The sequence below is a fragment of the Lethenteron reissneri genome, chromosome 17 (assembly GCF_015708825.2).
Source record: "Lethenteron reissneri isolate LAM-NWPU_2019-01 chromosome 17, ASM1570882v1, whole genome shotgun sequence".
Classification (NCBI taxonomy): Eukaryota; Metazoa; Chordata; class Hyperoartia; order Petromyzontiformes; family Petromyzontidae; genus Lethenteron; species Lethenteron reissneri.
The window spans coordinates 4,983,794-5,055,882 of NC_083795.1; the positions used below are offsets into that span (position 1 = coordinate 4,983,794).

Below are 72,089 nucleotides of genomic sequence, written 5' to 3' on the forward strand. Positions count from 1 at the left end.
TCGAAGTATGCACCTCCCCAAGTTTATTTGCAGATTTGTTGAGCAATATTACATCTTCTTTGTTAATGTCAATGTGTATGATGGTGCTTATGTCATTGCAGGTAATATACAATGATTAAAAACACCGTGTTGCTTTTCTTTGCTAAGTTCGGTTATTCAAAAGCACTTCTCCGTGCTATTGTCAACCTCTTTATATATATTTTAAATATCTTAGTCTGCCTTAAACGACTGCCCAATGTATACTACGCACTCGGATGCGTCTTCCAGTTGTGTCCCTCCAACAGGTACCTTCGATCGTTTCAAGAACTCGTTGGCCGAAACCTTTTCTCACATTTATCTCGAGCACAACTTTGCAGCGCTCCTTTTTTAGTTCTTCAGTGGATTTTGGTCGTTCATTTCAATTGGTTGTGATAATGACCATGTCATCAGCAAACAAACTGACATGGTTCATATTTCTCCATTCACGTCTGCACCTTAATTTCTCCAATCCAATGTGCCTCTCGCCTACTTAGGCTTTGACGCGACACGGACGTCCTCCGTGATGATTCTATACATACAACCGGGACTCCGTTATTGACATCATGTTATGGTTGCTTGTGTCACCCAGTACTAGAACGCATACGAGAAGGGGAGTTTAGACAAATTATGTACGCTTTTATTTTTGCAAAAGCTTTTCACAGCCAAATTAAAACACACACTGAAACATATGTGATAAGGAATGCTCTGGCACCTTCAAACGGTCCAAAATAGCGAGGCACATATGGTGTCCTTGACTCCTCTCTGAGCAATATTCCGTCAACAACCCACCAAGTCCACTGAGTCATGTGCTGTGGCTGAACGGCTGACACATAGAGGATTCTAAGGAGTCTAATCACCATGGATAATTGGAGTTTTTTGTGGACAGCAATAATTGACGTGTGAAAGGGTCGCAGATAAGCAGAGTTGTTAATGTGGGTAGCGGATAGGTAGAGTTATTTATTAGTGTGATGGAGAAGTCATCTCCACACTGCAAAAAAGCTCTGTCATTCATAGAATAACAACCACTCCCTACTTTGTTTAACAGGATTCAAGATCATTTCAACTCGTGAACGAGACATTATCTGTATCGCAGTCCCAGTGGTCACACTTGGAATATGAAGGACTGTAACTGTTTCCTTGATAATTGCACATCACGAATGAGCACCATCGTGGAATGGACAAAATTGTACTCCCTGCCAGTCATCGTGACAGAAGTGAAATTCGATAAACGGGGGAGGAAGCCAGCGTGTGACTCCAGTACTGCATCGTTTGACACGGGACTATTTAAACGCTACTTGTCTACATCATTTCTGCTTCTTGCCCGAGGAGGCTTTTCTAATTGTGTAATTGAGGTGTGGGTAAGAACCTCAATGACTTACAAAGTGCAGCCACATTGTGGGTTTTTTTCGTGGGCCAGCGGCTGAAAGCTGAGAGTGGGATTCTGCCACTCAGCCAGTGGCCACAGTGTTGCGAACATTTCACTTATTCCACAGCTTACTTAACTTACTTAAACGTTCCCAAGTCAATATGGTTGAACAATATTGTGATAAATTTGTGCTCTATTTAAGTGCAAAACAGTACTTGTGCGTGAGACTCTGTTTTTTTTACAAGACCGAAATATGAACGGGAGAGACATACTGTCCACAGAGAGTTATATTTTGCAAATAGCCCAGCATATTAAAACGTCGTTTGGCCACAAGACAATTTGCAGCAGTAGAAATATTTTATATATACAGTCCTGTATTGATGTTTTATCCCCACCCCCCGCCTCGAAACATTTAAACAAATGACAAGACCTCCCTTTTTTATTTGAATGACTTCAGAATAACCCAGGGAAAAGTGGCACTGTGCCATCCACTCTTAGTGATGTTTTTAATCTGGTTTGATGCACACTGCTTTGGTGGCCTGTATTGTGTTTCTTAAATAGATAAATGTATTTGTGTATGTACTACAATCTGCAGGGTGTTCCAGATGTCTTGTGACCCTCAATGAATTGACCTCGAACATTGTTTCCCCTCTGCATATTCATTTCTGTTTGAAACAATCCTTACAAAACTGTTTGTTTCTAGTCAATTAAATGGGGGGGGGGGGGGGGTCACAAGACATCCGGATCACGCTGTACTGTAGTTCAACAATTGTGAGGGAGGGATGAAAAGACGAGACCCAAACTGGAACTGGCTCAGTGCGGGCATAATCATGCACGCCATCAAGCCACGGGGCGCCCCGAACTTGACGTCAATTGTCTAGAAGGGGCCACCCGACGCCAGGTTCCCTGCAGGCTAACCTGACTCATGCTCGATGTGCATGCAGTTGCTCTAGTTTGAATTTGAGTGCAATTTCAGGATATGTAAAGAGTTTCATTCCCATTCAAATGAAGCACAAATACCATGGTGATCTCGTCAAGGAACGTAAATGCCATCACGCCGAATTCCGGTCATCTTCGCAGCAGCGGCTTCTGGTTCGCCACGGAACAAAGACGGCCGCTTTCAGACTCGTCTGGAACGCTCTTCAATCCGACATCAGGACGCCACTGAAGCAATGCAATTTTAAATCATCTCCATTGAAAACGCATATCTTTTTGCGTCGATCGCACCTACGATTAGCGCGTTTGGCTACGTACGGTGCGAGAGAAGTTCAACGTACATACATAGTCACCATTTGCAACAACTAAACAGGGTCATAAAGTACGATCACAATGCAGAAACAATGCAATAGTTAACTCATTCTCTTTGCTGAATATAAATGGGGTTTGGCATCGACGAATTAGGAATGATTGCTTGTAAACCGTTTTTATGGGTACATCATATCTACCGTCATAAACAAGGAAAGCAATACAGTACAGTATTACATTAACTCATTTCCCTTTTACAGCCTTTTAGGCTGCAAAAACTAAAGTGTATTTAAAATAAAATAATAAGTATAACCCGTAAAACCAAAGTTTTTCACTATAAATCCTTTATATGCGTGGCGGCTAGAGTCCTCTCGTCCTCTGGCTTGAGATGGCTGCCACCTATGGGTCAGATGATTGTCTGCCAGTATTAATAGTTTTCTGGTTAGATGTTTGTTGCTTTTTCTTTCTTTTATACCTGATGATGAGTGCTTGTGTTGCAATCGAAACGTCGTAGTATGCTATTATTTAATTTATTATTTTATCTTTATACGTGACTTTACCGAAAGAACCAAAGAGTTGCAGCGGAGACTTGATAAGTTGTTGCTGAATCGAGGGAGCGCCTCTATCCCTTATAGTGGGGGGGGGGGGGGGGGGATGGCAGTAACAATTCCTAATCTGGTAACCTCTTTGCAGGCACACTGATCCCAGCGGAGCTCACATGTGGATTTTGTTAGACGACTCTGCGTGCTCCCCCGACCCTTCCCTCTCGATACATCTGCATCTCATAGCGACACAAAGCAGGTAACCTTGTCTCACGATGGCCTGGCGCATGTCCAGGTGCACTTGCTTGGTATTTATAACTTCAACAACAACACAAACAAAAAGATCATGAGGGAAATAATTTAAGTTTGCAGGTTTCGGGTTTGCCTTGGTTTGCACCTTGCCGCTGCTGCCAGGATCGGCAATACCATCGGGAGCGAATACTTCTCACCGCACGCACCGCACACAGAGCTTTGGAGATCAGCATCGAACCTGCTTGTGCTCCAATTACACTGCACAGGCCACAAGCAGACGGATTGTCAGAGGAAACGTATGAGGAGTCCCAAGATCCTACTTTGAAGGTGATACGTGTGATGGCAGTAGTTTTCCATCAGACGATGTAGGAATGAAGGGCATATGAAGCAATCGATGTTACCCGTGGAACGACGACATGCAAGCAAATAATTTATTGACATCTCAAATAAAGCATAGCCACGTCTATGTATCACCTTCTTCAGTAAAGCTTAGATAATGTCACAACGTCCAACATGTTCTGTAGACAATAAGGATTTCACAACAAGCTTTTTAAGAGAATGCTACCATGAGATGTTACCAAACTCTTAGGTTTTTGCGGTAAAGTCACGTAGGTAAAAAATAATAAACATAAAATAATAATAGATGAAAATAACTAAGTTGATACAGTAAATTTGGCTGTGACGGTCCCACCTGAAGACGGAGACTTGTGTTGCCTCCGATGCGTCGTGATTTAATTTAGATATTTTAATTTATTATTATTTTATTTTTTATTACCTACGTGACTTTACCGAAAAAACCCAAGAGTATGAATCCTTGCAGTCACGAAAGCTTCAAATCTATGTTACCAAACCGCATATTTTTAAACGGCAAAAAAGTGCATATATATTATTTTTAATGTCATTATTTCACATATAAACGTACTTTCAGAACTCAATGAGCACCATCACAGTGTATAATTTAAAGATAAAGAAATGAACAAGCTAGTACTGTACGGTCCTTTATTAATCCACTCTTGGATGAAGGCCTCGCCATTCAATGGGCGTAACGGGGATTCATTTATCATACTTCACACCAATTAATGTGGGTTGATGAAGGTGGCGAACATAGGCATGGGAGCATAGACGTTCACTACATCGATGGATCGATGGACCTATAACATAGCCCTGCAGCCAGCTATAGCACCTGCTATGCATGGTGGCAGCCGATACAAACACTATCCAGGCTCAATGCTGCTTAGCTTCCAGGATCTGAACAGATCAAGCACATTCCAGGTGATTTGGTCATAGGCAGGCTATGCCACTAAAAAACACAACGGAATGTTGCTATTTGTCTTTGAAAAAATGTCATCCATCTTATGCTGGAGGCTCCATCTATTCGACAACTGAGAGCGCGCATGTGTCCTTAATTCATTGGTGGCTTTTTCTTCTCCCCCCCCTCCCCCCACTAAATGGAGCCTTGCCCCATTGCGTGCCCTCATTTTTTTCACAACCTCTGGATCTGAACCACTGCAGCTCTCAATAATTATGCGCAGAAGAATACTGAGCCGAGCTGACGTCCCCAGCTGCTTTCCACAGCACCCTTTAATGTGAAACACCTTTACAAAGCAATGCTGGACAGCTCTTTGAATCCAAGCACCGGCACGAGCGTGGGGTGTAAACAGACAGCAACCTAAATCTCTAATGAATTTGCAAAGTGATCACATAATTGCCCTCATCAGCGCATAGCTACTCAAAAAATGCAATTGTAAGGAATTGAAATATTGATTGCACACTGGCCTTTATTTCAAGGTAACATTACATTTCATCCTACTCAAACATTTCATGAAATGTTGTTTTGGACTTTGGTAATAAAAGCAAATCTTCTGTTTAAAAATATGTGCGAAGTTGGGTTCAAAAATTTTCTTAGGCCATAACAATGTTTCTTTTTAAATCCTTTATATTAAGTTCACTTGCTTGCGCGCTTACGACCGTGCAAATCTTTCGGTCGTTTTTTAACCCACTTCCCGTGATTCAGTCGAGCTGACATTTTGCACACAGACTCGTTGTGCGTGACAATTTATTTTCGTGAAAATGTTTTTCCAAAATTTTCCACTTTTTAGGAATTTTTTTAAATATTTAATTTAAAATACCAATGTGATAAAAATGAAACTCTTACTCAAGAAAAACAGAAATGAATAATAAAATAAAACCAATGCCACGCATATAAAGGATTTATAGTGAAAAACTTTGTTTTTACGGGTTACTTTTTTTTCCATTTCCAAAATAAACACAAGCACCACAACACCCGCAACAGGATGTATAATTTCCACATTGTTGTTTTCATTTTTCTCCATTTGTTTATATTTGAAAATATATCACCTTGCTCCGTACTGTATATGTTTTTGACGATTTCAATATGGAAGAAAGCACCAGAAACAATACAGAAAACAGCAGCAACAAAAACCGACGAGGAAAGATTATATGGTGTGGCAAACCACTCAGAGCAAACCGTGCAATTATTGAGGCATAAGTGTAAAAGTCCCTGGGTAGGGAATTGGCTACAATAGTTATCAAGCGCTGGACTCACATCAAATAAGTTCTGCTTTCATCTGGCGACTGGCATGCGGTAAAGTGTGACCCAAAACCCCGGCAAAATGCTGGCGGAGCTTGCGGTTGTTTCCTTTGCTCGCCGGTTCGATTGATGCCGAGAAGCGTCCCCCCCCCCTCCATCCATCGACGCTCAAGAGGGGCGAAGAGAGATCAGCTCACAGGCAGACCAGACATCACGCACACAGCGTCCCTAAGGGCTATAACTAGCCGTGTTGTGTTAGTGTCAAATGAAACTACCATGATGAATTAGTTTTTGGTTTATTTCATACTTTTACAGACTTTCTCTTCAATGTTTACTTTAGGTCAGCAGTTGGTGCGCGTGTGTGCTTCCCATGAAATCATTATTCTTAAAGTGTAACCGAAGCTTAAGGCTGACCCAAGAAAAAGGAAAGCCCCTTCGTGATGTGGTGGTGTATTATTTTTCGTCCCACCAAAACGTTGAGTGTTGGTTCTCTTTGCGTGTATTCTGTGGGGGTTGGTATGTGACTCGTTGGCATTGACTAATTTTGGCTGCTTGCTGGACAGGTGGGTGCTTGAGCAATGGAGCCAATATCAAGCTCTATATGCTGTACATGTATGGGATGATAATTATGAACTGCAATCATCTGAGTTCTGTTACAGGTTGTTATTGGCAATTAGCTGAAAATAGGCACTTTAAAATACGTACTGTAATTTGTCAGGAAAACATGTGGCTAGATTTGGAGCACGAACTTTGAGGGCATTGAATTTACCATCATTGAAACAATGTCCAGAGATCTGTCTTACTAGCATGACAAATAGGTTATTCATGCCTCACCCTCAATTTAGTTCGGGGAGCCAACAGGTGTTTTAATATATCCACTTCGCGAGCAAGATTAAATGATGCTTTGCAGTGTGAAAGTGTAACTTAACATAATGTTTTTCTTTTGTATAGCCTAACCTGCCCTGGACATAAAACCAATAGGTTGGTGTATCTGAGAAACATTTGTATCTGCTTTGTCATGTGCAGTTCTGAATCTTTTTCTGATCCTTTAAAGTCCTCTAGAGACTTGTCCAAGATCAGATATAATGCCAAAGCTTCTTTAAAGTCCTATATAAATCCTTAGCTGAGACAGCATTTGCTTTTCAATTGAACTTTACAATGTTAAAGTCCGCGGGAGACATACGATCAAACATTTAGAATCTATGCATACCTGTCATTTTTAGGGTAGATGAAAATATTAGTGTTTTATGTATGTATGTTGAACTTATTTCGTACCATACGTAGCGAACCATGCTAATCGGAGGTGCGGGATTGTACTATAGACAAAAATTGCAATTGTGATAGTCGAGAAATATGTTTTGAAATTAATATTGGTCTGAGACAAAGATCCCCCGTATAGCCTATAACAGACTGTAGGGGCAAGTACTGTTAGCAATTCTAGATTTGAAGCTTTCGTGACTGCAATGATTCATATTCTTAGGTTTTTTCGGTAAAGTCACGTAGGTAAAACATTAAAAAGTAAAATAAAATATACATTAAAAAGTAAAATAAAATATTATTTTATTTTACTTTTTAATGTTTTTACCTACGTGACTTTACCGAAAAAACCTAAGAATACTGTTAGCAAGCACCTATGAAGGCCGGCACGGCACACGAGGGGGTGGGTGGCCAGCACCACGCCCGACCACCTTTGTCTCCCCAGTGCTAGCGATGTTTACTCCACACCACAGCTTGGGGAGGTCTTAATCCAGCAGTGAATCATAACATGGCTGATGATGATGCCGATGAATGCAATTAGGCCATGGAAAGTTGAGTTACCGCTATTTAAATTTTAAAGTGTGAAGGGAGGGATGAGATGTGAGGTTGGACGCTCTTGCATCATGTCAACACACTCCCATGCGGTCTCACTGTAAAGTCAAGGACTCGCGCGCTCACAACGAATAGGATTTTGCTGCTGGGAATGCGATGCTCAATTATGGCAGACACGTGGTGAAGACAATAAGCCTCCCATATCTGTCCTTCCACATAAATAATTAAGTAGATCTTATACATCCCATCAGCCACAGAGTGTTCTGAGAGTGCATCATTTCAGTAATATCGGTTGAAAACAAGCAGCTTTGAAAGTTTCAATATTGAGCGTCTCATCAGCAGTCAGACACTTGTGAACTGCCAGATGTGTTGATCAGAATCAGAATATTTATACTGGAGGAATCCGATGAGCTATAAAGCTCTTTTTCACAGATGTCCAGTTTCTAGATAAGGATCTTCTCTGTAATGTTTGCTTTGTAGAGAATAAACAGAGAATTTACTCTTTTATTAAACAAGAGAATGTGCATTCAAAGAGAGGACATACCATTTATGTAGTTGACAAAAATGAATTGCGATACTTTATTTATCCATTCAGCACAGATCATTTTGAAAACATTGCAAAGACGTAACATCAAACAAAATATATACCTTTCTTTTCATACACGTTATATGATAGGTTTCATTTATAAAATGATATAATAAACATTTATAAACAATTCAGTCCAAGAGATGGGATTCAGTCGAATGGAACACGCACGGGAGAATCTTGACACAGGCGATGTTTGATCAATTTTTGTGAAATACTTTTTTTTTATACTGTACTGAAATGAGCAACCAGCCTTCATACCTTGGAGACATTGTGTATAAGTGTTTTCTTTTAAGGAACATGATATATTCTTAGGGGAGAAAAAGTGGAAACAAAAAACACTGAAGAAAATATCCTTGAACATTTTAATGTATAAAGCAAATGCTTACTGACGAAATACTGTAACAGACATTAAATAAGGAACCATTCAGGATAAAGGTTACAAAAGCACACTTTGGATAGTGCCATTTAGTTTTTTATTTCACATTTCATTTATACACTTACTAGGTAAATAGTTTGGATGTGTGTCTCGATGAAGTCTCGAACGTAGATTTCCATGCGAAGCGTTTATTTTATTTATGATTTTAATAAACTGTCCAGAAATCTTCAAGTGGAAAAAGCATGGACAATGTTCAGGAAGCTTAGATTATTTTTCCACTACGTTATATTATGTACAGTATCGAAAAAAATAATCTCCATTCTCATCCAAGTGTGTCTTTGAAAGAAGGGATATCTAAACCTTGCCGGAAAAAAACCCACCAGTTGCTTATTAAATCAAATGTGATTTGGTCAAATCACAAGTGTATCTGTTCGTTGCACATGTCAATTTAGAACAATCGCGTAAGTCATGAGCGATCCATGCCCAACACTTAGTTTCCCAATCCTTTATGCTTTATTGGAATAGAACAATCTAAGAACTCCAACAAGGGAATGGATATGGATCACAAGCTTGATGCTCACAAGCTGCACTGTGGTCAAACAAAATACATTATAGCGATATAATTTTGAAATAAACAAAAACATATCTCGCAATTCATTCATTTGAATTGCTACGGATTATTTAAAATATACAGAATAAACTGGATTTTTTTTCATTAATATGATTAAGCTTAATTTTACTGTACACATACATCACAGAAATATATATAATTTGCGTTCTCAAATATCCCTGATATTTTAAGATGTGTTTTGTTTATTGGAAATGAATGGCTAAATTGTACAACTCAGCTTAAAAATACAACAATAATTATAATGAAAGGCACAATTATTTCGGTCTTAACTACGCAAAATCTGACACCATTGTAAAAAGATCTCACATGACGCACCTGCACACTTTTACAGGTAAACTTTACACAATAAATATATACACAAACGCTGTCATAATGATTAAATACAAATATAGAGGTGTGTGTATATCAATACAAAAACGTTTCACTTTTAGTTTAATAAGCAGATGTTTTGATATGATTGATTGCGCGCGGGTACAGATTGTCTTTGGGTGCCCGTGAGTGTCATAAATGATGACACCAGTCTGGCAACATTCTAAACGTGGAGGCCCTGTGGATGCCCGATTTCCATACCACGGACAGAGAAGACCATTAGAACTCGTTTCTATACAATTTGATTTCCATATATTTCTCTCTTCATGTCAACACGTGACAAGTGTTAAAAAAATACTGTGGACGATGTGACTTGTTATAAAACAAATAAAAATGGTATTACCACTTTAAAAAGGCAACATTTGATAACCCTAAACCTATTTTTTTTGTAAATGTATGTTTCATTTGATAACGTTAATACTAACTAGAATCTGTATTTTTAATCAGGCAGTAATATATGTATGCACATATGGATTGTAATGATGGTAACCATGTTAGTAACAGGTCATACATATGCTCTAATGGTACAAACTATTTGAAATGGCCATCTATATATGATTTAAAGCTTTCGTGACTGCAGGGATTCATCTTCTTGGTTCTTTCGGTAAAGTCACGTAGAACGGAAATAATAAAATAATAAAAATAAAACATAATAAAATAAAGAACCAAGAAGATCTATATATGACTTAAGATATGTTTTAAATGACTACCCTTTTCCTGTGATTTGTATCAAATAAAAATTCCAATAACATATAAAAAAAACATTGCAAACAATCCTTAATTTAGTTTGATGTATAACTCTGTTTACAAATATATTTTCCTGCATTACAAAAGTCATTTGATTACGTTTCCTCAAAACAAAAGTTTTCAATGGAGAGTAAAAATTCACGTAATTTTCCAAGGGTACTAATGGCGAACGAAGATTAACAGTAGACCGATACTCAAGTCTTTGTGAGGCATATGTCGCTTGCACGTTAAATAAGATTTCGGCAAATGTTTAGCCATTCCTTTAATTAGCTTTGTTTATCTTCAATCTGACCGCAGCACTCGCTTACAAGTGTTACTCATTAGCTGCCCAAATCGTGGGTCGACCGTTACCCACAGGTGGGAGGGGCAGGGAAGTCTGCGAGACTTCGCCCCCGGGTGAGTCACAGGCTGTGTCTCTGGCCTGCTCAAGCAGAACGTCGTGCATTCCTTTGTTTCGCCCCAGTGGTGCTCTAAGGAAAAGACGTTTGCCAGGCCTTACCACCGTGGGTTGCTACGTAATGTTGACTCGGCAACATGAGATGCAGTGAAATTCCCCCCAGGCAAAGGTCTAGACTGATGGGACCTGCCTTCACATCTCTCTCCTTCCGCCCTTTATACAAAGCCAAACAATAAACAGCTCTGGTTCGGAGCTGGAGAAGGAGCGGGACCCCCTCGCTAACACTTGTAGTGCACGTACTGGTGCTCTTGCACTTTGCCCTCCGCGTGTGCGTGGTAGTGGCTGTGCACGTCCATGTGGTAGAACTTTGACGGCGGGAAAGTCCGCGGAGCGCCGAGCACCACGGGCTGCGTGGGTGTCTGCGCGATGCCAGCGGCCACGGGCAGCGCGCACTCCTCGGGGCCTCCCGCCAGCGAGCTGCCCTCCTTCTCGGAGAGCGTGGCCTGAGCCGAGGCTGCACGCTCCCCACCGCGCTTGCCGTTGATGTGACCATACTGCAGCTGTTGTTGTTGTTGCTGCTGCTGCTGATGGTGCTGCAGTTGCTGTAAGTGAGGCAGAGCCTGCTGGTGAAAACGCTGGGCGTCAGGTGACCCAGGCAATGGTGCCCCTTGTCCGGCAGGCGATGAAGGTCGACACAGCCGGCATCGATTGTGATGCCGGCAAAGCCAGAATGTCGCCATGGCCAAGAGTAGGCAGACCCCGGTGGGAATACCAACGATGGCCGGCCAGGGCAGGGCGCTCGCACTTGGTAAGGGCTCTCTCTTCATCTTGGTGGGATCTGATTGAGCAACAAAGCACGGAAAAGTCAACCACGTTTGAAATATTGTAGCCCACAGCTATGCTCTATGTATGTGTGGAATGGATATATATTTTAAAATGTTTTGACTCCTTCACAAATGTATACCATATGTCAAGAATTGATGGCCTATATATGAGTATTGCTTAGAGCAAAATCTATATAAATACTTTGGTCGCAAACGTTGTGCAATGTAACAATGACAATGGTCAGGCATATTATAATAACAATAATATTTTCAAATAAACGAACATTTGATTATTTTTTTAAATCCTTTATATTAAGTTCACTTGCTTGCTTGCTTGCATGCTTGCTTGCTTGCTTACGACCGTGCAAATCTTTCGGTCGTTTTTTAACCCACTTCCCGTGATCCAATCGAGCTGACATTTTGCACACAGACTCGTTGTGCGTGACAATGTATTTTCGTGAAAAAAAATTCCAAAATGTTACACTTTTTAGGAAAAAATAAATTATATTTAATTACCAATTGCTTAATGGTGGCAGCCATTCATCTGACCCATAGATGGCAGCCATCTCAAGCCAGAGGACGAGAGGACTCTAGCCGCCCGTTTCAAAGACCAATGTGGGCTGGGTTGTGGCCCATTGAACACGCATATAATGGATTTATAGTGAAAAACTTTGTTTTTACGGGTTAATTTTTCTCGAGTCAACGCACCACGGCTACGACCAGGCCTACACACAACCCCTCCATGACCTCTCCCGCCTCTCGTCCTGAGGTGTCACTGTGACTACACCACCACTTTTAATAACAACCCCACTCTTTATCTCAACCTCCAGTATAAATAAAGATTCCGATCTTACGTGCAATTTACAATCGCTGTAAAGCGACTTGGAATAAGGCTCTACATATAAAATCGATACAATATTAGGAAGGCGTTTAGCGTGCGCGGCTGCGTTTCACTCTGCCGCAAGCGTATATGGTAACGTATACGGTTACGTACACGGTTACGTACACGGTTACACGCACGCACTGCGACGTCGCCCCCCCCCGCGTCTGCAAAGCCAGCGTACCGGACTGCACGGTGAGGAAGGCGCTGCGGAAGCTGTAGCCCATGCTGTTGGCGCCCAGGCAGATGTACATGCCGGCGTCCTCCGCGCGCGCCCTCACGATCACCAGCTTGTTGAGGTAGGAGCCGTCCGGACGCGACCACACCTCCCCCGTGGGCAGCACGGCGAAGCGTTGGCCGCGGACGTCGATGGTGGAGTTGAGCCCGTGCACGCCGCCCGGCTCCACGCGCTTCAGCCACTGGATGACGGGCTTCACGTCGCTGCGCACCTTGCACTGGAGCGAGGTGGAGCCGCCAAAGTCCACAGTGGTGTTGACGGGGTGCGTGCCCGTCAGCACCGGCTTGGAGCGCATCCGCTCTGGGTAGGTTGAGAGGCACACGCGTCAGTTTGTCGCGCGCTTCGGTGTGCGTTCATTTCGAAATAGATTTCTTTAGGGTCAGGCGACAATGGGTCAAATTCGTGTGGCACGAGCCCACGGCACCACCCGGCATAGCTGGACAAATGTAAACTGCGGCGTATGCGAGCGTTTGACACGCCAATCAATGATCTTTGTTTCAGCTCGCCGGTAAATTAAAGTGCAACATTTTTCACAATCAAATATTTATCCAAAATGCTAAATCTGGATGTGAGAGAATTGTTCTTCAGCTTAACCCTACAAATTACCATTAACTGTATATGCATAATGAGGAATCAAATATGGGTCAATAAATAATAACAATGCCCTTTCTTCATCCACAAAAACCTCACTGAGTCTAAGACTCTTATTGTTTTGACAATCCCATTAATTCTTGGCATGTGGGAGGAAATTGTAGTCGCTGGAGATAATTATACAAAGGATATCACTCAAAGCTGTGCAGGTTAGATTCAATCCACTGCTGTACCGCTATTACCTGGCTGCCCACATCCCAGTACTTTGAAGTACTGGGCTCCAATTTGCTTATCCTCTGTAATCTGATGACATTGGGTACAAGCCTGATTTGGTCATAGGCAACGTATTGTGAAGTAACGCATTGCCAAGTCAACTCTCCAAAGAAAAGCAAGTGCTTTTAGCGAGCACCTATGAAGGCTGGCACAACACACGAGGGTGTGGGTGGCCCAGTCACACACCACACCAGACACTAATTTGAGGCCGAGTCGACCTAGGGGAGGCCCACGACTGGTTCCGATAATCGTAATTGGTGTTGGCCGTGAGCTGGAATCGAACTCTGGGGTCCACGGATTTACAGCGCGCTAACTGCTGCACCACCGCTCCCCACTAACACACACACACGCACACGGGAGTATTATCAGAATATTCACCGATAACATCGATCTTGTAGGTGGCGCTGATTTCCCCGAACCGGTTGGACACGCGGCACGTGTAGCGCCCCGCGTCCTCTGGCCGCAGGCTCCGCAGGATCAGCGTCCACCTCTTTTTGCCTTGCGCCTTCCGGAGGTCGGGAGGCATCCCGTCGCCGTCGCCACGAGCGGCCGCCCTCACGTCCAGCGCCAGGGAAGCCGCGGTGGGCGACGGCCCGGCGTCGCCCAGCACGTGCTCGTCCTTGAACCAAACGACGTCCGGCCGGGGGCTGCCGCCCGCGCTGCACTTGAGGCGGACGGAGCTGCCGACGGGCCTCGCGATCACGCGCCGACGCATCTTGGCCGGCTGCGTGAACCTCGGCTTCACTGAGGAGGCGCGCACAGCACGCACAGCGCACGCGCGCACACACACACACGGACACGCGTGTAAGTACGCGCACGCATGGAATGGGCTGCTATTCGCGAACGTCCGTTCAAGGTGATGTTCTCATTTTATTGAGCAGGTCATCCTAGGTAAATTCTCGTATCCCCCATTGCTGAGAAATGCAATGTCTTTTCTTGGAATATGGATTGGCCTCTGTCAACACTAATGAGGGTTGCCCTGTCCCCATATTCTAATCATAATCGACAGGACAATAGGTAAATCCCGTGGTGCTCACAGCCTTGCAAGCAAACATGGTGTATGTCATACTGTTATCAGAATAATATTGAATGAGCCAGTCACATTACATTACGTTCAGTTGTACATATTGTTCTTCCAAATATAAGTATACATGTATTTGCCAAAATAAGATCCTGTATTCAGAGTATCACAAACGTGGCAATCTTGCCTAGCGGAAGTGTTGTGTTTGAAACAAAACTGACACTGGAGTATATATGTTGAACTTCTTTTATGCCATACGTAGCCAACCGTGATAATCAGAGGTGCGGGAGTTGAGATCCGAGGATGGACTTACTGCCGGCTTTGCCCAAGTGGCCATCTTCCCCGGTCCTGGCATTGATCACCGATGTTCGCAACGCACCGCTGCTCCCTGTGCTGCCCTCCTCTGCACAGCACGCAAACACACACACATGGCAAAACTGTTCAGCTGCAGAAAAACGCAATGTGCCACCCCCCTCCCCCCCGCTGAATGGCCCATTTATGAATAAACAAGAAGGGGGCATGCAGGATGCATTACTTTGTTCTTGGATGGCTGCTAAAACATGTTTCAATTAGTGTTAAAGAAGTGCTTGCAGTTCTGCAAAACGAACCATTGCTTTCCCGAAGCAAAATTTCTCACAACGACTTCATATTTAAGTCCTGCCAGGCTCGCGTATCCAGACGAAGGCGCACGTCCTTTGAGCAAAAGCGGTCGGCTGCCACAAAGAGGTCCCATTGACCACTCCAGTAAGCCGGGGATTACAGCCTTCGCTCGTTACGGACGCCGACTTACGGCGATTAGCATAACGTGGCCAAAGCCGCCTTTGATCTGCGTTCCCCAAAGGCTGAGCGGGCCCCCCCATTCATCTGCTCATAAGTGGGGGGGGGGGGGGGGGGGGGTAGGGGGGCATCGGGGTTGGTCATACACCAGAGCGAGCGATTGTTTTGGAATGAGGTGAAATCAAAATGTGTAGAGTCTCGCACACGCTGCACATGCATCGCATGTACAGGATGTAAAACAAAGGTCCCCTTTTAGCTTGGCTGATTGCCTGTCAGGGGCAAGTATTGTGAGACCCTACTACGGTCAATGCCGCACATAACCGAGTGGTATGTCAAAAGCACCATGCACATTTTGTGCTGACATTGCCCACACCACATGAGATATAGTTAATTTCGGTCTGAGCTGATCTAGGGGAGGTCCAGGATAAGTTCACACTTTTTCCACTTACCCAATGCAACTAGTGTAGTGTCAATCCAGTAATCGAACTTGGAACGCTGGGAATCGTAGCACAGCTAAACACAAACAGTATACTACACTACTGGTCCTTCACACACACATACGCATATGCAATATACGTGTCAAATATACCACTGCAAGTAATATATTTCTGAACATTTCTTTTAAAAAATGTACAGCCTTTTTTGAGGCAAGGCACCAAGCTGCCCTGGCTCTCCCAGAGCTGCAGGCGACGAGCTGTCGACCTCTCGATAAACCATTCTGAAGTCAGCTGTGCTCCTTTGTGGCAGCACTTGACCCGAGAATTGCAGCAACCAGCAACGCTTGCAGGAGGCCCACACTCCCCCCCCCCCCATCATACAGTAACATTCATAAAGTCAGTGTTTTTGTTTACAGTACATTAGAAAACTCAGAGCTTCAGTGCTTAATGTCACGTGTTAAAACTGTACGTCCTAAAATTTGATTTCATAGACAGGTCACAACACGACTGTCTGTCTAGAATTACAAAGAGCTAGTTACGGTTGCGATAAGTCTGCTGTGCGTGTTTTACCCCCCAAAAAATGCCTAAAAAGTGCCTTAAGCCAGTAAATTGGACAGTTTGACTGTCCATGCAGGTCACCCTTCAGCCTTTTAACCAGTTCATGCTGTGGGTCTCGAAGAGCAGATGGAGAACGTGAAAGCGCCGGAACACAATCAAATGCCCAAGCTCCTCTCGTCTCAGTGCGAGCAGGGAATGTGGAGGGCCCAAATGGAAAGACTGCAAGGGCTACAATCAAGCGGGAGCCCACATGAAACCACATACGGCCCCTGTGTTTCTATAGGCATTCAGCGGGACTCATTTGGGGTTTCATCAACTTGACGAGACTTGTTGTTCCCAAAACAAAGTCTTTTGTGGGCCTGTCTTGTCCAACAGCCCCCGGGGGCGGGCGTGTGAAAGGGGTGTGTGGGCGATGGATTGATTGGTGCGTGCTGCGTGACAAAACCGCACAAGCCACACCACTGACTGACGGCTTTCGCGAAGGAGAGGCTTGCGCGCATTCAATCGCAAGTAGACGACAATCGCGCCACGCCGCCAAGGTGGCGATGAGCTCCAGCACTCGCTCCGGAAGATCGCTCGTGCCGTTTCCCGCCGGTGCGAATTGCAAGAAAAAAAAACGCTTTATGTCCAGAGGTGGCACACCATCGCCGAAGTCCTGCTGAAAGTGGAGCCTCCACTCCTCGGTATTGATAATAACTAAATGTGCACATTTACGCACAAAAACAACGCCGGTGGAAAAAAAACAAAATTGCCGTCACGCGACAACAAACATCCAAACCGGTGACTGATCTCAAAAAAAATATTACGTTCGTTGTAATTTATCGGATAAGCAGTGGCGCTGCGTACTGCCTGGAGGCAGATTGAGTCGTGGTTGTAAAACACACGTCTGAATGTGCAGGCTCAGTCAGTCAGGCGTGCGCCTGTGAGGCCCAGGGGCAGCACACTTTTACCTGGGTTCAAGGGTCGTCCAGCAAGTGACGCCCAGTGTATGGTAGTGCTTGCAACCGCCGACAGTAAATCGAGCAAGGGCACAGCATCCAAAAGTATGTCATCTCGAGAAAGCCTGATATCCTGGCTTGTCAGTGGCTGACGGGCAGTTTCTAGACTGCATGGTTTAAAAGCACGCGAGCCTGAACTTAATGGTATTCTGGGTGGTCACTCCCACTCCTCATCGGGACCATATCTCATCTGTGGTCATGGCTCTGCATTGGCTTCCAATTCAAACACGCATTGAGTTTAAACATCTCCTTAATTGGGATTGCTTGCTTTGAATCGGCTTGCTCCATCATAAATTGGAAACGGATTTTTTTAGAAATGTTTTTTGTGTGCAGTTTGTTGTCCTTCCCCTGCACCTCTGATTAGCACGGTTGGCTACGTACGGTGCGAAAGAAGTTCAAGATACATACGTATATATATATATATCCACGAGTTAATTCGGCCACACACTCCACTGAGATCCACCAATCGTGGCCTTACTCGGTGTAACTGGGCTCCAGGCTTCGAGCCTGGGCTGACCACCGAGCTTTTGTCTGCACGGCACCCAGGCTCTGGAGTTCCCAGGCCTTGGAGATCAGAAACTCGCAGTCGATGGAGACTGAAGACACCACCATCTGTTTAAAATGCCCGTAGTCTTTCTCTCCCAGGTCACTTATTGGGATTCAAAACAAGTGGTATACAAAATAAATGATTTGATGAGTTCACAAAAATATAAACATTTTACAATGGTATAATTACAGATTCTTAGAAGAACTTAAACAAGCACTGAATCACAGTTCCTATGATTACTGTTGTTACATTGTTTTTATAGCTTTATTTTGGTGATTTTGAAAACATATGGTTAAGCCATGTTTCTTGCGGAGTTAGCCTGATAACTTTAATCTAAATTGTCTTATGGTTGTTATTTTTGACTTGCATCACACTGGGATTTTTGCACACAGCGTTGTAATACGGTCGGTTTTTTCTGGAAGATTTGCTGGTTTATCCAGGATGTTTCTATTGCACATTCGTCGCTTTAAGATGTTCTCTGTTCATATTTTGTTTGTTGCGGTTGCACCCGACTCAAGAGCCGCATGGCTCACAGGGCTTTACCTAATAAATGAAACTTGAAACTTGTATGTTGTTAACTTACCGAGTTCTTCACGAAATGTATTACAGTTTTAATCTGGCGTACATTGATGGAAACCAAATGTCGCTTATCCTTGAGATTCATGAAACAACATTAAGCAACACTGCAAGCGTGCTGGCAGGAAACATAACAAAATCTGTGGCTAGGGGGATAACCTAAAATAAGATAAAAATGGAATAGCAAAAAAGGATAAGTGAATAAGGAGGAGATGTTAACAAGTGCCGGTCCCTTGATAACAGTGGGAACAGCACAGAGTGAGTCTTTGGGACAAATCTCCGGAGTGAAATGTGATCCAGAGGAGATTGGCAATGGAGATCCTCTCCGTAAATATGGGGCGCCGTTTGGAATGACAGCTGGGATTACATTTCCAAAACCCCGGCGGGTTTCGTGTTTAAGGGGCTCCGGGAGTTTCAGTTGGGCTGTAAGCTATCCGCTGTGTACGCTGCTGTATGGGACAGCGCCGATGATTTGTTATGACTATGCGGCCACAGCACGTGCCCGTCTCTGGAAGCACCTGCCAAGAATTGAAAATCATCATTTTAAACAATGTAAATGTAAATATTGAGTTAAGAGACTATTTGAAATAAATATCGTTTTCACTTTGATGTAAAATCATAATGCCATTGTACAGGAAAAATAATGCTGAATTATGCTTCAAATGTTGTATACGCTCGTATACATTGCTTTAGTTAAAACAATTTGTTTTAAAAACAAGACCACTCTGGAGATAAAACGTCAAAGATCAGGGGTACCTTTCCTGACGAGAACATGCGATACGTGCGTTTAAAATAATAATCAAATGAAATCGCTCAGGTTTTCATGTATTTGTGTTTCTTACAAAAATTCACGTGCAAACGTCCGCCTCTGATGCCGTCACCCAACTTTGAACAAGCAAACACTCGTCAGAGCAATTCCCTGCATGTAAGCATTATTGAGCAGAAGCAATGGTCTAATGGGCAAACCCTGAGCAAATTAACCGGCCCATAGCAGCCGTATTTAGTGGCCAAAAGCTGCAAAGGCAAACACTCCAGGAGGCCTATTTCACCACATAGGGCTCTTTTTTTTATTTTGCCCTCACATTCTGCACACCCCTGCAGTCCTGTAACAGCCTCCCCTCTAAAATAGCTTTGGGCCAAGAGCTGCCCCTCTTCACAGTAACAAGTGGGGGCACTCCTTCGTGCTCTGCACTGCAGCTGGAGATGGTATTTTTGAAAGGCTGCCTTCCGCCGTAGTGGTGATGTCACCTCCTACAATGGCTAATGAAGTGTGCAGTGCCAAGGAATATGACTAACGAGACATAGGCCCTACCACCTAAAGCGTACCATACAAATGCAATCCTAGATTTAGTCTACGTTACAACAATGCAATACATCACCGTTTGTGTTTATGGCAATTACACCTAAGTAGAACAGCATGGTTTTTTTAACATTTCAAGCGAATGTTCAAATCAAATTCAAGCAAGTGCAGATGTATTTACTTACCGATTTTTTTATATATAAATAACGCTTTGAACCACAAACTATACACGTTTACAAGGGCTATGCGATCCACAAACAATTGGCATGGAATCTGAGATGTCACGCACAACTGGGAACAAACCAATGGGAGGCCCAAGGAGTGAATGCACAAACATAATTCTATGTAATTGGGATTTTTTTTTGCATCGTACTTTGAAGTGTAATGCTGTGATGAAATACTATTCTCTGTTTTACATTTATAAACCCGTCTACTTTTCCACGTGATCGACAAGCATCGCCGCGAAGTACGGTCAAACAATTAACATTGTCTGGCACTGTGCGGGGAAGTCGTCATCCAGCAGTGGATTTTAAAAGAGCTGTACATTATAAAAGTGGTATTATTATTATACATGCAGCAACACAAGCCACTGAACCAAAAGCAAATAAACAAAAACTCATGCTCGCCAACATTACCTTGAAATAAATCAGATATATACCGTGTATAATCGGAGATGTTTCGGGCAACAGCCCTTGTTCAATGTACACGAGCAAACTACATGTTTGTCATTGGAGGCTGTTGATAGAAAAAGCAGCATTCTGACTCATATTTCAGATATAATGTGCATCGCGTATTCAATTGTACGTCAGGTCTTTGGCGGCATGTGTTTTACCTCGAATGTTCCGTGGCTACGTACAAATAGTTTTAGTGGAGGTGTGGGGGCCGTGGGGGCCGTGGGGTGGAAAGGCGGTCAAGGACCGGTTCAAATATCACTCAACTGATGCTACCCGCAGCCAGGAATCGAACTCAGGTCACCGAGTTCATAGTGATGCGTGTTAACCACCGCGCATTCACTCCCCCAAGAATAATATAGTATATTTAAAATAATACCTTGACCAACCAGTGGATTGACAAGGGTTTGGTGAATTGTTCATTAAAACAAATAATATATATGGCATAAAACACGTGACTAGCAGGGGATACAATAAAGTCCTGCCTACATCTTGGACTCTGCCCTGCCCGTTCAGAACATTCACAAATCCTGGCCATCCAGGGTTTACGGAAGCTTTGACGTGCTCTTGAATGGAGGAATTCAAAACAAACTGCATTTGTTCATTGTGCTTTAGAAGTGCAACGGGGAAAAACGGGACCAGCAACTGGTCTCTCCTGAAGCAGAACAAGGAATTTCCTGTCAATGCAGCATTATTGTGTATATATATACACTGTATTCAGCAAGCAACGATAAACCTGGCGTGTTCCATAAATTGTAAGGCACGTCATATTCCTATGGGCATGAAAAAGTCGATTATTCTATATTGCAGAATGTTTCATGGCAGCCTTGGAGATAAACAATATATTCTACACAATTTACCAAAGGTCAAAACTAAAAATAAAAACCCCGGACCTTATTGGCAGAAATGTAAAAGTTTGCCGGGAACAACAATGAGCTTCTTGGAGAGTTGTTTAACCTATTGACATTTGCATACTTGCGTTGGGCTCTCGCAAGCCGTTGTGAAATTCCTCGCTGAAATGCATATAACGAGTTCACTTGACATGAAACAAATCCCTGGCAGAAAATTTGCAGCCAAATTCGTCTCCTTGTAAGTGCTTTTTTATGGATCAAGTCTTAATTATATTTCTTCTGGTGGTGCTTTAGCATGTGGATTTGGTTAAACATCATTGGCAGTATTTTCAATAAGCATGAAATAAGATCATTAATGTAAGGCATTTTTACAAGGCAGGCCGACACAATGCGCCCCAAACAAAATTAGATGGCTTGGTGGCACGTCGCACTGCAGTGAACAGAAACGTCTTAGAAAAACCTATTTTTAAAATGGCATTAAGCTATTTGATGCACGATAAACCACCTGTGTTGCCAGTATTGTGTATTAAGTAGATGCTAAATACTGACGCACATAAAAAAAAATCTACATTTGTTTTTTGCTTCACGCTGCATTTCAGCGTATACACGAAAGGTATTGCACGTTTGTCCCAGACATGTTTGTGGAAGCCCAGTACAGTTTCAGTTTCTCAAATAATGTAACATATATTCATTGAGTACACTCGTTCTTTATTATTCGTATTATTATTTTTATACTTGTAAAAGCCTCACCGAGTCTCAACTCTTTTAAGTTTTCACAGTAGATGGGCGATATTGCAGCTGTGTCTAATTCCATTGGAGGCATTTGCAGGTACATTTTCAGCATTGGGATGTTTGTCCGATAGCAGCTCAATTGCACCGATTATTATATAAAATATTTTATGCAAATTGTAAAACTAATTATTTCCACTGACAGTCGCGCATAAAACGGCCACATCGTTACGCACGATTTGCTACAACACGGGACAATGCTCACTTATGAGCACACAAAAAAATACTCGAGTTGCCCACTCCCATCCTTGAGCTCCGCTCCACGCCACCCCCCACCCGTGTTTACATTGCGCAGCCTGCACCACGACTTGGAATCTCACAAGATGTTTCTCCTGTGCAGGGGGAGATGGGGGGGCTTCCTCCTCTGCTCTGCTGCCCCCACGCCCCGCTTTCGAAAATCACATTTTCAGTCAATACGCACCAAGCCAGGTGAGCCACAGGGCCGAATTGAGACAAGTTTTCCAATGATCTCGAAATACAATACTTCTATGTTTTTAAGGTTTAACAAATATGGTGTAGCTCTTCTTGATTCTTTCGGTAAAGTCACGTAGAAGAGAAGTAATAACATAATAAAAATAATACATAATAAAATAATTCTCACGACGTTTCGGCCACAACGCAAGCAGCCGTCCTCAGGTGAAGAACAGGTCTGTCGGGGAGACATTTAGACGCTGTCTCCCCGACGGGCCTGGTCTTCACCTGAGGACGGCTGCTTGCGTTGTGGCCGAAACGTCATGAGAATTATTTTATTGTTTTATTTTTATTATTTTATTACTTCCCTTCTACGTGACTTTACCGAAAGAACCAAGAAGATGAATCCCTGCAGTCACGAAAGCTTTAAATCGAAATTTATGGTGTAGCTGTAAAGAAATGTGAGGCCCCCACTTAATTACCACGCACGTGTTCGAGTATAGATGGGAAATGGAACACTCATTATTATTTTTACAAAGTCACTTTCACTTGAGCCTTTCTGGAAACAAAACACATTTCCCTTTCCGATTTTCTGCTCCTAATAAATTAACATTGCTGCAAAGAAAGTATGCGATTTGTGAATGTTTGTTTAAATATTTAAACAGATCTCAAATGGGTAGGAAGATAAATAAAGTAAACCGTGACACAGTACGTACCTGCTTTCAATTAACTTATACTGTGTACATATTTATATTGATAGCATAGCTTTCTAAGTCCTGCCATGATAACCTGTGTGACCATTTTTACATGGTTCTTCTTCCTAATATTATATAAGGTAGTCATGTAACAATTTATACTGGCAAAGCAATTCTACAGCAATAATCTGGTGTAGAGTGTAGCGGTGACACAGTGGTTAGCGCACTGCATTAATAATCCACCGATATCATTTAATGCCCTGTCACAGCAAAACACCCACGGTGCCTTAACTTCACCAACTCGTACGAACCAGCATGGCGAAGTATAATGAACCAACCCCGATAGCCTATAGTGTGAGGAAGTCTTCATCCAGCGGTGGATTGACAAAGATCAGGGAGATAAGGGGGTATAGTGATATTGGCCTAAAGTGAAGTGTAATGACTTTGTCATTGCGTGTCAGTTACAAACGCCACCAAAAACGCAATTTCATAACCACAGATGAGAGCATCATCTCAAACGAGACGGGAACCAGTCTGGCCAATACCGCGAGCAAGCGTGTGACATGCCCTTTGCGGTGTGCGCTGCGTGCGCATGCACGGATACCTGCACTTTAACAGAAGAGGCAGGCTCTCTGGGCTCACACCGGTTGCGACGATCGACACGCACGACGGCAAAGAGAGAATTGTGGGAAAGAGGACGCGACCGTGTTTAGACTTCACCGACAGGTGCGGCGTCTCTGTTTAACGTCGAAGAATTTCCTCTCGCCCCATCGTCAATTTCTGGGTGGACACGTGTTTTTGCATTGTGGGGCTACAAAGAAAAAACCTGCCACCCCAACTTGTGGCCACTCTGTCACAGTTGGGTTTCGGGAGTTGTGCAGGCAGATTCCACGGAGATAGAAAAATCATGTGAGATGTAGTTTTTCGAAGAAATGTTCATTGGACGATGGGAGACTGAGGTGTCTCCCTGTGCACCCGCACTGCCGAATTCTGATTTTTTTTTGCCGTGTAAATTTAGTCCCAGTCTCGTGAGCTGCTGGATTTACGATGTCGCTGAGGAGTTTTTTTTCGTGGGTTTCAGGCATTGCCGCATAAAAAAAAAAATTGCCGCCACATCGATCAAATTTGACATTGAAATTTTCTCTTTCTTCTGTTACACCATGATCTGCGATGACTAAATGGTTTGCTCATATTGCTCATCTCCCGCGTGTTTATGAAAGTGTGGAGAAAGTAAGAATGCACTCATGACTCTGGCTTACAAAAAAAATTGTCAATTTCATTACAGTGCTTGTTGTCTCAAGGCCTCGTATATGGACAGGAAAACATATACGTCTATTTTTATACTCGTCCCTGTGTGTAGCATAAAAAGGCATTTTTATGATGTTGAGGACTTGCTACTGTGATGGAGAGACTTTGACTGAAAAGTTCCCACTGCTCACTAGACATCAGGGTTCCAAAATAAAGGTAGAAAATACTCTGAGCCAAAGAGACACACTGGCACGGAGCCTAATGTATTGAAATGGGGCCTTTTTGGGGCTACGTCAAGTCCGTTTCTGATTTAATGTTTGTATCCATGTGCGAACGTGTGTTTATATACAAATGTTGACTGCCGGAAAATAAAAAAACGTGATTTTTTTTGGCAGGCACTACGAGACCTAATTTACTTTTCACTGGTGTTAAAAGTTTGGCCACAGTAAGACAAGGGATTGCAGAGGAAATGATACGCGTGTTTCAACAAAACATACACCGATGCCCCCGTTTAGCCCTTTGGATTGTTGGGGTAAGTGATGTTTGCGGGCATGTATTACGCCTGGCTGTAAAAAGCACGATTGGATGAGGTGGGACGCAGAATGCCGACTACTTTCGTTTCCCAAACTGCTTCTTCTTTCGCACGGCTAAAGTAGATGCAGAGCAACAGCTATCATTTCATATTCAGGTGTGCGAGCCAGATGATCGCGTCAGGAGCAGTGGAGTGTCACACTGTAGTGTCCCCTTTGTAACGTAAGCGCTGATGTTGACGCACTGCACCAGGCATATATCTCCCAATTTCCAGGCCCAGTTGGCCTAAAGGAGACCTTGGCTGGGTTCATATTCAGATTTCCACTGGTATTGTCTATGTGTAGGAAATTATTGTATCTCAATGTGGGTAACCACGACACCACTGCTCATCACACAAGCATGCAATCGCACTCAAATAGATACTGTACAAGATTCCATATAATAAATAAATGCATTATGTTAGTGCAGCTTCTTCATGCGGCTGTGAACTGAACACTAATACTAAAAAGAACAAAAAATGAAAAATGACAGAGATTGGGCTACGGCTAATGGGAGGGTTACTACAAATGGCTGGTCGGCTGGATGGTTAAGGTTAGGGCTAGCATTTAGTTGGCAAATGTACTCAGTCCATAAACTGGTTGCTCGAGGCAGATGACTAAATTAATCATAATTTATAGGCATTTGACAATCTACTGGTGGAAGAAGGCCTCTCCAGACGATGTCGGTTCTTTTGTTCTCAGCTTTTGTTATATTGTTTTACATTTGCTATTTCAATAAAAATTGTACAACAAGTATTAGTTGGTGAAAGGGAGACCAAGAACCATATCAGATATCACTTGGCATTGATGTTATCATCATGCATTATGTTCGTTTACCCAGTAAATCCTCACCGAGTCACAAGAGTCGTTCCCAAGGGGGTCCTTTAGCCATGGCCAGATATGAAACTCTGTTGACCTGTTTATAGTGCAGTGCATTAATCATTGTACCACCACTCCATCCTCATGTAACACCTCCGACGGGCATGGTTGGCTTTGTACGGTGCGAAAGAAGTTCAACGTGCAAACATAGTTTCAAAAATCATTCCCCCACTTTTGCGTTTCCGTTGTTCACATTCTCTGAATCACGAGCACTGCCCCGTGCAGCAGAGTAACAAAGTAAGCCGTCTCTGCCCCCTTTGCGCCCCCCCCCCCTGCCTCCGTCGTGGACGTTTCCCTCAACCTCAGCGGGTCTCACCGATAACGGCGAGCGAGTAGTTGATGGTGACGCTGCCGAAGCCGTTGGTGGCCTGGCAGGTAAAGACGCCGGCGTCGTCAGGCTCCAGCTCGGTGACGCGCAGGCCGTCGCGCAGCACGCGGTAGCGCATCCAGCCGCTGTGGATGTTGCGCCCGTCCTTGCTCCACATGATGAGGGGCGGTGGGTCGCCCTCCACGGGGCACGACAACTTGAGCGTGCGCCCCACCCGTGCCAGCACGCGGTCGCTCACCCGCTCGGACACCCGCGGGGGGCCTGAACGAAAGACAATGCCAAGCCTCGTCAAGGGGCGTAAACCATCGCGCAGACTCCGGTCATCCTCGCAGCGGCGGCTTCTGGCTGGCCGTCGAACAAAGACGGTCGCCGCATCGCGCGCTTTCCAGATGCGCTTCTGCGGCCGTCTGGAACGCTCTTCCTTCCGATGTTAGGAAGCCACTGCAGCTATGCACTTTTAAAATCTAGTTTGAAAACTCATTTCTTTAGAACTGCTTCATGTGTTTCGTTTATTGTCCTTCCCCCGCACACTTCTGATCAGCACAGTTGGCTACATATGATGCAAAAGAAGTTCAACATACATACAAACAAGCCAACTCCTGTGATTGGTGTGAAGTTTAAGATATCGGTAAATTCAAAGATACAGATGAAGCCAAAGATTGCCTTCAGAGCTTGTTGGGATATTTGCTATTTAGAGAACATCTATTCATGTGTCGTAGAGAGGGGAGGCAGGTTTGTCGTTTTGTCGTGGGACTCAGGTTGTTGACAACTTGACGACTCAGGTTATCAACGACTCAGGTTGTCGACGACTCAAGTAGTCAACAACTTAACGACTCAGTTTGTTGACAACTCAACGACTCAGGTTGTCGACGAATCAGGTTGTCAACAACTCGACGACTCAGGTTATCAACGACTCAGGTTGTCGACAACTTGACGAATCAGTTTGTCGACGAATTAGGTTGTCAACAACTCGACGACTCAGGTTGTTGACAACTTGACGACTCAAGTTGTTGACAACTTGACGACTCAGGTTGTTGAAAACTTGACGACTCAGGTTGTTGACGACTTGACGAATCAGGTTGTCAACAACTCGATGACTCAGGTTGTCGACGACCAAGGGGAAGACCTGCTGTACAGCAGCTACGGAATATGGCACAAGGTAGAAAGCATTGGTAAGATTTGGCTTCAGCAGGTCAGGGATGCTGCCGTGGACTAGCGAGAGGTTACCGCCGGTTCGATCTCCCAGCAATGGGCAACTATCTTTTTAAATTCCACCCCCCCCCCCTCCACGCCTCTGTTCACCGAGCAGTAGAAATGGGTTCACAACAGTTCGTGGATCAGCAGGTCAGAGGCCAAAAAACCCTGTAGCGGGACTCTCTAGAGCTCTCTCTCGTGGAGGTCCTTCCACCGGCAGTGACGTGAGCAAAACGATGCAGGTCTGCCCCTTGACCCCCTGTTTTATGGCAGTTCAATTGCAGGTTACGGCTATAATACACAGAAAGTTGATGTGAAACCGTTTCGATTTAAAGCTTTCGTGACTGCAGGGATTCATCTTCTTGGTTCTTTCGGTAAAGTCACGTAGAATGGAAATAATTAAATAATATAAATATAAATTAAACATAATAAAAGAATTATGTTTTATTTTTATTATTTTATTAATACATAATAAAAGAATTATGTTTTATTTTTATTATTTAATTATTTCCATTCTACGTGACTTTACCGAAAGAACCATGAAGATGAAACAGTTTATTTAAATACCATGCCACACATTGTTTTAGGAGTACATTTAAGTGTATGTAAGCATTAAAGTTACACGTTTCTATAAAAGAATGCAAAATAAACACACACACGCTGAGGTTGAAGAATGTAAACTGTGCAAAGTTCATCTCGGAAATTACCGCCCGTACGTTTATACTATTGCATGAAATATTAGCACATAGCAAGACAAATTGAATGTTAACACATGGATAAAAAATATGAAACAAACTGATTTTATTATTTTACAAAAAAAATGTTTGGGAGGAACGGTAGTTCCTAAACATCTGGAAATGTTAGGAATTCAATTGTGCAACATACATGTGTAACTGTATTTATATATATACTGCAATACAAGACGCTTCTCATTTCCACGTTTCACAAACTGAAATAGTTGCTGAGATTTATGGCGAGTGAACTGTACATTAAAATGGGGCGTTGGAGGGTGAACTTGGTTGTGTTACAAGCTTACAATGCGGCAATAAAAGCCACCTTTGTATTACCATATCCCTTTTATCGATAAGAAATTGTATGTCTGGCTTTCACCCAAGAAAGTGAATCATTAATACGTTTTAATAACTAACGTTATACACGGGATCAAAGTGAGCAGACTGGACTTTGCAAACCCTGATGGTGGCTATGTTACATTCAAAGCCTTAGATATAAAGTGTTTTTTTTTTGTGGCTGATTTTTACAATTACTGATCAACAGAATGCTTCTATTAGTTGAATGAATCAGCTCTCCAAACACATTTGCGGTTTTATCCGAGAAAAATGTTTTCATAACCCAGCTAACAATTCTAATTGTGATATTCCAAAACACAAAAAAAAATCGATTTGGAAGCCCATAGACTGAAATTATATATCCTGCTGTGATAATAGTTAAAGTAGTTGGTGCCACTTTAACATAAAACTCACTTTATATAAATAACATAGATCCAAAAAGCTATGTTTTAATAGGTCATAATTACTATTGTATCATAATACATTGATGATCAGAGCCACATGACTTTAGGTTTCTAATTAAATACCAATTTTAAAAAATGTTTTGGAACATGAAAATACTTTGGTCTCCACCAAGTTGTTCTTCTTAACCAGTTTCAGATGTCTTTGCTTTCTTAAAAAACATGATTACATTTTAACACTCTTTGAAGATCCTACCATTCCGCATACCTTTCAGCTCGCTCTCTCTCTCCCATTCAGCTCTCCCATTCCCCATTTATCGAACGAGAATTATAATTTGATTATTCCAGGACCTACCATGGAGGAGGGCAAGATGAGAGTGAAATGACCTTCAAGGTGCAATATATATTCCATGAATGTAAAACATAAAAGGAAAATACAATTGCACCTTGAAGACAATCTTGCAAGGCATAGAAAGCAACAACACAATTGCAATGTTTGTTTAGTCTAAACGAATAGAGGGGTATCAAGGATAACAACCATGATCTCCCTTGAAAATCAATTTGTTCGGAACTGGCTGAAGTAAAAGAATGTGTGGACAGAAGTGTTAATATATATGGTAAAATGGGCAGTGAAAAGGTTTTGAGAATGATATACAGTATATAACATGTGCATAACACAAATTAGCTGTTCTTTATGTAGTTAACATAATCATGAGGTTGTGTTATATTTCACATGATTAATATTGTATGTTCCAGATAAAGTTATAAATAGTTTATAATATAAATAGTACATATAATATAAATCGTGTATCATATTTAAGTCATGTAAGTGCAATTTTAAGATGTAATTGTCTCCAAAATTGTTGATCACTGCTCATATAAAGATGTTCTTTTCAATGCGTGTTAAATATCTGTCATGATAAAAAATAACTATTTCATTTTTAACAAAAAAGACTGAAGAAAATGTAAGCAGCTCAATGGATTAAAAAATAACAACAAAAACATGAACCCCCCCAAGTGTCTCTTGAGCCTTATGTCCATAATGATTGAGGGCTGCTGTCAAGGAAACAGTGTTTTTTCTGTCTCCTGGTTACACACAAACTTTGCCAACAGTTTAGCGTATGACCGTTAAGACCCCGAGTGAAAAATCTGAAGGTCCTGTGATTTTGGCCACATGTGCGGAACCTAAAATTCGGAGAGCGAACATCATTCCAACTTTGCTGATCTCCTCCAGACAACTTTTCTCTAATCTATTTAACAATCCCCGATGTATATTATGCAGCGGTGAATGATTGCCAGCCTTGAGAGGCACACACACACACCGAGCCACATGCTGCCAGTGCAATGCCAAAATAATCCTGCATTAAATTACTGTAATTTCAGAAAGTGCTGGTCTTAACTTGACTTAAAAACCTTTAGACAGATTCCTGTGCAATAGCTGTAATTCAGCTTCATCTTGGCACGCTGACAGTTATAGTGCAATGGCAACGCCACTTGAACTAATTTTTAAATCACGGCTAAGTGTTGCCCAACTCCAATTATTTTTCGAAAGCTTAAGAATACTTCTTGCTTTAATTCATTCGTATTAAGGATAATTTGGTATGTGCCGTGAATACCGTTTTTGGACGCGTTTGTGTTGATGTGCAGACATACTCGAGATGTGGAAGGGACACACTGTTATTCTTAATATTGGTAAATCAATACTATAATGAAAGAGAACAAGACTCAAGACACTGAAGGGTATTGAATTACGTAGTTTATGTGTAATCGCTCGAGTGACTGACATATATATAAATACACCAAGAACAGTAGTGGTGATTTCGTGTTTCTAATCACACTGTTTATTTAACATAGGGGTACTCAAGGTGGGCGCATTACGTACATACGGACTTCCAAAATGAACACAAGTTGAAAGCGTACACGCATATATACATATTATGCATATATACATATTATGCATATATACATATTATGCATATATACATATTATCTATTACTTCAGCTTTGAAATATTGAGCACGATTTTTCTAAAAACGTGGTCTAAACGCGATCCATTTTTACAATGCTGTACGCGGATGTTCATAACAAAAAAATAGATCAAGAAAACTCAGCCGCAGCGTGGCGCACAGCCAATTCACAACACGTGGCCAACGAACTATGCGAGTTATTGCGCTTCGATAATTTTTCAAAAGCACCGCATACTTTCGCCCAAACCCCCTCTCTCCTCCCCTCCCCACCTTCCCCAAAATCAATTTTTAAAATCCTAAATTGTGGCCCAGGGTGGTCCAGGAGCCGGCCTAATTTTGGTAATCGCTGCACGGTCCGGCCACTTACAGCTCTCCGGAAATACCAGTGCCCTTTTGCCAAACCTAGACAATCATAATCGAGCCTCCAGCTGGCACAGGTCAACACGACTTGGACTCTGCGGCATTTTTGTGGCACAACTACAGAAACGCAGCACAGCGGCGGCAAACGTGTTAAAGTCGTGACTCGATGAAGACGTGCATGTGGAGAGGAAAGGATCTCGACATGAAGCGAAGAACACAATACTTGAGCGTTTGAAGAGAAATCGCGAAATGTTTCATTTTTTGCAAACATGTTATGTTGACAATGATATCTATAATATACATGTTTGAGTTCGACCGTGTAGATATAAATGTGCCGTTAAACCCGCCACCACCCGACACTGCCAATTAATAAGGTTTGTCACGAAAACAAAACATGCCAAGTCGTTACTAGTTCAGCACACCGGTGTGTTGGGGGAGTAAACCCACCACATCTACAATTCGAGTTTGACGTTTCGCCGGTAAAAAAAAAAACAGCATCGTTACGCAATCAAACCCAAAAGCCTCCCCATGCCGTGTTAGTGATGGAAGTTGTTTGACCATACTTCACCACACTGGCGAGTGTGGGCTGGTCAAGAGGTCTCGGCGGGCCTCAGATCGCTTTCGAGATCACTTGCCACGCTTGTTCGCAGTGCTCTGGAAGTGAACTCAGGTGGCCAGGTTGATGTTGCTGTGTGAGTACCCCCCCCCCCCCCACACACACAGTCCTTTAAGATCAATCATTTGCATTAAAAACTAAAGTAAGTAATATCTCTGGGTTGAATATTTATCCACATCTATGTGATAAGTATTTTTGGTATGGCTTTTGAAAACAATTCCACTCGGTAATATGGTCGCAAAACATATTTGCACTCCATTCATGTTTTGTTTATTTTGAAATTCAGATGTTACCTGCAGCATAAATCATCATCATCTTTAGGATGTTATTATCATCTGATGCTATGAATTGCCACAGAACACTGAGAACCAAAGTGACAAGTATTATAATGTAAACAATCTGACTTTCAAATATGATATATAACGCACTGCAGGAAATAAAAACACCGTTTGAAATGATAATTGCTTTTGCAGCAAATTATAAAAAAACCAGCTTAAATTAAAACATTGACCAAATACACCTAACGCGTCACAGCGTTGCTCAGTATTATTGCGCTCCAATGCCGCACCATCACTAGAGCTGCAAGCAGAACGCCCTCCGAATCTACTTGAGGTCCGTAAACTGCATACACATGCACTAGACTTCTAGCTGGGAAGTGCCACTTTTCAACAGAGCGCAGATAAAGCTACCACGGATCATAAACAAACCCACCAGTACTGAGTAAATAAATGATGTGCGCCCTTTTCAAACTCTGTGCATGATTGAGCTGTGAAACAACGCCACTCGCTGTGCCCATTCTACAGACTGACCCCTTCAAAATGGTTTATTTATCCTGCAAAGACCTCTGCAAACCCTGACCAAACAGTCAAGCATTAAACCAAAGGCAGGTCCATTCTGCTTCATTTGCCACAGAATGCGTGGGGAAAATTTCAAACATTTCTGCGGGGTTGTGAACACCGTCTGTGCCAATAGAAGCGTCCCACCGTTTTTAATAACTTCAAAAGGACTCCCGTGTTTGTGCAATTCCATCTCACACAGGCATTAGCACGCAAGAGCACTCTGCCACTTGGTCCTGGGAAAAAGCCAGCGTGTAGTGCAAATTTAAAACAATTCCGAATGTCTGGGGAGCCGTAGCTCTGTGCTCTGCTTACAGCCAAATAGTAATTCACGGGACACATGGCAAAGCTACTGTCAGTTTACACTTGCACATGTACAATGTATACACATACACCAAACATGCTTGTTTATCACCATTTAACCAATGCGATGCCAAAACATTTTCCGAGATACAGTGCACCGTAGAATTCTCAATTCACAGCTCTGCAGTGTGCTTTGGGTTGCACTCCACGGCATTGTCCGACACGATGCGATACGTTTTGCTCTTTAAGTGCTGGGAGTTTCCTGAGGAATTCAAGAAGCTTGCAGCTGAAGAAGCTCCCAACATCAGACATCACGCCCGAACAACATGCGGCACGACCCCGAAAAACACACACACACACCAGAGAGCTTTATACGGTAAAGTCACGTAGAAGGGAAATAAAAAATAATAATAAAAAGAAAACATAATAAAATAATTCTCACGACGTTTCGGCCACAACGCAAGCAGCCGTCCGCAGGTGAAGACCAGGTCTGTCGACAGACCTGGTCTTCACCTGACCTGGTCTTCACCTGAGGACGGATGCTTGCATTGTGGCCGAAACGTCGTGAGAATTATTTTATTATGTTTATTTTTTTAATTATTTTTTATTTCCCTTCTACGTGACATTACCTAAAGAACCAAGAAGACGAATCCCTGCAGTCACGAAAGCTTTAAATCGAAATTTAGCTTTATACGGCTCAACCGCGAAAACATTACGCGGGAGCATTCTGATATCGCAACATAAAACGATTGCAATACCGCCGACAGATATTCTTTGGTGGCGCTTGAACAATACACATCATCGATGCGCGCCCATGGAACTAACTTGCGGGCAAGTTGACTTGCGCGCGTGCGCGATCAGAGTCGCCGCGGCAGATGCGACAGCTGCCCTGCTCCGAGGATGCCCAACAAAGCCCTCGTGAGCGTGCGCGTGCACGTGGAAACAAGTGGGCGAGTGCACGCGTGCGTAGCTACGTAGGAGTGGAGTGGAAGGGGGGGGGTGGAAGGCAAAGACTGGACCGCCTAATTGGGAAAAAAACGGTCAGGAAGAACGAAAAAAAACAGGCAAGGAATCTGGGATGGGTCGGGAAAAGATGGGGGGATTGAGGTAGACGTTTGGGAAGGACAATTTAATCCCGCCACAGCTTAGTGTAAAAGAGGGGGGGGGGCCGCGAGCGCTTTAGACTTTTGAACAGCGCGCTGCATGCCCGGTCCCGCACGCCCCTTTACAAATGGAAATGAGTCTTGTGCTAAGAAGCAAATGTGGCAGCCGTTAAGCCATCCCCACAAAGGGGCACAATCAACTGTCGTTTAATCTCTCCCCCTGCCCGGGACAAACGAAGTTCCCCCTCTTAATAAACCTGATAAAACAGCTGCCACTGAGCATTGCGAGTAATTAAACCACAAGAAGTAACGTACCGTTGTTTTTACATAGCAGTCTCTGGCTATGAATGGCATAACGTTTCCACTTCAGTGAACCTATGCAATGAATAACAAGTTAATTATGATTACAAAGAGAAAAGAAAAATCTCAACATTTTGGCCAATCGGGTTATTAATGTCCATTTTGTAACCAAGTGGCGGCAGGTGTAGTGTTTGGAGCATTGTTCAACGAACCTGGCTACCTGAGTTTATTTCAGGATATCAGTGACATCTCACCCCCTGGGTCACAGGCACCATCCCCCTCACGTTCACATATGCCCCACGATACATTTGGCGTGGGAAGACCTTCGTTCATTCGTGGATTGACACAGGGCTCAAAATATATTTTTACATGGATTATATTTGTTGCACAAGACTTTTCAAGTGCTAAAAAAAGTGGCCCTTTCGGTGCGTCTATGTCATAAATCACTTTTAGCGGTCTTAAAAAGTCTCTTATTTCCACCTTGGAAAGGGCACCCATCACACTGCACACTTCTGCCATATGCAGTTAGTTGTTTAATCTGAATCGCAATCGCACAGCCGTCGCCTCGCACATACCACAGCGATGGGCCTCGAGTGCGCGCGCCTGAGGGTAACGGGCAGGAACGGTGATAGATCACGAGCGTGCGTCTCCGTTTGATTTGCGACTTTCACTCGTCACACGGGATCTGCACCCTCAAGGAGCAGCTACAAATGACCAAATTACATGTTATAGCTGCCCAAAGGGGGTCACTCGAAATTGCAACGGATTTTTATCGTGACGCTGGTGGACAAACTGCCGCAGGTTGGACAGCACACTCCCAGACAAGCACGTAAGAATTCTCTTGGTTCTTTCGGTAAAGTCACGTAAAAGGGAAATAATAAAATAACAAAAATACAACATAATAAAATAATTATTTTATTATGCTTTATTTAAAACATAATAAAATATAATGTTTTAAAGAAAATTATTTTATTATTTCCCTTCTACGTGACTTTACCGAAAGAACCAAGAAGATGAATCCCTGCAGTCACGAAAGCTTTAAATCGAAATTTAAGCACGTAAGAACATAACCCCAGGAGGAACATGTTACCCAACAACAACAATCTATGTATGAGAGTGGCAGAGTGCAGAGAGAGAAGGAGACAGAAGATGGGGAGGAGGTGGTGGGGCGGAATAGGCAGAGGTCAGCTGCTCATTCTGCTACATGCGCGCACGCCCCTTGCCTTGCTTGAGGGACTTTGATTTGAGATTTGAAGCTTTCGTGACTGCAAGGATTCATATTCTTAGGTTTTTTTGGTAAAGTCACGTAGGTAAAAAAAAATTTATTTTACTTTTATTAATTTTAATTTTTTACCTACGTGACTTTACCGAAAAAACCTAAGAATTTGGACTTTGATTTCCCATGTCACCCCTGCACACTGCCGTGCAACGTGGGCTCGCAGCTGCTCAGATCGCCGCAATGAGGTGAGGGAGCTGAGGGATGGGGGGGGCGGTTAATTTGGAGCTTGTGCGTCGCTGTGCCGGGGTGACTTGGGGTAATTGGTGCCCCTCTGGGAACAAAACGGCTCTCCACCAGCCCCCCCCCCCCCCACCACCGTAGGGCCCCCATCCAGCAGGCCTTCATCAATAAAACGTTCAGTTTAATCAAACTTAATTGAATAGACGTGGCGCTATGTGAAATTGCTGCGTGTTCCGATTCAAGTGTAAGTAGTGGGGAAAGAAACACAAGAAAATATCGTGCAGGATTTGAAACGCATCTCGACAAACACGTCTATAGCTGTTTATACCTTGTTAATACACATCTGTTTGTTATCATAAAAGGTATATTTTATTAACAAGTGTAAAACGATATAACAATGCTGACCAGCAAAGCAGCAGTTATAACTGATTTTTTTTCATGAATACAATTTCAGTATGGAAACATATTGTATTAGTTTTGGCTTTATTACTCACCTATGGGGCTATATAAGCAGGGCAACACTTAAAATCCAAATGTACTTTTAAATTCCTCTGATGATAGAGGTCTATTTTGAACCATGTGCTGTGGAAAAGCAATACAATAATAAAATACTCCAAACCTCAAAGCACATGGCCATATTTTTTGTTTAAAACCTTCATAATGAATGCCACTTTAAATAAAAAATAAAACGATACAAAAATTTGAAACCTTTTATACTTTATGTTGACACGTTTGCAGACTTTGAAGCGTTTGCAATAAATACACATGTTAACAAAAATTGTAATTTATATCTACAAGGAAAACAAAGGACATGCCAACATAAAGTGTATCGCTTCCATACACGACAAGTTAGTCAATTGGCAGGTCTCGTGCCGTGCGACAAAACGTGGGTACCCCCCCCCCACCTTTCCCAAAATGTTCGGCCAGCCTGGCAGAGTCGACAACAACATACCTTTTACGCGGGATCTACATCGCTACCTCTAGTGCAGTGGTTCTTGACCTTTACTGCAGCCTGCACACCTTTGGTTCTCAGAAAGGGCATCTCGCAACCCCCAGGGGGTGCGTGCACCCCAGGTTAATAACCACTGCTCTCTTGGAAGCCCTATTGCCAGCAGTGGCATTCGCAAGCTATTTGCTGACCCTTGGCTTTCCCCATGTTTATCAATGTTGAAGGTGACGGGCACTTCACCGGCGTGACATTGCCTGGCCCCAAGACAGCTTTTGCTTTAGTCACAAGTTCATCAATATGTCCACGTATCCGCACAGGTGACCTTCACGCGGTTATCTCGTGGAACAATTTGTGCGAGGCCTCTTGCATTCCTGGCGAAATCCCTTTCCCTGTCGAGCACAGCCCCTGCAACGGCACCAGCCTAACCCGGCCTCCCTCTCAAGCCTTTCATTTGGGGATTGTGAGCGCCAAGCACATGGCATAGCTGCGGTCAAAATGCTCTCTTAAGCACTTTGCGGTTCATGGGGATTAGCCACGCAACAGCAGGTGAGTTCATGCAAGCAGACCTAATGGGAGGAGGAGGGGGGGGGGACTTCATCCAGCAGTGACTCATAATGGTGTGGCGGCTTCAGTCTGCTTTATGACATCCAAATGGGCCGGGATCAATGCTGTGTGGATACAAAGTGATTGTATAAGTATTTTTTTTTCTTTCTGTGCGAGCCCAAAAAAACAAATCGCATCTGAAACATTGCGAGGCGTCGGGGTTGACATGCATCGGTAGCGCTGTGTGGTTGGCGCGGGCTCTGGTGCGCTAATTGAAATGGTGGTCCCCTGTCCAATTTCCCACCCTATTTGTGGCCCAACACCTGGGCTCCCCTTTGGCCCATGAGCCCCAGTGCAGTTGCACTACCTGCACACTCAATAGCTATGTCAACGGTATGTGTTACGGCAATAACAAGATGACATTTGCAGCTTTATTTTAAGGCAGAATGACAATAGCTACATTATTACGAGTGCAGTGTCAAGGACTGGTTTCCTTCGAGAAAATGATCTGATCCTGGCACACGCACGGTGATCTATCATTGCAATACGCACTTAGTACATTAATATCTGCACGCAACTATAATGGATGGTGTAATATAATCCTCATAAACAATGCATCGGATGTAATGTCTGATGCACAGTGCTTTGAAAGAAATTGCACGTGAAGCAGATATTGAGCCCACGCTTGCTCACGATCTACGGCACCTTCATAATGACATCGCGGCAGAAGTTTTTACGGCGACAACGCTACATCATGGGACCTCCTTTGCCAGTACCAAAATATACTAATAGGGTTTTCCCCTTTTTTCTGGCAACAAAACTGACACCTTTTGCAAGGAATCATGTCTACATTAACCACAATACTTGCAGTCAAATGCAAACAAAAAACAATACTCTGGTAATTTATGCATTGTCTTTGAAACTTGACCAATCAGTTTCAAAGACAATGCATAAAAAACCCTATTAGGCGACAATGCTAACGGTGTTCTTGTCGACTTTGAAATCTCTCTCCATTCAATGCCAATTTCATGAAATGGTCTACGTTTGATTTGGTGAATAAATTATATCTCACTGCCCATAAGGCAGGAACGGCCATTACTGATTCTACTAAATGTTGTTACTTTACAAGGGCTCAGGCATGTGGAAACGATGAGGTCCTCTCCGTTGTGCCAGAATCTCTCCATAAACACCACATACCCAAGAGAGCTTATGCAGATAAAGCCACCAGCAAGCGTGCCCATGCACAATCCATGAAATGTACAATTAGGCAGGTGGCCACGGCAGATGAAAGAGGACCAACCTGAGAAATCCAAACAGCATGAAGGAAAAAAAAGGGACGTTCTGGCTAGACCAGTTTTTACAAAAGGGCAGGTTAAAGCTGTGACCCACTGCGACGGAAAATAAAAAAGGAGGGGGAAAAAAATATCGTGACAGAAGCAGCCGCTTTGAGTTGTGCATTTTCAGTCACCGTTCCCTTCTCTTGGCGCTACGATGTATGGGCCCACCGATAGTGGCCTTTACTTGGCTGACCTCTGCATGGTCACCGCACCCGCACCCCCTGAGCATCAAGCCCCACAGCACACGGTGCACTCTCTGCACAGACAATGGGAACGCGTCAAGCTGGCGCAGGCACCGAAAAGGACACACAGGGGGGCCCAATTTGTGTGCTCGCTGAACCCATCACTTAGCAGAATAGGGAAGAAATGACCGAAGCGCTGCTTTTGATGTTATCGACATGTCAGAGCAAAGCCTTCATTAAGGGGGTTGACTGTAGTGGGTGCGCGAGGATATTGTTCAAATAATGGACTCGGGGCAAAGAGGGGGGTGAGGGTGGGTGATGTGTATTGTTTTTAAAAGCATGCGGGATATTTCTGTGACAGTGCAATACCGAGATCAGAGAAGCCAATCTCAGAACCACTGAGCCAGCCACTGATGGCAATTCCTATTCAAACCTCTACTAGGCAGAGACAACCTCCAAAACATGAAGACAAAAGGGCAAGAACGTAGTACTTGCATGAATGATAACAGTAATTTGGAAAATACAATTAACTTAACAATCTTGTTCATCAACTTGCATTCACATTTTCTCCTTTCCTATGACTGCATTTTTTTATAGTATGGCTCAATCATTGTTTTCCTGCACTCATAGTTATTATGTATGCACTTGCCTACATTCTCGAGTGCCTTTAGTGCTGTGATGGGATTATCTATCCCAGGACATGCCGACAATATGCAAACCAGAGAGAACAGGACTGAAGTAGGTCAACGAAAATCTATATTGACATTTTTGGTGGGTTTTTCATTCAGCAAATGATAAATGAATTGAAGTTACCTGTGACATGTTTATATTTTACAATATTAGTATACATTGAGACATGGCCTTTCTTTAGTAAGGAAGACCAACTGGATTATGATTCGAATTATGTGTTGTCTTAAAAATATATAGTATAACAGCATTGGATATGATAATGCTTTGATACAGGGTGTCCATTAGGTATAATAATTCTTATTAGATAGCACTTAGAGCTAGGTCGATAACAGTACACACATACACGTGATGGTATGAAAATGTGATTGGAAGAGTCTCATCGCTTTAAACATTCACATGTCAATCATGGTGTTGGTGACATACTTAAGATCAGATTTAAGAGTAGCACGTGTTTATACTCTTAGGTTTTTTTGGTAAAGTAACGTAGGTAAAAAATAAAATTAAAATTAATAAAAGTAATAATAGAAATAAAATAATAAAATTATTTTAAAAATCACGACATTCGGCGGCAACACAAGTCTCCGTCATCAGGTGGGACCGTCACAGCTAGATTTGCTGTATCAAGTGAGCAGGTGTTTGGCCAACACTGGATGCGATTGCTTCGAATGCTTCTGTTATGTGCTGCTGAACATCACTCAACTTTACCATGGTCGTTATCACCCATCGTTAATCTACTGCGAGGATGAATGGCTCTCCGTGCTATTGCCATCCCACGCGATTTTTCAATGCATCAATCTAACCCACTCCTACTAATGAGGTGGTCTCATCTATCTATCTCTGTGGTAGGGATGGTCATCCTCTTCTCTGTGGTGTATTCTCCATTGACTGCCATTCCATCATCATCATCATTAGTCTCAGCTGATCAATGTGTCCCTCTGCCTGCCTCTCCGTTTAATCCAAGCATGCATTTTTCCATATTTCCTTTTCGTACTTGTCAATTTTTGTTCCATTTTGTTTGTTCGTGTCCACGTTTCTGATTCATATGTTACGGTGGACGAAAACTTTCTTCTTCAAGCACACTGGTATCTTTTACTTTTAATTCACAAATTCAGTTTCCCCTAGGTGTTACATCCTGTCCTAATTCACCTCTTGTGTCCAGAAGGTAATCTCAATCGGTTTTATTTCATTTTGTTTCTCAAACTTGTTGTATGTGATTTTTGGTTCACTCATTTATTTTTACCCTTAAATGTGTAGCCCCTTTTGTTAGGCTTTTCAGTAATTTCCCGTAGTCCATTTTCATTGGTGCTTCTAATCGCTTTGTTTTCATCAGATATAAGATGGCTAATCCTCTCTCCATTCATATTTATGCCTTTATTTCCTCAACCCATTGTTCAAAAAATATTGCAAAGTTGCTGTGAGTAGCCTAGATGAGTGTGTATCTTCTTATTTGTATAATCTGAGTGTGGCTTTCGATTTAAAGCTTTCGTGACTGCAGGGATTAATCTTCCTGGTTATTTCGGTAAAGTCACGTAGAAGGGAAATAATAAAATGATCAAAATGAAACATAATAAAATACAAATTTTCACGACGTTTCGGCCACAACACAAGCAGCTGTCCATCAATATGCTTAATTCCGGTGTTGATATGTAAACTCCTCTGTCAAGGCGCTCTCCTCCCCCCGACCCAGCTTAAATATACGCTGCCAAGCTTGGCGGTGTTCATTGGAACGCTGTCTTTCCTACAGCTCTGTGTCTTCACCTGAGGACGGCTGCTTGTGTTGTGGCCGAAACGTCGTGATAATTTTCATTTTATTATGTTTTATTTTTATTATGTTATTATTTCCCTTCTACGTGAATTTACCGAAAGAACCAAGAAGCTGAGTGTGGCTGTTCCATCTTTATGATAAATGGTTTTGGTAATATGTATTAATTAACCCATTGATTTGTGATATCTTATACGATTGTGTTATTTCCTACTGAATCAAATGCCCTTTTAATAATCTAGAAATACCAGGAATAATGATGTTCAACATGGTATAAAATTTGTAAAAATACCAATACCAAAGGTCACTTAAGCTTTTCAGTAAAAACAACCTTAAATATAAAACGAAAATGTTGTCAACATTTGAACCTCGTCGTTCAAGCTGCTGTCTATCGATACTTTTGAATAACTGATTATACCTCCGTCGACACTTTATGTATGAACGTAACAAAAAAGTAATGGAAATATTTTCTAAGGCAAAAATCTGCCGCAATAAGCGAGTACACCGACACATTCACTAATCGTGATATCTGTGTCACCAACACACACTGAAAGGTATTGTCCACAACTATTTGTATTATTTTTCGGACAATGTTTTTGTTGTTTTGTACTCCCAATAGTAATACAAATATTATGATAAAAGTGGAAATTAGTTTTTATATTGCAACGTCAGTAAAAATGCAACACAAATAACTCGTGTAAAGTAACGTAAACACATACATGTTTATATTCTGTTCGTTGCAGATTAAGGAGAACATATTTTGTGGCGCAAAGCAGTGTAAAACCATCATCCAATACAGAATTAATTGGCAAATATAGTGTCATAATTGTATATACATGTACATTTATTGACATATAACCCCGTGCTGAAAGGTGCTGCTTTATCAATCCAAACGCAACTGTGGCTTTTAATAATGTAAGTACAGCAAAACACGCGATGGAACAAGAGCATCTCATTCAGAAGGAGTGGGGGCGAATGGCACAACACAACAAGCATTCCTACACGTGCCTCGTTTGATAGAAAAACACAAAGGCCACCACCAGCAGGAGACTAGAACAAGTCAAAGCGAACCTCAGTAATACCGAGTATCGTCTAGACTGCGTTCTGCTGGTTTGGAGGCGAACGCGAGCCCTTTCCCAAGCAGATGGTTCTCTCACGCACGCGCGTTTTACCAAAAAGATGCGTGGCATACCGTCATGCTGACCCATTGTATAAGCCACATCTGGAGACCTTGTGGCCTACGCGAGATTCACGTGTAGATAAAAGTGATGAAAATAAAAGATCAAAGTCGCGTTTTTACAAAATAATGTCAAAAACTCTTTTCATCCCCAATTTAAATCGTTGTACGGTATTATCTAAAAAGTAGAACCACATGGTGGTTTATTTATTTCCCAAAATAATACGCCGCTACTTTTTTTGGAAGTAATTCTTCAACCTGATGTTCTGGAGTGCGCAGTGCGTACATTCCCAACGAAGGTGTTGGTATGACAAGTGCCTCTGCAGCCTCCAACTCTGATTATCCACGAAATCTGTCTGGCATCTCTATTTATGCGTTATGGGGAAGGGCCTTTGCCCAAAACGTCACCCAATATGTTTTCCTTTTAAGGCCACAGTATTTCTTGACGAATGTGTTGACTTGTTCTGTGTATGGCGCTTAACGCAGCAGCAGCAGCAACAGCAACAGCCCCAAATAATTTGTTTTAATTCTGAGCCATTGAAAGATAATTTCCCGCCAAAGGATGCGAGTTCCGAGTGGCAGAGTAGCCATTCTCCAGCATGTGCTCAAAACATTTGTGTTTGTGGATCAATGGGCTTGTGCTGGCAGCCTGGAATGTCTGCCACCAGCACACGTGGCAAGCATTCGCAAACTCTTTGACCACACAAGCTGCGGGCCCAATGATGTAGGTTAAAGCCAGCATCTAAATACAATACTATAATCTAACTTGTTTTTTCCGGTGAGATTGATTTTTATTTGGTCCAAAGAAATTGGCATTCCAGAAACTATGACCTTAGGTATATGTTACTTCAGGAAAGTAGTTATATTTGTAAATCATAATACAGGCCTGATAAAGATGTAATTATGCACACACACCTATATGTTTTTCAATTGACATGCCTGCTTCAAGTCTTGTACTGTATGTATATATATACACTGCATGTCTACATTTAAAAGGCTATTAACACCTGCCAAAATGAGCTTGTCGATGGAATTTGGGGCTTTGGTTCCTCAATAGTGTCCTTTTTCCACAAACGCCTCTCTTTTGTATCTGTCATCGCCATCATCATCGGCCATGATCAATTCGCTGCTGGATTAAGGCTTCCCCATGTCTTTCAGTCACGGTGGGGGGGGGGGGCGTTGATCATACTTTAGCACGTTCGTCAATGCAAGTTGGTGAAGGGGGTGAACCAGGACCGGTTCAGGTACCACTCGCTGGCCAGGTCACTAGGTCAGGTCACTCGGTCAGATCACTAGGTTCAAAGCACAATGCGCTAACCACAATGCCACCACTCCGCCCCATCATCACAATCATCTTTATTGTGACTGTGTGTATATTTTAAGAATATCATTAATGGTCAGAGGGATGAAAGACAAACGTGATATTTTATGTACAGGGTGGTCCAGATAGCTTGTGACCCCCCCCCCCCATCCTCACCTTTAATTCTCTGAAACTGAATTTATTTTCATTTAATGTGTATTTTAAATAGGAATGAATATGCAAAGGAAAAACATTTTAGGGGTCAATTAATGCGTGGATCACGAGACACCTGGACCACCCTGTACAGTATACACAACTCCAATTGCACCTCGTCTCTCATACGGGCAAGGCCACTGTAAATCTGGCACAGCTTCCACCTGACACCTATGGCTCATTTCGCATCACGGAGTTGTCAATGAATTCCGTCATGCCACGGCGAAGGAAATGGATGTTACAGACCAGTTGAAGCCATGCGGCAGATCCTATGCAGTTGTGTTTACTGGAACGGCAAGCGCCTTACGCCTTTTCAAACGAAGTTTCAGGAGGTCTTAACGTCTCTGCACGGTATGCAAGGCTGAACAATGCGGTTTGGGTTAATTCGGATTTTGTATTAGTTTATTTCTAGAATTTATAACAATGGTTTAAAGTACTTAATGCAACAATGTGGGGGGGGGGGACAATTTGAAGTGCAGTACTTTAATATATTTATGCGCATTCGTGATGGCACAAACTCATTAGAGTGCGTAATATCAAATGGTCTTACTTCAGATTTGAAAAACCAAAACCAATGTGCTATTTGTATATGAATAGCAAATACGAAGCAAATTATATTAATACCATTAAACACAAGATGGCATGCAGTATTACATCACCCATTCTGATTTAATGATTTAATACTGAATTTTGATTAAACATTTTCCATCTCAATGGCTCTCTTTATGCTCATGATTAATTTGAGCAGACGCAAAGAAATATATATTTAAAAAAACAGAGCAAAGTGCCTACAAATGTTGCTTGCACCCCACGTGATGAAGCTTCTTCAGGACCTGAGCTTCTCCAGAAACTGACGTAGGTGTCCAAGCACGTGGGGCGAAACGTTGGACATCGTGCCAGGAAAACACACGGTACAACCCGAAAACTCATCGGAGGGCCGTACAGCACAAGCGTGAAATTCTACACAGTGGTATCACAACAACAACAACATAAACAGGGACTTATATTCTTAGGGTTTTTTTCGGTAAAGTCAAGTAGGTAAAAAATTTAAATTAATAAAAGTAAAATAAAACAAAATAAAAAATAAAAAATCACGATGTTTCGGAAGCAACACAAGCCTCCGTCTACAGGTGGAACCGTCACAGCCACGACAGCTGCTCCACCTGAAGACGGAGGCTTGTGTTGCTTCCGAAACGTCGTGATTTTTAATTTTTTATTATTTACTTTTATTAATTAAATGTTTTTTTACCTACGTGACTTTACCGGAAAAAAAAAAACCTAAGAATATGAATCCTTGCAGTCACGAAAGCTTCAAATCTAGAATAAACAGGGACATTATGGTTGTTGAAGCTCTCACCTTTAGCATTCACAGCGTGCAGGCGAATGCAGCACAGCGCCAGCAGCAGCAGCGCATGAAGGTGGTGGCTCATGACGCCTCCTTGCGAATTCGAGGCTAAGCGGCGGCGGCGGCGGTGGTGGTCGTGCTGGTGACTGCCCAACTGCACAGCCAATCTGAGGCGGAAAGCATCGACTACAATCAACATCTTTGTGTGCAGAGCAAATAAATCACCTTGGCTCTATGCAAACCAAATTACTCGCCAATTGAATGGAGGTGGGGGTGTGATATGTAGTGTGTTTACTTATGCATACCAGAACAAATACAAAAGTGTGCATTGTGTGTGTGTTTTTTACTTGTCCTGCCGTCTAAAGTGACACTACTGTGTGCGTATCCAATGAGCTACACACGAGCCTTCTGAATTGGGCTCTCCGCACGGGCACACTAATTAACTTTGATTATCCCGGCTCACACTGGGGGCTATTGTCAGCTATTAGCGCGTGCTAATTTGCGCGACAAATACCAGGATGCGAGCCCCCGAGGCAAGGTGTAAACCACACGTGCTGGCCGGACCAGTGACCCTTTAAGTTTCACCCGAACGGCCCAAGCAGGTGAATATTATACCGGCAATGCGAGTTAGCGAATAAGAGATTCCCGTGGAGTCGTTCCGTTAAAGGAATCTGCAGAGGCACACAGGTGTAGCTATAAGTCAGTGGTTGTTAACCTGGGGGCGTGAGATGCCCCTTCTAGGGGTAAGAAACATTGACAGGTCTTTTGGGGAGGTAAATAATCGAAACACAAATTAAGCACGGGCACGTAAGTACAACTACTTTGTTTCATCAACGCTATGCAATTATTAACCTTGTAAAAAATAATTTACGATTGATAACCAAAGGGGTGCAAGGCTGCAGTAAAAGATACACTGCTATAAGTGGTGACGTTCTATAGAATATATATACCGACACCCTCAATTCCATTTCCACCTGTTACAACGCCATTATACTCTTAGACAATTGGCATTTGTCATGGCATCTGCACTCCACATCTACCAACGGGACATTTTAACATTGTCCAGTAAGTAATATGAACACATTAAAATAGATTAACATACAAGCAATACTGCACAAAGCAGCATCGTATGAGTGTTTGCTGGCCTCATATATTCACGTACAATAATAGAGCCCCCCCCCGCCCATAGCGACCAGAAAATATAACTTACCAGAAGAACATGGCATTGTGTGTGGACATCTAGGTAAGAGCTTCAATTATAGATTCTAGCAGTAGTTTGTAATCAAGTGTTGCTTGCGTAATTGTAACGAACGGCACTCATCTTCGTAAGCAGTTCGTTTTACCTATGCGGAATTACTGAATTGTATACTATCCTTTGATAGTCATGAACTCGTGCTATCATTTATAACACGTGTGTTTATTTTACGACAGTTTAGACAGGTAACAAACAAAAAAACATCTTACCTGTTCCAATAATCTGTCGGATTTTTTTCTGACTGAGCGATGCTCGTTCCAGGAATCCAACACAGGTTATGTGTTCCTGGCGGCCGGTGGTGTCCACGAAAATTTCATTTTGTTAAGTTCTTGAGTAACGTCCACAAGTCCCCTTTCCTTTTTCATGAGTGTTTTCAGTATGCACACGTGACTCTTAACACGAATAACAGTGCAAAAAAAGGTACAATTAATATTGCCCTTGAAATCAACTAGCGTTCAAGAATGAAATTGTGTTCAACGATTATCTGTATACATGTTGAAAATGAATACCCAGCGAAGGCGTTCTTGTAAGCGTAAACCCGAAAGAGTTCTATATTTATAATTTTCAAAAGTTCTCTCCCCACTGGTCTCTCGCTCGTTCACTCCACGATCACCGACTTAAAACGTCTCCGAAGTTCGGGGAATTCGAACGCAGCAAAAAAGGGGAGAAAGAAAAAAAAACAGACGATCGAATATCCAGAAGAGCTCGAACGAAACACCGTTAAAGAGTGTCCGATTCCCGTACAGAGTTCTGGCGAGACATGCACCGCGACGCCAACTTATAGGCGGGCAAAGCTGAAATTATGAAAAGGTAACAGGAGTCTCCTTCAAGGCTTTCCCCACTGTTATGTGGAAAGAGTCTCGGAGCGTGGCAAGCGGTGTTAGCTCCCACGTCTATCTGCTTCTCACCCGAGGGCCGTCTCCAAGTCCTCCTCCCCCACACTCTGACTTAAGCACTCACACCCACCCCTTCTTCCACATCCCCCCACCACCACCACCACCCCCCATCTTTACAACACCCACTCACCCTCCCTCCCTCCCGAGCCTGCATCTTTTACCTCCCTCCCTGTCTGCTTGCCTGCCTGCTGCCCAGTCATCAATAAGAATGGATGGAGCTCCACGGTGTTGAGTTACAGATGGGGAGGTGTGATAAGCTTTCCTCTCCGCACGCTCCTCCAATCTTGGCAATTGGAAAGGAGGCAGGAACTCTCTTGCCTATTTGCCGCAGTATAAACAAGCCGAGCTCAGCTCAAGTTAATGAAATAACAGCTGATGGCTGCTTTGGAAGCCTTGCGGTGCTGCTTTCCCCAGTGCTTGTTAACATGAATTAGTTTAGCATTCCTAACTTCCTCTGCATTTCAGTTGTATGTGAAGGAGTTTTGTATTTACCTTGTTAAAACAATGCAGTGCAGGCTTATATGGGCTGTCTGCCTAAGGGACACATTACCATGCACAATCTACCCATTATACCCGTGCAGCTCTAACACACAACTATTTTTAAAATGTTCTATGGTGTGATTGCATATGATCTGGAGACTCTGGGTAGTATTGCACGGTGTCAAATTCCACAACGCTGCCCTTCATCGGGATAGCCTGCTAAGACATGGTCTGCTGAAGCATGAAGTGTACAATCCAGGATATATGTAATCCAACATTTAAAACAAAGTGAAATCCCATAATTTACACATTCATATTCATTTATGTGCAAAGAATATTTTTTGAGACAATAACTGACCTTGGTTTAACACGATTGACCAGGGTTCTAACACCCATGGACAGAAGCATATAGATGGCCAGATGAGAGGGTAACATTGGGAAGCTGTGTACACGTTAGACTGCACAGACTGGATTATATCAGTGTAGCGTGCTTGCTCGATATGTCGTGGATAGGATGCACGGGTTCATGCACGGATTGTGAGACACATTTTCAGACATCTAAGTGCATTGCATTTAAATAAATTGTTTTTGCAATTAAGTTCAAATTTTAAGTTTCATGCTTAGAATTATAAAATTCTGAATGTATTAATACGACCACCACATACAGTGATTAGTAATGTGTAGAAGAAAATACATAATCCCTGGTTCATTTAATAAACTACCATACTTTTCAAATGTAAATAGGAAGCAAATTAAACTTTTAATTTACAATTTCGCAATAAAAGAGTAAGTCACTAATATGTTGTGGTTTTAAGCAAAACACTTGAAGTCAACACTACAAGTTACACAATGCTCAATTTAACACAAACAAAATAGATTTCGCCTTGTCAATACATCTTTGGGAGGTTTCAGTGCCATCTCATGGGGACAGCAGAATAATGTTTTCATTCCAAAAAAATGTACGTCTTATTATGAATATTATTTTTCGTAGAACATCTCAAACACTTCCAAAATGACCAACAGCAATTAAGTATAATTCTAAAAATTGAGCGCGTAGGTTCTCGCAGGCACTCATACTCCAAGTGTGGTTTCCAGGTAGGGCTGTGTGTTGAGCATGATTTTCAAATCACGCTTTTGCCACGAACTACTGCAGACATCTTTCGGAGTTGACGTCAGAAGGCCTCACCCAAAAAGACCACCCTCGGATTATAATTCACACCACTGTTATTTTGCACACGTGGAATGAACACTGAAAACGCCGGAAAAAAGTGGTTTCCATCAACACGTAAATCAAGCTTTCATATTGCTGGACAAAAGAAAACTCTATATTCTGTTCATAATAGTCTGAGCTCGGACGTGTTGCTTTCTTCAAGCGTGAGTTTTGGGGCCTCGGTGCTTTTGTTGTTCCAAGCCAGACTGCCGAGAGGGCTCAAAGTGAGGACAAGCTTCACAGTTATTCTCGGCCCCAGCTCCTGGAAGGGCCCTGCCGAGTGGAATGAGGTGCCGCGGGTGCGCAAGCGAGCTGAGGTGCCCAGAGGGATGGGAAGCCAATCCCGAGAAATATTTATATTTGTCTTTTTTCTTAAATTCAGTTTAAGCAGTCATCTCTCTGTGGGCCAGCCATGCGCAGCTCCATGAATGAAAGCCCTGAACAACGCTGTGAAGTAGTAGAGTTCAGTAGCATTATGATGGGATACTATGTTGGTTTTCCTGTTTGCTTGGGAACTGTAAAGAAAACAAGTTTCAAAAGTAAATGTTTCCACCATCATAGCCAAATCTGGCATTTCAACGACTAAATGAATAAAGTAATACTCCCACATTAGGGAGTTTTTGTTTCTTGGCTCCATTGCACTTCAAAAAACGATTAACATCGATGCAAGTATACAAAACTAGTGAGACAAGCTATGCAAATAGCAATAAAATCCCAACATGTGACGACCAACTTGCGATATGAATAAGCACGCAAAGTGTACACAGATGCACACGTCGCATTCATATGCCTGCAGATGCCCACATTCGTAGGATATACACACACGTGATTCGAAGACAACCAAGTCACTCTGAAAGCTGCCTGATCTCATTCGTACTCAGAAGCTGAGCACGGTTGAACACCAGGTAGGAGGTGCAGGCTTGGTCCCGGAAGGTAGCTAGAAGATGACAGAAAAGCAATGCAGTATGTACTCTTTGTTTTTTTCGGTAAAGTCACGTAGGTAAATGCAGTGTGTATTGAAATCCAACAGAAGTGGAGTTTTGAGCTTTACACCCTCGTACGCATGGAGCTAGACAGACATCTCAATGCAGGATGCTTTCGAAGAGTCATGAGCTAATTAAAGCTTTCCTGAGTAAATTAAGGACATGGTCATCACTACTACTACTACTACAGGAGTATATATGTCATACAAGCTGAAGCAAAAACATTGCCTGCATACGAGTAACATATTTCAAGATTACCAAGAACATGAATGGGTTCTCTTTGGAATGTCTGGCAGAGCACTGTCACGGGGACTTGTTGAATTTCTAGATCACTGCAGTTTTTCATGTAGTTTTATTGGTGTGATAGATTTAAAGAAAAACACACCAACTATTCAATATCCGGCGTCAGCAGTTTATATGCCAAAAAAATGTACAGCGCATTCACTCACGATATTCACTATAAACAACAGCGTAAAAATGTCTAACAATAACCAATAACAAAAATAAATGAATAATGTAAGCCTTTTCTCAATCCACTTCTGGATTATTAAGGCCTCGCTATGCAGTGTCCATCATGGGGGTTATCTGCCCATACTTCACCACTCTGCTCGGTGCAGGTTGGTTAAGGTGGTGGGGGGGGAGGTTGTGTAGAGACAAAGATCCCCGTACAGCCTGTAACAGACTGTTGGAGCAAGTGCACGGCACACGAGCGAGTCGGTGGCCAGCACCACGCCCGGCCGCCTTTGTCTCCCCAGTGGCGATGTTTACACATCGCACCAGGTACTAATTAGAGGCTGAGTCGACCTAGAGGAGGCCCAGAACCGATTCAGATATCCGTCACTGGTGTTGACCGTGGTCGAGAATCGAACTTGTAGCGCAGAGCGCTAACCGCTACACTACCGGTTCCGATATCACTCGCCACCGATGTTAGCCAGGAATAAAAATATAAATAAAAACATGAAGTTAGCTCCATTGCACAGTGCCCGAATCACTCACTGTGCTCAAGTGTCAAGTTTGTCTTGTTTTACCAGATGACAACTCAAGAGACCACGATCATCCCATGTGCAAGAGTAACCTGGGGCATTAGTCTGCCAGTAGGGGGGTGAAGATTACTATGTGTAATCCCCATTGAGTCAATTGCCGGATCATTTTAGAATTTGCCACATTTGAACCCTGACTGTGCCACTTCTCACGCCTAACATTACGTAATGTAATCAAGTAATTATACACGCCGTACATATTAAGAACACCTGTAATTTATTGATGTGGTGTTACACTCCCACACAGATAACACATGTATTGTCAGGTACATTACGTTGTTAACACATTGTATTTGATTCACAATTGTTGTAGATGTGTACGTCATGTTGAGACAAGAATGTAATGAAACACGCAAAAAACAAGTTCACTCAACGAATTAAGACATTTGCTAGAGGGAGGCAACTGGAGAACACACCAGAGTTTACACTATGAGACCTCCTTTACCAGTGGCAAAATATAGTAATAGGTTTTTACCCTTTCAACTGGTACAAAACTGACACCTTTATACAAGGCATCATGTTTGCAATAACCACAACACAAGCAGTCAAAATGCAAACAAAAAGAAACAACTCTGATGATGATAATGATATGCACTGTCCTTGAAGTTGATTGGTCCACACCCGAGACAGCTTTTCTTAGAGCCTCATCTCCATTGGTGTTGGACCAGATGACGCCAAAAGGCGTACGAACGCGTACGTACGCCTATTGGCGTCATCTGTTCCAATTTTGACTGCTTGTGTTGTGGTTATTGCAAACATGATGCCTTGTATAAAGGTGTCAATTTTGTACCAGTTGAAAGGGTAAACACCTATTACTATAACACACCAGAGTGTTGGCGAAAGGAGACTGGTGACAGAATGGCAACCAAAGGATGAAACATGCAAGAGAGGAAGACCGTAGCAGAGATGTATCAATGAGATCGACTCGCGTGCAGGAGCTAGATGGATCGCTACATTGGGGAACCAAGAAGGATGTTGACAACTTGGGGGATGCTTGCCATTCTTTCATCCAAATAGACCATAGGTGATGATTAGGATGATTTTCAACCACTCAATATTTTCGTCCTTTGAAAATGTGCCACTTACTGGTAATGAAAATGGATCAATCCCACGAATGATTACAAGTATGTATATATCAAATATATGCATACATAGCCATATGACTGGAAGTTTGAGACAGCTGTATAGTATACCTTTTTTAATTCCCTGGATGGGGTCAGCTCAGCCATTCATCTCTCTTCGGTCAATAAAATTTGTTCTACTTTGTGAGGAATTCAGGAGCAGTTGTCCACCGTGGCATTGAGTAATTTTCACGACTGGCTCAATGCTGTAAGGAGAAATATAACCGCCCATGCTCACTTGAGCAGGATACTACTTTGACTTGCCTTTCTCTTGCTAAGATAGTGTATTATTGGAGCATTACCTACTATAATCACCGAGAAAAGTCTGTCCGTCCCACGCGTGACGTCACTCCACATGAGGCCCACCCCTCTGCGTGACGTCACTGCAAAAGAGCCCCCCCCCTCCTTCATTAATATTCATGCCTGCGTGGAAATTTACACTAACGCTCAAGGTCACGCACTCCACATGCCGTACCCCTCCCCTAATTAATAATCATGAGCAGGTGACGTAACTCCACATGCTGCACCCCTCCCCAATAACCATTAGCGGGTGACGTCACTCCACATGCCGCACCCTTCCCCAATAAACATTAGTGGGTGATGTCACTTCACATGGGGCAACCCCCCCCCCCCCCCTTATTAATAATCATGAACTGAATAATGTTTCTATTGAATATTTCAGATTTACTGCAATGTACACCCGTCCTTGGACGGGCAAAAAAGTTAGTTTAGAATATAATGAGGCAACTGAAAATGTTGGATTTTACACTTACCATATGCCAAATGCCCACTTGAACGAAATGGCTGCGAAGATCATTTTCCCATCAGTCGCTTTTTGTTTCGTTGGATAGGAGCTTCCGGATTAGCGCAAGGACGCTTTTATCCATCCAGGTTGGTATTTCCAGCTTGAGGGAAGCAACGATCAGCTCTTAATGCGCAGCTGTGTTTTCTTAAGCTGTAGCTAATTTATTACCCTCAAGACATGTTGCAAGCATGATGGAAATTGCACGCCACAGTTGCGACTCTCTCTTTTGCTTCAGAAGTACTGCATCAAGGTTTAACATATTGAGTTGAATTGCTCCACGACTTGTTATTTCAGATGTCCTTTAAAATATTTGGGGTAAAAGGTTTTTTTTTTCCCGCAGCTTTTCAACTCTTCAATACATTTTATATAAGCTCATGAAAATTGTGGATCCATTTTCATCTACGTAATAAATTATATTTGCAGTACAGGAAAAAAAATCACTTAAGAGATCGTTCAAAGGTGCCGCTTGTATTAACCAAAATGTTCAAAGACTGAAATGAAATGCTGTTTAACATGATACTGAAGCATTCCTTTTTTTTATATAAAGAGATTTACATTGATCGCAACTGGTCTATATTTTTACAAAGCCAACCCAATAAAACTCAAGGAGGAACTTACACCATTGGTCATTTGTATTTGCTGTTAGTTTCACAGTGTTTCTCTATTGCCATGTGCCTTGCCAAGCCTGTTTCTTCTGCTTCCGCTAGTTCGTGTACAAAATGTCTCCGACTGGTTTTGATAAGCTGATATACGTCAAGTGTACGTGTGTGTACAGTGGACTGTTCAGCAACCTGAGTTCAATTCCCAGCCATGGTCAGTAGTTCGTCAAAGTTGAACCAGTCTCTTCATCAACCTGCACTGCGTAGTTTGAAGGAGTTCGTTCAGCAATACAGTGACAAATGGTTCTAGCTATATATAAGCTCCTAGCTTGGCAGTGTCTCATTCTTCACCTGAAGACGGCTGCTTGCGTTGTAGCCGAAACGTCGTGAGAATTATTTGATTTTATTATGTTTTATTTTTATTATTTTATTACTTCCCTTCTACGTGACTTTACCGAAAGAACCAAGAAGATGAATCCCTGCAGTCACGAAAGCTTTAAATCGAAAAATGGCTCTAGGTTATTATAAGTGGTATGCACGGCATTCGCTTTTCCAAGAGCAATATTTTCACTATTATATATCTAAATAGCCACATGTCATCCAACCTAAACCTCATAAAGTATAAGGTTAGTGGCTTCAATCTAATTTTATTTAAAATATATATATAAGTGGGATAAAAAACATCTCAGCTTGTTATTGTGAATAATGAATTAACTTTGCCACATTAAAACTTCCAAGGAACTTTGTTTTAGTTTTCCACTGAATAACGAAGAGACGGTTCTTGAAATATTTTTTGTTCTTCCACAACTTTGTTTCCACGATTATATGCACATTATCCTCATTTTAAATGACTGTATTCACGAGACTAAAACATAATTCTGAAGTAGATAAACATCCGTACTGTGCTCTCAATGGAGCGAAGCAAATATTTACACGATAGAGACAAACTGGTGAGGGCAAGAGTGAATGTCTTTCATAATGAACACATTTTGCAGACTAGGATGACATAGCATAAACCACTGTGCCGATATTACCAGCAGGTCAGCACTATGCCCCCACCCCCCCGCCCCCCAGTGCTTCTAGCATGAATGGTACAGAAAACCCCATCGACTGTTGGACTAAACAATTTTTTATTATTTTTTCACGTGAAACTAAAAACCAACAGGTGTCTTAATGGTTCATTTGCTTTCACAGAGAACAATCATCACCACGATCCACAAAACAACAATAAGTTCGCATCAGATACCCGCAGCTGGTCACCCTCGCATCTTTAAAATGCAGTATATGTTCATATACATTTGCTTGTAGCTTTACCGAAAGAACTAAAGAGTATGGTTAATGATTTATCTGTAGGCTATTATTTCTCATATCCGATGTTTACAAAGTATCTTCGAGTGTCACTAAATAGCCTTGGTGTGAGCATACATACCTCTTCGCCCGACTCGCCCTGATTAGTATTTTGATATTTTATTCGTAGCCGTGATATCTATGTACTTATTTAGGCCGAGATTTGTGAGAACTTGGATGATTGCATCAGTTTCAATCGATTTAAATACGTTTTCATAGCTTACAAGAGGTTATGTAAAAGCGGTGTTTGATATTCATGAGTCTTTTCTAGATCTGGTATGTGGTATGTGGGCAATGGTATAAACCCTTATTTTTTTAAACTGCTTACTCTCGTGATTGGTTTGCTTATAAGTTGGCCATTATTCCTATTTCCATTTTAACTTCCTTTTGAGCAATGGTTGAGGGGTTGTTCTAAATTGAGGTATTTCATGTCTGTATCATTTTTAGGTTTGATGATGTTGATACTACAACTGGCTCTTTCTCCCTGATGATGTTCACATTAATTATTCCCGCTGGTCTGGCAGATTTTAATTTTTCGTACAACAAAGATATTACAAGCCACTGATTGGTAATTATATATCTTTATTTAGAAAACATAGCAATTCATTTTCAACAAATTAATTCGAGATATATTATTTTCCTTTTGTCATTGTAGAAATAAAAAAAGCTTAAGAAACATTACAAAAACATTCCTTAGAACTTAATAAAAACCACTATAAAAATACCCCATTATGTTGATACAAACGTGAAATGTACACTCTCGGCAAAGAGCAAGGGCACATCACAAAGTGAGTTATTCTTCGACGCTTACTTTTTGTGTTTTTAATCTGAGGGGGTTTTGCCCTCCCATAGCTGAAGGGCGCATGAGGAGCATTTTAGTTGCACTTTATCAAAGGCCGATACATCTATCCCTGCAGAAAGCTACTGTTGTTAATGTAAACAGCAGCTCGGTATTAGACAAGCTGGACTGGCCCTCTAGGTGATAAGTGGATTGAAAGCAATATAAATCATAGCGGCAGAGGTTGCCTTAAGGACGCCCAGGCCGTTCTGCCTCGCAGGCGAGAGAACAACTCTCCCCATTGTTTGCACGGAAGAGAAAAGGGGGAGAAAATAAAATAAAATGGCACTCAAAATGCTCAGCGAGTGTGCTGCACCGGTCGACTTCCAGTATCCCTCCTGACAGAGGTGTTTGAAGTGGAACTGATCCTGGAACACAGGTGCCACATTCATTATTATGGCAGCAGAGGGAAACGGTAGCTCAGTGGGAGCGAAGTTAGAATTGATACTAAATGGCGTAATAAAGGAAAAATGAGAGCGAGTGAAACGCAAGCCCCTTCCGCCAAACACAAAGAATTGGAGGTTGCACTTTTCCGATACGAAATGGAGTGATGGAGAAGGCTAGGTAGGTAGGGAGAGAGAGCGGAATATTAAAGTTAGGCTGCACAGACCCTCGGAAGGAAAACGAGAAGGAGGGGTGGTGGGAGGAGGGGGATGTAAGAACGGGCGCAAATCACTCAGCACCGCTGGGCCACTCTGATCGCGATACTGAGTGATGGATTTTGCTTCGTGTCACAATAAAGGTTTGTGTGAGCCGCACTTCTCCTGCAGCCAATGCCTTCAGTCTGCACCGGCATGTATCATTTCCAAGGAACATTGAGGATGTTTTTTGTTCCGCTATAAAAGAACAACAATGAATAATAAAGGAAAGAAAAACACCCTTCTGAAAGTTAAACCACATAATTTTCGTTTCTTTACACACATCGCTGTTGGTGGAAATAAACGTCCTTTCACTACCAGCTATATCGTAATGACCACAAGTGTTCCATTCATTTTTTAGAGTTTTGTTATGTTTTGTTTGTTCACCATTAATCTCGATAAAAATCAACAGCATCACTGAACATCTACATTGGCCTTTAACGAGAAACAAAGTCTTGCCATTTCACACATGTTTACAACGCACATTGCATCTCCTTTAGATCTCCCGTAACGTGGTTTTACTTTTTCAAAATTCCATCCGACGAACCGCTCGGGATTCACACAAAAGCTTGCATGAGCCCGAAGAAAAGATGCCGTCGATAAAATCCCGGTGCTTGTGGCACAACATGCGGGCGAGGCTCCTGAAGTTTGCCACGCCGCGTGTTGTTGCATTGCCCACTGATCTCCGTCTTTCAGTGCAGAATACCAGAACAACAATCCTACCTGTGAAGTGCATTTCCACAGAAGCCTTGCTCGCAACTCTGCTCTCAGCAGTGATTACGGCACAATAGGGGGGGGGGAAGGGCGCTTTCACAGTCAGCTTTGCTGCTATCTGCCATCTAACTTCTGTCACTGGACACTGATTATCAGTGTATACCACCAGCTCCATTACACGATCACCTTGCCTGCTTTGAATTCCATTCTAAACCTTTCCATTGCGACCAAACCAAACTATATTTTTGTTTGGGAGTGAATATGACAGATATGAGCCATTTACATTCATGAAAGCAACAGCAAACAGTGTTTTTTTTTTCCATTTTATAATCTTTTGGTAAAGAATGTGAATTTTTCATTATCCTTTTAGTTTTTCTCCATAATTCATCCATACATGTATACTGTATTCAACAGAAGAAGAAAACAACCTTAGAGGAGTGATGGCACAATGGTTAGTGCACTGTGCTCTGAGCCCGGCCACCTGAGTTTAATTACCAGCCAAGGCCGACAGCAGTGGCGACTGACATCTGAACCCGTTCCGGGCGTTCTCACTTCACCAACTTAGGCTGGCCAGTGTGGTGCAGTATTGTCAGACAACACATATGACTAACATAGGATGGGAGCCTTTTAACAGCAGTAGATCGACAAAGAGCTGTGCGTGATTATTATTAATAGAGTTCTGTATAAATTCAGTGATTCTTCACAAAGTGTAGACATTCATATAGCGGACATCTGCTTCCTATAATGTGATTAACACGTTTAAACAAATGTCGGCAAAGTAAAAAAAAAAATTCGCAATCGAACATTTATACCAATAATACTAAGCGTGAAAATACATGAGGGGTGACCATGATGCATTTGAAAATTGTACAATGATCCTGAGTATGCGCATACACCGCCGTCTTCTGCCCACCACTCACTCACACGCGCTGGCAGTCCTCGTGAGCGAGGCTGGTGTGCAGACAAAGACAAAGATTCCCCCTAGAGCCTCAACCAGACTCTTGGGGCAAGTGCTGTTCGCGAGCACCTATGAACGCCAGGCACGGTACACGCGGTGGTGAGAAGGTCAGTACCACGCCCCGGCCACCTTTGTCTCCCCAGTGGCGATGTTTACACATGGCACCAGGTACTAGTTTGAGGCTGAGTCGAGCTAGGGGAGTCCCAGGACCGGTTCAGATAATCGTCACCGGTATTCGCCATGAGTTTGTAATCGAACACGGTTTGCCGGGTTCGTAGCGCAGCGCTAACCACTACACTACCGCTGCCCACGTAGCTGCAGACACACACGCACACACATTTACCCCAAGCACATGACAGTGCTCATGCGGTGTGTAGAAAAGGTATGTGCCGCTATTGAACAACAATGTAAACACTCCTTTGTTTCTTCCTTTTTTGCTCGATTTTGTTTTATTTTTTGGTGGGGGGGGGGAGGTCGGGGGGGGTGGTGTGGAGAAGGTCCAAGCATCCACAATTGAGGAGAGCCGAGAGAGAGAGAGGATGGGGTTGATGGGGGTATAAGGAGGTGTCTCCTCTAATCCACGGCAATAATGACGCCAGCCGTGTTGGAATGCGGCCTCGGCCACAAAAGCGTTTTGGCCGCACGTTGTTCAAACAGCACCTGCCCCACGGTTGCAAAAGGCGCACGCACCGGCGAGCCAGCCGGCGGCACACCTGTCCTCAGCAACCCGTGCTCCCAGGGTGCCTGACGCAACAAACAACACACAACAAAAGGATGGCCCCGCAAAAGCAAACATCATCGACATCCGGGCTTCACTCTTCGCGTGCCTTGGACGAGGAGCAGTTTGAGATGTGACCTGGGTTCAGTGGGCAACTGGTTTATTGCGGAGATAGTCCGGCGACTCTGTGCGGGTTTTAATTGCGTACTTGAACGAAAAAAAATGTTCACCCAAGCTGCGTTACTTTGTAAAAATGTAACGTGTGTTGTTGTTGATTTTTTTGTGTGTGTATTGCCTACTTCTCGAAATAACATGACCTGATTTAACCTGAAAATGGGATTAAGTTGCAGTTGCAACCCATCCATATTTAGTGGGGACAGGACATGTTTTAGAGTTGAGATGGTTCTCCTCGGCAGAGTGGCAGCCACATGTTGCAAGTAGGGGCAGTTTTACTACCGTGTGTCAATGTGTGTGTGTGTACCGACCGTCAGAATGTATGTGTGCTGTGTGTACGTGTCGAATGTGTGTGTGGGGGGGGGGAGCGGTGGTGCATCGGTTAGCGCGCTGCGCTACGAACCCGGCGACCCAAGTTCGATTCCTGCTCTCGGCTGACACCGGTGACGATTATCTGGGCCTCCCCTAGGTCTACACAGCCTCAAATTACTACCTGGTGCTGTGTTGTAAACATCGCCACTGGGGAGACAAAGGGGCTCGCTAACAGCACTTTCCCCAACAGTCTGTCAAAGGCTATACGGGGGGATCATTTGTCTTCTTTGTTTTTGATCAGGGGTGTACCGTTTTATGGGTGTCTCTTAGCCATATCTATAAATGTGTGGGGGGGGGGTCCATACACCCACGAGACTCACACTGGCTGCCACTCTGCTCCTCGCCGCTATTTTGACTCCGACTTTTTTTGTATCTTAAGTGTAACCTTTGTCCCATGAAAATCCCATTTGCCAGGATATGTGGCTGTGAATGTACAATACTTTTGCATTATATCTCTGTCCATATGTTAAAGTCAAAGGTGGTAATCCTAGATGTATGCACGTTAAACGCGTGTTTAACTTAGGTCACTTCCCAGGGTGATGTTTGCGACTTTGTTCAATGTGCATTTTGGAGACATGAGTAACCCAGTGATGTCGTGCTGTGTGTGATTACACCAAGTGGTTTGAGCGGTGTTTTATTTAAAATGTGAATGTTTTTTTATGAAGCGCTCGTCACTTGTGCTTTAACAATAGGATATGTTCAATACTTTATACAAAATATTTTTTAAAAGTTATAATAGTTTTTGTTCATACATTTTTTTCAGTTTTCCACATCTACGTTTTAGAGAAATATTTAAATAATTGTATGTTCTTGGAGCTCATTTCACATATATGCTTCCCAGACAATTTTGTACTGATGATGATGACATTTTTTGTACCAAATAAATATACTTGCAATGCATAATTTACTCTTCCTGTTGCAATAAAATTGCTGCCTAAGTATGGAAACTTTCTGCCTAATTGGTTATTTCTTAATTACACTCTTTTTCAGACACTCATTTACAATATTTAAAGCCGTAAAATAATAATCAAAATTGCATTAAACGGCATTCGTTATTAATTCTTAGCTTTGAAGTGTAAATCAATGGAATATTTTATTGAAATTAAGACTTTATGTACAGTAGCCATTAGTCCGTCCGTTTGTTTTCGGAAATTCCCGTTCAACTAAGAAGCCCCTTTCCAATGGCGGCCCAGCGAAACCGCCAGATACCATAGCAAACATATAGACTAAACACCATTGCTCTACAAGTAATATTTACAACGATTTTCAGTGAGTAAAGAAAGAAAAGTTAATTTTCAGAGAACATAGTTTTAATTACATTATTTCTCCACAGCCATCCTTTACTTAAATACCCAAATGGAAACAGTCCAGAAGCGTTCTAATGCCAGCAGAGTTAAAATAATATGGTTAGTACTAAAGCCATTTTACAGCATCATTTCCGGTGAACTACATTTCATCAAGAGGGTATTTCAGAATATCCACCCAGATGGCAGTCTAAGGTGGCTACTCTGGGCTGTGTGTTGAGGTGACTACTCTGGGCTGTGTGTTGAGGTGGCTACTCTGGGCTGTGTTTTGGGGTGACTACTCTGGGCTGTGTGTTGAGGTAGCTACTCTGGGCTGTGTGTTGAGGTGGCTACTCTGGGTTGTGTGTTGAGGTGGCTACTCTGGGCTGTGTGTTGGGGTGGCTACTCTGGGCTGTGTGTTGAGGTGGCTACTCTGGGCTGTGTGTTGAAGTGGCTACTCTGGGCTGTGTGTTGAGGTGGCTACTCTGGGCTGTGTGTTGAGGTGGCTACTCTGTGCTGTGTGTTGAGGTGGCTACTCTGGGCTGTGTGTTGAGGTGACTACTCTGGGCTGTGTGTTGAGGTGACTACTCTGGGCTGTGTGTTGAGGTAGCTACTCTGGGCTGTGTGTTGAGGTCTCTACTCTGGACTGTGTGTTGAGGTCTCTACTCTGGGCTGTGTGTTGAGGTGACTACTGTGGGCTGTGTGTTGGGGTGGCTACTCTGGGCTGTGTGTTGATGTGACTACTCTGGGCTGTGTGTTGAGGTGACTACTCTGGGCTGTGTGTTGAGGTGACTACTCTGGGCTGTGTGTTGAGGTAGCTATTCTGGGCTGTGTGTTGAGGTGGCTACTCTGGGCTGTGTGTTGAGGTGGCTACTCTGGGCTGTGTGTTGATGTGACTACTCTGGGCTGTGTGTTGAGGTGGCTACTCTGGGCTGTGTGTTGAGGTGACTACTCTGGGCTGTGTGTTGAGGTGGCTACTCTGGGCTGTGTGTTGAGGTGACTACTCTGGGCTGTGTGTTGAGGTGGCTACTCTGGGCTGTGTGTTGAGGTGGTTACTCTGGGCTCTGTGTTGAGGTGGCTACTCTGGGCTGTGTGTTGAGGTGGCTACTCTGGGCTGTGTGTTGAGGTGACTACTCTGGGCTGTGTGTTGAGGTGGCTACTCTGGGCTGTGTGTTGAGGTGGCTACTCTGGGCTTTGTGTTGAGGTGGTTACTCTGGGCTGTGTGTTGAGGTGGCTACTCTGGGCTGTGTGTTGAGGTGGCTACTCTGGGCTGTGTGTTGGGGTGGCTACTCTGGGCTGTGTGTTGAGGTCTCTACTCTGGGCTGTGTGTTGAGGTGGCTACTCTGGGCTGTGTGTTGAGGTGGCTACTCTGGGCTGTGTGTTGAGGTGACTACTCTGGGCTGTGTGTTGAGGTGACTACTCTGGGCTGTGTGTTGAGGTGGCTACTCTGGGCTGTGTGTTGAGGTGACTACTCTGGGCTGTGTGTTGAGGTGACTACTCTGGGCTGTGTGTTGAGGTGGCTACTCTGGGCTGTGTGTTGAGGTGACTACTCTGGGCTGTGTGTTGAGGTGGCTACTCTGGGCTGTGTGTTGGGGTGGCTACTCTGGGCTGTGTGTTGAGGTGACTACTCTGGGCTGTGTGTTGGGGTGGCTACTCTGGGCTGTGTGTTGAGGTGACTTCTCTGGGCTGTGTGTTGAGGTCTTTACTCTGGGCTGTGTGTTGAGGTGACTACTCTGGGCTGTGTGTTGAGGTAGCTACTCTGGGCTGTGTGTTGAGGTAACTACTCTGGGCTGTGTGTTGAGGTCTTTACTCTGGGCTGTGTGTTGAGGTGGCTACTCTGGGCTGTGTGTTGAGGTGGCTACTCTGGGCTGTGTGTTGAGGTGGCTACTCTGGGCTGTGTGTTGGGGTCTCTACTCTGGGCTTTGTGTTGAGGTGGCTACTCTAGGCTGTGTGTTGGGGTGACTACTCTGGGCTGTGTGTTGAGGTGGCTACTCTGGGCTGTGTGTTGGGGTCTCTACTCTGGGCTGTGTGTTGAGGTGACTACTCTGGGCTGTGTGTTGAGGTCTCTACTCTGGGCTGTGTGTTGAGGTGACTACTCTGGGCTGTGTGTTGAGGTGACTACTCAGGGCTGGATGTTCTAGAATACCACATCGAAGCATTCCCAATAATTCCAACGCTAACCCTCAGAGGACAAAACACACAAAAAACGAGATGTTGCTTTCTTCATGTGCAGCTGTTCAAGGGCACTTCCTTCTTAAATCACGTGACATATCTGAAGACTAGCAGGGAAATTTTTATTTTAAAAAAATATATTGAATATGATTACCAGGCTAATGCCAAAATCACGATGCAATAGTTTTTTTTAAACTCATACCAACATGAGTTGCAGAATTATAACAAATCTCTATATTTGTTGAAATGCCTACATGCATTGTGCAAAGTAAAAGGTAGTATGCCTCTGGTGCAAAAAGCTTAAAAACATTTTATTATTACGCTTGTTTTTTCAGGAAAGCCTCACCGAGTCTCAAGATTAGTTTTCAGGAAGCTCCTGTCAGGTTTTCGCAGAAGGGGATGATGCTGCTAATCGAGTAATTTTGCAAGTCAGTGCTCAGCATTGGGATGCGTGGCCAATGCTGAGTACGTTGTGTGTGTTTTTCTTTTTTGATTTGGGAAGGAACTCCACACGACAAGACACTCGAATCAGTATTCGAACCAAAGTCCTTCTTGCTGTGAGACACAAGTGTTCCCACTACGCCACCCTGCAGCCCGAAATAGTTTAATTTGTTTGCAAGCTGTTAGCTATGGAATAACGTAGTAAAATACTATTTATTTATCTAGTCTCTGCCGGGCTTCTGGCAGAGTCATTACACGAAGAAAGTGACAATAAAAGTCCCCAATTGTTGACTCTTGTATCTCTCATTGATGATTGTGAAAGTATCACGTGACATGTAAAACACATATATGGAGCCTTGCCTCGTGGGTCTAAAATGTTCAAAATGCTCTGCTGGTAGGGTGCTATATACAATGTATGTTACATATGTTGAACTTCTTTCGCGCCATACGTAGCCAACCGTGCTCGGTAGTAATGAGAGACATTTGGAAATTAAACGGTTTTAACACTGGGTATGCCACCCATGGAGAGGGCAGGCACTCCATGCAAGCTGAGCAGAGGCCACGTCTGCCATCCACACCACCTCAGAGAGGACCACATATTTACATTTCAATATACTATCAAAGCATTCAAAAGGTAAAAGTGCGGCCCTTCAAACGCTTGCTCGCGTCACTGCTCGGAGTAACGGCCTCAACTAGAGAGGACTCTAGAAAGGCCCTCTAGTGTTCGCTTGGCCTACTCTTTCACACTGGCCAGATGAGAATGCCCACACTTGGGGTGGGAGCACCCACGCTTCGCCACACCGCACGTAAGACTTGCTGAAAGACCATCTGTGGTGTACCCAATGTATACTGCTGGCTGGACATAAGTGATGGGATCTTAGTAAGTAACTTTTCCGTTGTTTCAACTGCCACGCCGTGCTGATCTAACCGATGACCTCTGGAATTCAAGTCGAGTGTGCGAACCATTGCTTCACGGCAGCATCCCTTTTAAAATGTATCGTATTTGTACCGAGCAAGGGACAATTTTAATGAGTGTTCTTCCCATACATTAAGCTCTAGAGCATCTATCTATACACAGAGCATCTGGACAAACCGGTGCTATATACAAGTAAAGTAATTCCGACCTCCATCCGGTTGTTGACCAAAACAAAAAAGCTGCACCTGGTGTGCTGAGTGCAGACAAGCCGCTTTTATCCATACAGTGTTAGTGTACGACCCAGTTAGGAAACAAACAGGGCACGATGTTTGCAAATCAACAGCCTATGTTTGCCCCAGGTGCGTGCCCCATATGGTCAGCGAGATATGCACAGCCATTCGTCTTCCCAGCGGACAATGCTTTGACAAAGCCCTGCTGTTGGCAGCTTGGTCTCACCTACGCATCAAGCCAGACCTGACATGGGGTCAGGCATGGGGGTCACACTCTGAGGTCAAGCTGTGAAAGGAAGGGTGAAGACAGGTCACATGGGTACCGCTTGGCTCCCACTTTTTTTTGTCTCTTTTGTTTTTTATAAACAGAATTTTCAGGTTCATTTAGCTCCAACGTCGAAGCATGGTACGAATTAGCCTGTTCTGAACAAGAGCAGCTGCACACGGCACAAATACTGTGATCTAGTGCACTGCCGAACATTTCAGTTGCAGATGATGAACATTATGCTGAATTTGTTTAACAACTTACATGGGTTACATAAAAAAAAGAAACTACATTTGATGGTCAAGGTCTGGACAGAACAGCTGTGTACATTCCTGCAGATATGCAGTAAATGCATTTCTAATCATTCTCATCCATCAACTAGCATCGCTTATAGCCATGTAGTATCCTTCCCAATCTCACTATTCATAGCAGTCCATTATGAATTGTTCTTATTTGTGTACCGTACTCATGTACCGTGCTTGTTTTTGCAAAGATGCTTGTAATTCCAAGCATGCATCCCTCCACGTTGCTTTAAGTACTCTGAGTTTTTGTTTTATTTTCTCTGTCAGTTTACGTGTTCTTTATCCACATGCCATGGCTGGCAATGTGAACTCATTGAAACATTCCTCATCAGGCACAGTGGTATGCTACTTCTATTTGGAGCCTTAAAATGCTGTTGCAATCGCAGTTAATGCCACCTAGTTTAAACCTGATCACCAACTGGGTTCTTTTCATGGATGTTGCATTGTATCTATAAAGTGTTTTAAATAAGCACTTCAATACATTGCCAAATCCAAATGACTGTACAATAATTGTAGACAATGGATGTCATCATTCTATTTGCAGCACTCAATTTGCAATGCAACGTGTATTTGCTTTGGTAGTGGAAAAGATGGATGCTAACTTAAAATATTCAATCAAAGAAATAGTCACGATATTTATAGGCAAGGAAACACCCAGAAATCCGAGGCATCAAATTCCCTACACGTGAAAAAACTAGGTCAATATAGGACAAGGCATGTTGTCATAAGGAATGGGTATCGATGGACAAAATTAACCTGTGACGGATCAGCAGCTGAGAGAGGTCACACGTGAGACAGTGATGAAATCAGGCTGCTTGTGGAAGCAAAATGCATCGTGGTTGCACAGCACTGGAAAAAATGGCATCTGCGCGCGAAGTCATTCGGTGTTAAGACCAAAAAAAAAATAGCAACGACGAGGCTCAACAGAGGGGCCGACAAACTACGTCTCGGTAAAACAAAAATATAACTCGATATTGAAGTCCGTCGCGAAGCTCCGTCAGTTGAAAAAAACCCACAGGACTACTTTGCTGTAGTTCACCGACGTTGGGGGCAGAGCCATGCCGGAGCGCATTCAAATTAAACGCAAGTGACCCCGCGGCCTCCTCGGCTGATGGCGATGACAGATAAGCAAAGAGATCACAGGCAGGTGGTCCACGGGGACACGCGGGCACAAGGCTCCCCCCGTGTCCCTCGGGCGAGAAGCGGTGCCTCAAACCGAGGCAACAGCCCCTTTCCTGTTTTATCAGCTGCGGCCGGAGAGGGGGTGTTGCGGAGTGGGACCCCCTCTCTCACGCTCGCGTGTTAGGCTAGTGGAGCGTGGATGATGTGGGGGGGGGGCAGCCAGTGGGTTGAAAATTACTTGAGGCAAATTACTTGCCTCATAAACCTTTTTATGGTAATACGCAGGGAGTGGACGGAGGGCTGGGGCACTCTGCTCCTCAGTGGAGCAGGCACCACGTGGACAGACACACTGCGGATTCTTAGTGAAGCTTGTAATGTGATAATTGCACGGTAAACATTGATTTCATTTCACGAGAGAGCTTTGATGCCGAACACGTTACGGAAGGACTAAGCGAGGACACGTACGTGAACAATTGTCCCGTCGTTCTGTTTTAATGTCGCAATGCTATCCTTGCGTTCACGACAAGAGCTTGAAAGAAAGGTGACTGTAAATTTTAGATGGTGGAATTAACGCAACACCAACATGATTCTTGTTCTGATAAATTAAGGTATGGCAGCACAGCGGTGAATCGTGTACAGAATGTAACGGTACATTTTTGTACTCTTGTTAAAATGAAAAAAATAAAATCAGCAATCAAACCACTAAAAATACGCAAATTAAATGCCCTATACAATACAAAATTTTTAAATAAGAGAGACAGCTCCAAAGTAAAATATTTGTCAATCCACTTCTTACGGCTATTACTCAATCAACTCCATTCCGTGTTGGTCATAGGAATTGTTCAATAACCATTCTTCACCACCACTTCTTAGTGCGGGTTGGAGTGAAGGTGACTCAAACTCAGCTTTCCAGTTCCGAGCGCACTCCGCAAACCACTACACCACCGTTCCACTCCACAATAATTACAATAACAATATGAACAAAACTAGTATGCAGACACGTGGAATTGTAGCAGAAACAAACACACGTTTTTTTTAATCCTTTATATTAAGTTCGCTTGCTTGCTTAGGACCGTGCAAATCTTTCGGTCGTTTTGTAACCCACTTCCCGTGATCCAATCGAGCTGACATTTTGCACACAGACTCGTTGTGCGAGACAATTAATGTTCGTGAAAATTTTTTTTCCAAAATTTTGCACTTTTTAGGACAAAGATATTATATTTAATTACCAATTGCTTAATGGTGCAATGCAATCATCTGACCCATAGGTGGCAGCCATCTCAAGCCAGAGGACGAGAGGACTCTAGCCGCCACGCATATAAAGGATTTATAGTGAAAAACTTTGTTTTTACGGGTTATACTTATTAATGGTTGACAGCAGCACAGCGGCCGACAGGACACCGTTCCGAGTACATCATCTACCCACGCCAAAGTTGACGCAGGAGGGCCAGATGCCGCTTTGAATTTGTAACGACTTGTCCTCAAAAAAAGCCTTGCGGCAATTCACACTCCGAGCAAGGAAAAAAACGTCGCGCTCGAGCGCTTGTCTCTCCGGGAAAAGGGGGGGAAAAACCCCCGCTCACACATGTGAGCTCATGTGAGCACGTGTGAGCTCGTGTGAGCACACGTGAGCACACGTGAGCATGTGTGAGCACATATGAGCTCATGTGAGCACGTGTGAGCACACGTGAGCACGTGTGAGCATGTGTGAGCACATATGAGCTCATGTGAGCTCGCATGAGCACACATGAGCATGTGTGAGCACATATGAGCTCGTGTGAGCACACGTGAGCACACGTGAGCACATGTGAGCGTGGAGGATGAGGCGCTCCGCTCTCCGCCGTCCGCTTTGCACGCGACAACATTTTCTCAATCGGTAATTTGGGCAATTAATGCGTCCGCCAAGGCCCTCCCCCGGTGGGTGGCTATGAGAGAGAGAGAGAGACGTCTGTGGCCTTTCAAATGAGGCTATTATTTCTGCTGCGCCTCGACGCCAGTGTTGCACGGCCCAGAACCCTCGGGGGGGGGGGAGGGTCGGCCTGCCAGAAATTATAGTGAGGACTGAAGAGGGAAAAAAACCGTGCTCTATTTATTTTCTTAAGAGGTAGCTTTAATTAACCTTCGGCAACGGTCTTCAATGTTTTTCAGTTGAGTTAATCGGGTTTGATTGTGCAATTAGGCGAAGTGGAATGGGGGTAGAGAGAAGAAAAAAACGATGGCAATTTTATGTTCGAGACATGATTGTACATGATTATAATGTGTTATTTGCCATTTACCAATTTAGCATGGCTTGCCAAATTGCCAGCGACCCCTGTGGAAACCAATCGTAAATGTTAACTTACAAGATTTGTTGGGAAAAAAAAATCTACCCTTGACAAGCCAGACACAACATTTAAGTAGCCTGCTATAAACGTCTGTATTTCCACCAACATAAATACACGTGACAGTCCATATTACTAACGTATACTGTGTATACAGTAATACAATGTTGCCAGTGAAATGTAATGGCCGCGTCCCTAAAAATAAAATCCAATGTCACCCACAGCAAATCGTTTGTCTGACCAGGATAGACCTTAATCCTTTTCTCCATTCACAAACCTCTCGTACATACCTCAACACAAAGCGTTTAACAGGCTCTGAGTTCAAAGTGTCGGAGCGTATTCAGGCTATGACAAAAAAAATGCGTTGAGTTGATCACTCTTCGATGAGTTTTTTTCGGGTTGTGCCCCGTGTTGTTCTTCACGATGACTGACGTTTCGCTCCACTGCCGGGAGCTTCTTACGGAACTGATTGAGTGACTAACTTTATCAATATATTTACTTTATATCGTGTTGCCTGCTGCTGTTGCTGCTGTACACAGTAATAATTAAACGTAGTTAAGTGTTTCATTGCCACAAATGGGCCCTTTTGTTTTGTTCTGTATAGAATATCTATAATACAGTTTAGGGATAATTGCAGCTGTGTGTATTATATAAAGCACGGCATGTTTATTTGCGTTGGCTTCCATTACTTGCAATTTAAATCTGTCAAAAAGAAACATTATTTCTCGTGCAGTGGAAATGAAGAGATTGAAATACTATATGATTAGTCAAAAAAAGTTACCGGTTCAGAAGTTAAATCCCCCCCCCCCTCGCTAACGAATAATAGACCGTGGAATTCATTAATGTTCGGTTTCACTCACTCAGTGCTGCGAATGAAAAGGGTTCACAAATTTGTGAATGGCTGTTTCTTGTTGGGGAAATGTTTGTTCCGGTAATTTGTGGACAAAAAAGCAAACCGTGAAAGCCAGCCATATCCCATGTGAGCTTAATAGTCTGTGCAATTTCCATTCGGCTGTTTGACCTGAAAAGCTAAACATGTGTTTCATGCCGTAAAAAAAATAATAAAGTGGTGCTAATTTAGAGCCCGTTGGCAATCTACTGCTGGATGAAGGCCCTCCCTATGTCGTTTCAGTCATGGGAGGGGTGTTGTTTAACCATGCTTCACCATGGTGGTCAGTGTGTACTGGTGAAAGGGCTGGTTTAGATAAGATTCACCACTGAAACATTAACCATGGGTCGCCAGGTTTATAGCGCGTTGTGCAATCCGCTGTGCCACCACTCCCCCCCCCCCCATTCTTACTTATAGAAGGTCAATTAATTAGTTAAATAAAGCACAACTGAATGATTCCTTTCTGTACATGGTAAATTGATGTTTATTACAAGACTATATACAAACATTGTTTATAATGTGTGCAGCATTGATGTGTGTAGATGTTGGTGGTTTTGGCAATAATCCAGGGAAAGCTTTTATCTAACAATACAGACACCTCCATGCAGGTAAAAAGTTTGGCAGGTATGTACAAAGGTAACTTTTCAAAAAAAAAATCATAACTTTAGTACACATGTAGGTGGTCACAGAGGAGGGTTTATTTTATTGCAAATCCAGAATACAAAAACTATAATTGTTAATGGAATTAGTCATTCTATCAAACGATCGTCATCAGCCATAATCGAACCACTGCAAGGTGAAGGCTTCCACGCTGTCACCATTTCTCGTGATCCTGCGAGGCGATAACCCACCTGGCGCTTGCGTTACGAGTTCATTTCGTTGCTCCATCTCCTCCGTGGACATTCACTGGGGCACGTTCCATTCCTTGGCTGCCACTGTAATTATTCTTGACCGTACGCCATCAATGCACACCATGACATTATATGCACGATGACATCTTGCTCATAACACGCAACATGAAAGGGCCGTTCGTACGCAAACAGCGCGTTCCGACTGCCCCTCGCGAGTGTTTACTGCGCAGTATGCGAACACGCCAAGCTGCTTCAGGCCACTGGGAGGTCACAACACAGCACTTTTATGTGCGCATGGAAGAAAAAAATAAGAAAAAGTAAAAAAAAAACATTGCGTCCCTCTTCAGGTCTCCTCTTATTTTTTTTTAAAAGTAACTTTACACAACAGACTTCCTTTTTGCCCACAGCTCACGGGGCTCGTAGCGTGACTACACGAGGCAACAAACCAACAACATCGCAATCAGATGCACAAAAATGATAAACATAATTTCTGCTTACATCATGCGACAGTATCCATCCATTGCTTGTGGCCGCGCGACGTCGATGGTAAGGGGGGCTTTTTTATGGCACGGGTGGGGCAGCGGGGAAAGGTTCGAGCCAATGGTGTGTGCCAAATGGGGGGTTTGGGTAGCTTCTATGGTCTCTGTGTGTTTTTTTTTAAATATATATAAGGGTCGTATCTCCATCTGCCAGCCTCGTTTTGGCCGTGTTTGGGTTTCCGAGTGCACGCACACTCTGCCACCAAGGCGTGTCTCCTCCCGTGTGACACTTGCAGTGTCACACCCAGTAACCACGAGGAGCTCCACTGAGAAATGATGTAACACACATACACACGGTATCATTGTTTTAAACTATAAAAGAAAAAAAACGTAGTCTTATTTTTTCCAAGTAAGGCCCATTGAGCTATGTAGCTCTTTTTCAGTGACCTGGCCACAAATGATGGCTCAACGAAGTGGCTTATCACGTGGGAATGTACCGCGGCCAAATACTATAAACACATGGGTATGTTTTGCCAAAACTTTTAATGACTCAATGAATGCATTATTGTAACATTTTATATGTATTAATTGGTAGTTCATATTTGTGAATGGGGTCATTGCTTTCGTTACATATTTTCAGTTTGCAATTTATTTAAGTGGTTTATGATACGAATTGGTTCATGCTTTGGCATAAAATAGATTAAAAGAGAATCATCAATGCCATTTTCAATGTGATGTTTTAATAATTGAACTTCATCTTTTTTGTTTGAATATTTTCATTTTGTGTAAATGTGTCTTTTGTTGTTTTTATTTAATAATATTTTTTCTACTTATGCCTCATACTGCGTCTTGAGATGTTCTCGTATTTAGTTAAACAAACAATTCAAACTATAAATCAACATCCGACCATGTCCGTCCAGTGCTCACCCAGCTGCATTGGCATCTGGTTGCCGAACGGATACATTGTAAGATTGCACTCATTACACGCAAAGTGTTTGGCACAAATAAACCACAATTCATTGCTGATCTCGTCAAAGAGGTTATCTTTGCAGTGGCTTTTGGTTAGCCATCGAACAAAGATGGTCGCTTCTGCGGCCGTCTGAAACGTTCTTCCTTCCGATATTAGAAAGGCACTGGAGCGATGCACTTTTAAATTTAGTTTGACAACTAATTTCCTCAGAACTGCTTGTTGGCTTTAGTTTGTTGTCCTCCG

At 43.1% G+C, this 72,089-nt stretch overlaps 1 protein-coding gene across 4 annotated transcripts; it reads right to left on the reverse strand.

The window, feature by feature from the left end:
* Window positions 1-8,348: 8,348 nt before the first annotated feature.
* On the reverse strand, window positions 8,349-47,641 carry LOC133343362 (fibroblast growth factor receptor-like 1). 4 transcript variants are annotated; one of them, XM_061552916.1, is made up of 8 exons: window positions 47,621-47,641; window positions 46,922-47,104; window positions 45,470-45,624; window positions 26,342-26,614; window positions 15,033-15,122; window positions 14,077-14,442; window positions 12,781-13,134; window positions 8,349-11,730 (listed from the first exon to the last, which is right to left on the reverse strand). In XM_061552916.1, exons 3-8 carry the CDS (start codon window positions 45,540-45,542, stop codon window positions 11,171-11,173), a joined length of 1,716 nt encoding a protein of 571 aa, XP_061408900.1. In that variant the 5' UTR covers window positions 45,543-45,624; window positions 46,922-47,104; window positions 47,621-47,641; the 3' UTR covers window positions 8,349-11,170. The 4 variants fall into 4 exon arrangements, with proteins under 4 accessions (XP_061408900.1, XP_061408899.1, XP_061408898.1 ...); XM_061552915.1 differs by lacking the exon at window positions 47,621-47,641 and adding an exon at window positions 47,222-47,614; XM_061552914.1 differs by lacking the exon at window positions 47,621-47,641 and having other exon boundaries at window positions 46,922-47,614.
* Between the last annotated feature and the right edge of the window lie 24,448 nt (window positions 47,642-72,089).

Excerpts from the sequence above, each read along its gene's own strand:
- LOC133343362 (XM_061552916.1), bottom strand. The coding sequence starts at position 45,542 with ATGAGCCACCACCTTCATGCGCTGCTGCTGCTGGCGCTGTGCTGCATT. Across the intron at positions 26,615-45,469 it reads GCACGCTGTGAATGCTAAAG|GCCCCCCGCGGGTGTCCGAG; the intron begins GTGAGAGCTTCA and ends TCTTTCGTTCAG. Across the intron at positions 14,443-15,032 it reads CCACTTGGGCAAAGCCGGCA|TGAAGCCGAGGTTCACGCAG; the intron begins GTAAGTCCATCC and ends GCGCCTCCTCAG.